Source organism: Corylus avellana, chromosome ca1 (genome assembly GCF_901000735.1).
Source record: "Corylus avellana chromosome ca1, CavTom2PMs-1.0".
Taxonomy (NCBI): Eukaryota; Viridiplantae; Streptophyta; class Magnoliopsida; order Fagales; family Betulaceae; genus Corylus; species Corylus avellana.
In genome coordinates, this window is record NC_081541.1 from 19,051,444 (window position 1) to 19,122,091 (window position 70,648).

The 70,648-nt window shown below is 37.5% G+C and overlaps 1 protein-coding gene across 4 annotated transcripts; it reads left to right on the forward strand.

Annotated features, from left to right (window-relative positions):
- The first annotated feature begins 30,268 nt into the window (after positions 1-30,268).
- LOC132177896 (protein SEMI-ROLLED LEAF 2) lies at positions 30,269-60,427 on the forward strand. 4 transcript variants are annotated; one of them, XM_059590375.1, is made up of 21 exons: positions 30,275-30,345; positions 30,486-30,555; positions 30,890-31,036; positions 31,874-31,948; positions 32,694-32,809; positions 34,933-35,047; positions 36,866-36,994; positions 43,367-43,414; positions 43,772-43,962; positions 44,070-44,266; positions 44,371-44,663; positions 45,391-45,540; positions 45,633-45,998; positions 46,129-46,278; positions 47,009-47,084; positions 54,779-54,906; positions 55,052-55,249; positions 56,102-56,242; positions 56,335-56,457; positions 57,947-58,153; positions 59,930-60,427. In XM_059590375.1, the coding sequence occupies exons 3-21, from the start codon at positions 30,911-30,913 to the stop codon at positions 60,086-60,088; spliced, it is 2,988 nt and encodes a 995-aa protein (XP_059446358.1). In that variant the 5' UTR covers positions 30,275-30,345; positions 30,486-30,555; positions 30,890-30,910; the 3' UTR covers positions 60,089-60,427. The 4 variants fall into 4 exon arrangements, with proteins under 4 accessions (XP_059446363.1, XP_059446358.1, XP_059446377.1 ...); XM_059590380.1 differs by lacking the exon at positions 30,486-30,555 and having other exon boundaries at positions 30,269-30,345; XM_059590394.1 differs by lacking the exons at positions 56,335-56,457; positions 57,947-58,153; positions 59,930-60,427 and having other exon boundaries at positions 55,052-55,300; positions 56,102-56,188.
- The last annotated feature ends 10,221 nt before the right edge of the window (positions 60,428-70,648 follow it).

Here is a 70,648-nt window from a genome sequence, read left to right on the forward strand (position 1 = left end):
TTTTCAGACCATATTTTTTGACCAAAATCCCTAATCACCAAAATCCCACCTCCCTCATCAGTCTCTCACTCTCACTCTCTCTTTCTCACTCACTCCGGGCAACGTTTCTCTCTCTCTGGCAGTTCTCTCTCCGGTGCACTCAACTCTCTCCGGTAGCTCTCTTTCCGGCGTACCTCTCTCTACTATAAACCCTGATTTGGTTTCTTGTTAATATACTTTCTAGTAGCTAGTTAGTGTTTTTATTTTTCGAAATTTGATTGGAGAGTGTTGAATCCATAAAGCTACGCTCCCTTTGTTATTTGTGGAGATATTGAAAGAAAAGGAATAAAGTGGTGCATTTCTTGCATCGGTATGTTGATTTCTTTACGCTTGGGCTTTTTAGTATATGACGAGTTTTTAGAAAATTTACTTTGTCATGCTTTGTCTCTATTTTGTCATGAGAAAACAAGAAATGGTTTCTATTCAACTGCTGAATGGACTCAATGGGTGTAAGTTTTATTTTTCTTTTCTTTGCCACTAGTGTCTCCACGGCTAAGTGGGGGCATTAGGGTCCTGCCTTGATGGGGTTTCTGGTTATCAAAAAAAAAAAAAAAAGAAAGAAATTATGAGACATAAAAATGCAGAACAACTAGTGCTATGAGTTTCTAATTTGAAATAGATTGCGTACAACCTTTTATTTGTTTTCATTGCTCAACATTTTGAGTGGCCATCGGTTTATGTAGGATTTTATTTATATGAAATTAGGTGATGAATACTTGATGTTGAATATGGGAAAGAGCATGTCAAATATGGGCATATGTGGATGTGACATGGAAAATGTAGTTTGGTTGTATAGATAAACAAGTTTTATTTTTATATTTAAATATGATGTGGATTCATGATTTTGTTCCTATTTTATGAAATATTGGGATTGGGGATACTCCAACTGTTTTACACAAGAAATTGTAGTAGACCGTAGACTTTATGATGGAATGTCATTGCATTATAAGAATTTTATTATACATTTTTGTGCTAGCTTCATATGATAATAATATCAGTATTATCTGTAGGTGCTCCCATTTTCAGAAATATTGGGATTGGGGATACTCCAACTGTTTTATGCAAGAAATTGTAGTAGACCGTAGACTTTATGATAGAATGTCATTGCATTATAAGAATTTTATTACACATTTTTGTGCGAGATTTATATGATTATAATATCAATATTATCTGTAGGTGCTCCCATTTTCAGAAAGTAATTTAACTCCACTAAGCTTGTCTTACTAAATTGTAGATGGAAAAATGCTTACACCACGAATGTGGTTGCAGAAACTAATAAACATGGAGAATGGCAGTAACTGGAGCGGCGACATTTTTGTTGTCAGTAGCGGCGACAAAAATGTCACCGCTACTAACCATCATCAGCGACGACACACGGCCCCATTTCAACCTTTTTTGCGGCAACAAAAAAATATCATTTAGTATCCACTAATGAGGGGTCATTAGCGGCGACCCCGAAGGTCACCACTATTGAGCATCAGTGTCGGATTAGTACCGGCAACTGAGTAGCGGCCAAGGGTCGTGGCTATTGATAAATAGCGGCGACATTTTGCTCATTAGCGGCAACTTGGGTCGCCGCTAATGAGTTAATTTCTTGTAGTATAGGCTCTAATATCAATTGATGCAACATAGCCTGGATCGTAGAATTAACAAACACACAACTAAATTCTTCCACAAAACAAAGGATTTCCAAAAAAATTTAGAAGAAAAATCATTCATAGAGTGTTTCTTATTGAAAAACTAAGAATATCATCATATAGTGATAGTCAAACCGTCCTTATGATGCTCAAATAGAATTAGGGTTGTAGCCCTAAGAAAAAAAATACAAACAAACAAACAAAATTAACCTACCACAACTCGGCCGACCGAGTATTAAGCTCGGTCGATCAAGCCTTGACATCTTATGACAAAACCTTAGGGAAACATCCTTGGTCAACTGAAGCATCGATCGAGGCTCTCAAGAAGTAATACCAGAAGTAGCGCTACACTACATCGACTGAACCTGCCAAGTTGTTGTTCATTCAATCAAATGCTTTTTATTTATTTATTTTTTCTTTTTAGAGGCTTACTAGGGTGGTCAACCCGGTCCCGGTTCCCAATTTTTGGCCAAAACCGGGGACCGGAACCGGGGTACCCCGGTTCTTGGTTTTGGGCAACCGGAATCGGGAACCGAGTCCTAGTTAACTCTGGTCCCGGTTAATGGCCGGTTCTGATTTGTACCCAATCTGATAACTGGTTTTTTAAGAAAACTGTTTTCTTTTTTTTTTTTTAACCGGTTTAATATATACATATACATATATATACACCCGGTTCCGGTTTCCCGGTTATAACCAGGTGCCAAAAACCGGGACCGGGAGCAGGGTCCCCGATTTTTGGTTTTTTGCAACCGGAACCGGCTCCCCGGTTTTCTGGTTTAATTGTCATTTTAGTTATGATTGATTTTGACGGAACACTTGTATTACGCATTTCTAAAATCTTACCATCATTTTCTTTGTAGAACAGTCCTGTTTTGGACTTCTTTTGGTAGTGCTGGCTTGCCAAATTGTATGTTGTATGCATTTGGCTTGCTTGGAGTATGCTTGAAGCCTTGCGTGGCTAAGTTTTTGGCCTTTTGAGAAGGCTTGTAATTGGAATATCTTTGTAGTTTGGATTGTTTGTTTTTGAATGAAATTCCTTATTCATCCAAAAAAAAAAAAAAAAAAATCTTACCATCATGTTAATGATGTTGGCCAAGCTAAACTAAGAGTGATAGACTTGTGCCAATAATGTAAATTATCAAAATGGACCTTTGTGGTATAGGATAGCTGTTAGGAAACAATGACACACCCTACGACCGCTACAAAAATAGGCCCGTTGGGCGTGATATCGATGTTCATAAAAAACTTGAGTTTTTCTTCGTTAAGACCAACTGGTTTTAGGTGGAATGGCAGTTCACGGTCCAACAAATGGTATGAGAGTTAGGAAGTCATGGGATCGAGTCGTGGGAGCATCATCGTGAGGGAAGGATTGTAGGGACTTGGGACATAATGGCTTTAGGTGGAATAACAGCTCACGATCTGACAATAGTGAATATTATTTAATGGGAAGAAAAAAAAAAAAGACAACATGAGTTTTAATACATATACAATCACAAAAATTTCATTTAGAATTATGAGATTATAACTAGATTGAACTCCCTGAGAGGGCTCCTTCCCTCATAAAAGAATAGTTGGATTTCTTGCTCTTGGGATTTCACTTTTATTATGTACAATGTAGCTCTTTGGGCTCGTGGATATAACTTTCTTCTCCTTTAGTTGGTCAGCATTCTCTATATGTTATTTGTTTTCTTAGTTTGTTGGAATCTGCATGCCCTAGTGTATTTTCTAGTTGTATTTAGTTCTATCTTATTTGCTAAAAAGAAAAAATTTCACTAATTAGTTTTCATCAAATGTTTAAGAGAAATGCTACACACACTCCCACATTTTCACACCCCCAAATGCACACTTCCTAACGTGGTACTAAAAATTACTATTAGATCTCATGTTTAAAATATAGCATGATTCATGATTTTGTTGAAACCTATGGTTTGTGCACTATGTTGCTCTATCAACTTATTTAGTAATTTATTTTTAACTTTGATAGAAGCCTAAAAGTATGGGGTTTTACATGTATGTATGTAAAACCCAACTCCAGTTCTAAGGATATCATAATATTATTCTTACTAATATGGTCTATGGACAATATTAAGATCACAATATCTATATTGTTTTGGTTATTAGATTCTTAAGAGGTTATTTTTTAATTTATCAAGTACAAAGAAAGTAAAAAGTTATGCAGAAAATTGTTACAAATACAGCAATGGCAATGAGCATTTTCTTGATCCCATCAGAATGTACGTGCGCTATTTGGATACTTTAAATAATTAAGAAGACAATAATGGTCTTTTGTATCAAATTTACTTGGTGCATGATTTTCGAAATAAATAAATTTCATACAAACTAGGTTGTATAAAAGTACTTCCACCTCACTTTTTAAAAGTAACATGTGTCCCTTAGTATATGAGAAGCACATGCTCGTAATTTTCTAATTTAAAACTATTTGTGTACCTAAAGAATACTTAATGAAAAGTAATGGTTTGAAATATTCTCATGTGTGTTAGGTTTTTCCTTATTTCTCTGATGTTCTAATTCTTGTTTAGGTGCGTGTGGTGTCTGAAGGTTACATGGAAGTCAACCTAAGTACGATAAGTGTAACGCCCTAGTGAAATTAATTAACTGGTAATTGACTCCATGGTTAGCTTCCCAGTCTTATTCCACAAGGAACAAAACTCAGGGATCTCATCCTCTCCAAAGAGAGTTTGCAATGGAATACCTTTCACTTATAAACAGAGATAGCTATAATTTAAACCCACAATTAACAAATAACCATAGTGAATCTAAAGCATCATAACATAGATAAGTTTCCAAATGTTGCAGTCAAAGACCAATTATTAAAATAGGCTTACTCGATTACAAACCAAATATAATTGTTCTGAAACATAATTGTTAGGTTTATTTTGGCCTTATTTAATGATGTTTGTAATTTGCCATTCTTCCCCAAGTGTCGAGGTAAATATTGGATATTTGTTAGAGGTCTCTACCATTTCCTCGTCAGAAGGCGCATCAGGACGGGCATGTAACGGGAGGCTACTGGTTCCTCATCGAAAGTCGCGTTAGGACGGGCGTGTAATGGGAGTGAAGCTGAAGCTACTAGTTTATCGTCAGAAGCCTCGATAGGACAGGCGTGTAGCGGAACCAAAGTTGGACTCCCTAGTTTCTCATCAGATGGGGCATTAAGACGGGACACGTGATGGGGATGAGTCATTTGGCCTTCCGTCATGACGACACTCATTTCTCGTTAAGACGTGAAGAAGGATTTCGACAAGAGGTAGAGTTTCCGTGGTATCTTGGTTTTCTTCCTTGATTTTCCTTCCCATTGCTCTGGGAAAAGCATTAGATGTGTTTACGAAAGTGTTCTACAATGCACCGGGACCTGGACATCTCTTAGGCATCACTTCGATGTGATTAGGTCATTTGGGAAAGAAATTCCCGTAACTTGGGTGTCATAACGGGATACGTGACGAGAAAACAGGGAGCTACTGCCTAATTCCCATCATAACAGAGCTGAATCCCGTTAGGACACGGCTGGTTTCTACAGAAAGTTCAGAGCCGTTTTGGACCTAGCAAATGTCCAAATTTGAAGATGCTCATTGGAAGTAAAGTTGTATAGCTGGGAAAGAGATTTCCAAAGCCGTTGAGTTGGCATCATTTGGAGCTCGGATGAAGAAGTTATGGCCAAAATACCCGGACAGGTTTTGGCTCTCCAAATGACTTTTCACCTTTATGACAGGTTTGCCATTTCTCTTTGTATATAGAGAAAAGTATGCTCATTTGAGAAGGTTAGACCTCCAAGCACGAAAATAAGAAGGGAGAGTCTCTAGAGAAGGTGGATTACCTCTCTATGTTGATCCAAGAGGGATTGGGTTGGAAGCCATTGTTGCTTTCCCCCTCTTGATGGTTGTGAAGCTTTCTTTCATACTTCATCATTATTGCATCAAGTGGAGTTCCTAAAAGGCTTGAAGCCTTCCATCACTTGGGGTCGTTGACTGGCGTGCTGCCTTGGCGTGTTGCCTTGTTCGTTCATCCACACAAAGATCATTGATTTGTTTGCTTGAAGAAGGAAGTCTACCGAATGGTCGTTAAGGAGATGCACTTCTTGAAGATGGTCACAATGGAGACAAGCTGTGAAGCTTGTTGTTCTTACTAAGTCTAGAGGTCCTCCAGGGAATGAGTATCGTCTAGTCTGTAACTGTGAATCTTCATTTAGTGATTTCATGGGTTTAACTGTCCGTAGTGGTTTTTCCCTTTGATGTGTTCAAAGAGTTTTCCACTTCGTCAATAAATCTTTGTGTTGTGGTTGTGTGGATGTTCGTTCTTGTTGTGTTGGTTTATTATTAAGCATAGCTATTTATTTTCTTTATATAAATTGGGTATGCGTTTGATTTGGTTGTGATGTTGCTTTAATTTCGTTGTGCATGTTATATGTTTAATGAATGACTTAGTTCCATATTTTGATTATTTGGCAATTTGGAGGTAGAACACGATCCTCGTTGTTCTATCAATTGGTATCAGAGTGGGTTCGCTCAGTTTTGACTCACATCTTGAGTGTGTTCAATGAACCCATTGTTTTGGGACAATCTACCTCAAATCCAAGGTTCTCCTTCGAAGATCATTGGAAGGTTCGATTTAAGAGTCATGTTTAAGAGGTTCATTTGTCCATTTTTGATTAGCATGGCTAGAGGTTTTGTTAATTCACACTTGTTAATTTCTTAGTTTTGTTATTTTCTACTATTTTATTTCTTTTTTGTGTTTTCTATGTTTTTGTAGGTCATGGAAGAAAATGAAGCATTTATGGAAGTCTCGAGCTTAAAGGGCAATTTGGAAAAAAGCTAGAAGTTTGTGGATCAAGCTCAAGAATCCAGGTGCAGTGTGATCGAGCGCACTACACCTAGGCTCGAGCGCATCAGCGCTTGAGCACCCAACACCAAAAATCTATCGCAGATGTGCAATCGAGCGCACCACCCCTGTGATCGAGCACACTCTGGCACTGGAGAAAATTCAGATGCGGCCAAGACTCCCTTTCCTTCCCAAACTAGGTTTCTCAAAGTCCTAGTTGAACTAGGACTTTAAACCTACGAGTTTACTATGGTTTCTAAGACTTCTAGGGTTTTTCTAAACCTATAAATAGACTTCTAAGCCTCACAATTTTAGGGAAGCTTTGGGGAGAAGAATTGGAGGCTATTTCCATAGTTGTTTTCGGTTCTTTCTTTTCTCTTTATTTTAATTATGTGTAACTAACTCTTAGTTACGGGCTAGATTTATGCCCTAATTATGTCTTTTTAGGATTTCAATATTGGAGCCTTTGCTATAATCATATTTTGGTGTATTTAACTTGAATATTTCCTGCTTAATTGAATTCCTCATATGAATGTACATGATCAACATATGTATGTGGTAGAGATTAGTTATTTAAGTCAATTTGGATACCGAGTCTTGGGCTTAATAGAATGACAAAATATATACTTGCGGGTTCTTGGGATAATCAACATGGGGAATCGGGAGTATACACCCATGTCCTAGCCTCATGTATTTGTCGATTTTCATAGATTTATGCTTTTTTAAAGAACAACTTAGTATGTATTCATGCTAAATCCTTTGAGAAAGAAAAGAGTTAGAGTATACACACATGCATAATTCGTTGCTTAGGGAGATCAATAGTTTAAAGAGTATACACTCATGCCCCTAGGTTGGCAAACATTAAATATACCGGTATGATTGGCGTATTGGCATATTGTTATCTTAATTAGTCTGATTAGTGGTGGATGTCGAATCCCTAACGCTTTCATTTATCTTTATCAATTTTAATATTTTAATTTAGAAAATCAATTCTAAACAAAATCAACAATCTTCGTGGGAATGATTTCGTATTTGCCACACTATACTATAGTTTGATCTTGTGCACTTGCGAGTTAAAACGTACCAAATATTCGCCCATTAATTTAGGTGTGTATTTAGCCGGGACTTAACCGAGACCTGCCCAGACCTGCCCAGTAGGGGTGGCAAAATGGGTACTTGACACGACCCGATTATGACCCGCAGGTACCCGTTACACGATTAGCCTATATCCAGACACGACTCGTTTAGCTAAACGGGTAATTGGGTTTGACACGATTATGACACGAAAATAACCGGGTAACCCGACACGACCCGTTTTACCCGTTTAAAATAACCGGGTCTAAACAGGTAGACACGACCCGACACGACCTGATTACCCTAAACTATAAAATTTTTAAAAAAAAAATTGGAAAGTGACCGTAAGTGACAAATTGTACTCCAAAATAAATTACTAAACTCATAATTTCACCTAAACTTAAAAGTTAAAAGTTAAAACAAGTAAGTTCATTTATTAAAATAGTGCACTTATAATTTAGTCTCACATGTAACAAAAGTGTTAAAAAATTAATTTGAACAAAGATACAAATTCTCAAACATTTTTTTTAGCATCCAACCCTGGGCCAAGACTCAATATTTTAGAATTCCATGAGAGCCATAGAAGACCAAGACCCTTATTTAATTGTGCAAATACATTTATCAAAATGTGTAATATAATAGAATAGTTATAATTTAAGTGATTTTCATTTTAGCAACGACAAGGTAAAGTACAGTAAAGTTTTTCCAAAGATCACAAATTTGCTATCTGAAACAAACAATGGCATCAATGCTTAGGGAGTTCTTCATTAGTAGACATTAGAATTTCATCTGTAGTGTTTTTCATGCATGGGGAAGCCATGGAAGCAACATCATATACTGATTCAACAAGAAACACTGCCAAACATCCATAAGGATGCAAATTACAAGAAACTCATCTAAGAGATCAAGCCTCAGTCCACAAGATGATACACAAAAACAATTTGAGAGTGTGGGAACTCCATAACCATATATTATATTAAAGATTCATAACACAAGATGAACAAACACATAAGGGTATGACCTCACACCATGAAGGTGGGGCTCAAGTGGATCGACACAGGATTCTAACTACAATTATAAATAATCATAAGAATAATTCATCAATGAAACAATACAAGACATAGGAAAATATTCTAAAACTACAAAAGAGGGGGCCAATTCGGAAGCTAACAAGTCGGAAGAAAATCTAATTTCTCACCATAGCACAGCAAATACCAGCAACATAACAAATACTTGCTACATGGTAACATGGGCACTCGACCTATTTCTTCTTCATTTTTTTTTTTTTTTTTTTGAATGAAAAAGGGCATTCAGTTTTAACCAACAAAAAAGTGAAAGACATAAAATTTAAACAAATTAGTTCAACCCAAAAGCAAGTATTAATGGGTTAAATTGTGTCCATAAACTAAAATGTGTCAACATTTCCATCATAGCAATAAAGAAAAAGATAATAATAATAAAAAAGCTAACAAAAACAAAATAATAAATACAAAAAGAAACAAAACTCAAAACTACATCAACATTAGATTCATAATTCCTTGCAAAATACAAATTAGGTTCCCATAGGCCAATGTCTATTATGCCACTCCACTTAAGGATCCATGAAGGCATCCATGATCCACCCATATAATCAAAGTCCAAAGATATAAATTATAAAACACTACAAATATGATCAGTTTAAGAAATATTAATAGATTGTGCTCCAGATGAATCTGGAAGGTCACAGGAAATTGTCAAAACATCATCTTCTTTGCCATCCAAGTCCAACTTCATTTGTGTGAGTTCTATATCAAAAAATAAGAAGAATTAGTATTATTTTATTATAGTGTAATAAAAAAATAATACACGTAAACGAAGAAATTAAATATAGAAATAACTAATATTACCTTCATCTCCATATAACCAATCTTTAGTGCAAACTAATGCCTCAGCAATGTCAGGCTTGAGTGAGCTCCTATATTGATCAATCACACGTCCACCAATGCTAAAAGTGGATTCCGAAGCAACAGTAGAAACAGGAATACTCAAAACATCACGAGCCATAGCAGCTACTTCAGGATAGCGAAATTGATTTCCTTTCCAAAATGAAAGGATGTCAAATGTATCATCCAAATCCACAGATCTAGGCTCCTCTAAATAAATGTCCAATTGATTCTTTTGAAAATTAATATCATCTCCAACAAATGCTAAATAGTCCTACATGAAACAAAGAGAATATAAACATAAATAATTGAGTATATATATATACTAAGTTACAAAAAAGATAAGAAATTAATGATATTATTCACCTTTTGCCAAGATAGTTTTGCTCAAGGTACTTGGGGGCGCCGAGCAGTTATGGAGCTTGAACTTGAAGTATTAGAAGAAGCACTATACTCCATAAAAAGGTTCTTAATTTTCTCACGAACATTCTCAAATTGTATCGAATCCATAACTCCATAGATCTTCGTATAGTAATAATTTACAAGATGAAGCTTGTAACGAGGATTTAATATAACTGCTATGGCCAAAACTGCACTGAATTCTAACCAATATTTCTCAAATTTAGAGATCGTTTGAGTTGCCATTAATCTTTTATGCTCATCTTCACTCACAAGGTCTTCCTTCAAGGATAAATAAATCATGGCAACTACGGGAAAGTATAAGTTGGCAGTAGGATACTTAGTACCAGAAAAAACACATGTAGCTTCGTAAAAACAAGCTAAGAAACTACTGATATCACCCACCTTTTCCCACTCAAGTGCACTAGGACAATGCGGCTTATAGTTTGAATTAGTCATCGCCAAATAACTAAAAGCACTACGATAATGAATAGCACTCTCAAGCATAAGATAAGTAGAATTCCATCTGGTTGGCACATCTTGTTTTAACCCCTTATGACTGTCCAATGACATTTGATTTACCGCATGAAGAAATTTTTGTTTTTGCCCTTGTGATCCCTTAACATACTTTATGCTATCTCGAACCTTTTCGATAGCATCATCAATTTCTTTTAATCCATCTTGCACAATCAAGTTAAGAATCTGGACACAACAACGCATATGAAAGAACTCACCTTCACAAAGAAGGGCTTTCTTAATGTTCAGTGTTTGCTTTAAAAAGTCAACACAACGATCATTAGCAGAAGCATTGTCCAATGTTATAGTAAAAATCTTATTCTCAATCCTCCACTCTTGTAGCAAATCATATATCTTTTCTTTCAAACAAACAACATCATGTGGTGGGGGCATAAAAGAAAAGTTTAACACCCTTTTAGTTAATACTCAATCTTTGTTAATAAAATGTGCAGTAAGGCACATATATCCATCGGTTGTCAAAGATGTCCACATATCAGATGTTAAACAAATCCTCCCCGGACAAGCATGCAACATAGATTTAATCTTTTCTTTCTCCCTCATATGCATCTTAACCAAATCTGCCTTAGCAGTATTTCTAGATATAGAGGGTACATCACCACGCAAGTACTGATGTAATTGTCTTAAACCATCATATTCAACAAATGAAAAGGGCAAATCATGCTTAATAATCAAAGCAACCAACAATTCTCTATATATTTTGAGATCAAATTTAGAGCCACTTACTGACAGAGATCCTGCTTTCCCAGCTAAGAGCATCTGCCCAACATCACGAGTGTTTGTCCCCCCCCCCCCCAACAAACTTGAATGTGCTTTCTCAAATTCCCAGTTCCATATGAACTTCGAGCCTTGTATTTATTACCACATGTCTTGCATTTTGCCCACACCTTCGGGTCATTTGGATCAGTATTTGGAACGACATCATAATATTGCCAAACAGTTGAGGTCCTCCTCCGCTTCTTTCCCTTTTTGTTACTCCCAGTCCCCACAGAAACAGAGTCACCTTCTAGTGACGGTAATTCAACCACATCGTCATCAATGTCGAATGTATCTTCAACAACTTCTTCAATATTCATCTACACACATAAATTACATAATCATTAGTTAAACTATTAAAGTATATGACTAATGACTATATGCTATATAACTATAAATTGAATATTTAAGAATAAATTAAAAGCTATATAGCTAAGTGAAATAAAATAATCCAACCCAAATCTTGCAATAAGCAACTATGTGATATTATACCTTAATTACAAAATAGAGTCTAGAATATATATCAAAAATTCAAACAATCAAAATCAGAGTCTAGAATATATATCAAATGGAGACTTTTTACTATTGCGTTTGTTTGCTACAGCCTACAGAGCACTCACACCGCGGGCATTATCCAACAACACCCATTCTATTTTGCTGTCATTTTACTGTCGGTTAATCTAAATATCTTTTTTATTTTCCTCTCTCTCTCTCTCTTTATGAAGTTCCATTCTACTTTTAATCCCCCAATTTTATTTTCAATTTTAAGTTTTTAAAATTTTTATTTTTAATTAAAAAAAATCATTGCTTAGGCCATATTTGCCATAAATTGTTCAACAATTTAAATTCAATCAATGATTTAGCAAAATTATGTACACTAATATATAGTAAAAAAATGTAATTAAGCCATTAAGGTATAAACCCTAAACCGTATAATATCTGATATCACATATTTGCCTGAAATACAAATATATATATCAAAAATTCAAACAATCAAAGATTCAAAATCAGAGTCTAGAATATATATAAAAAATTCAAACAATCAAAATCAGAGTCTAGACTTACAAAAAAAAAAAATCAGAGTCAGAGACTAGAGAGAGTAAGAGACATACCGCCATACGAAAGACAAAGAGCTGCGGCTGACGGCAACGGTGACTCGGTGAGGACGGCGAGTCGGCGACGGTGAGGTCCGTGAGGATGCCTTGGCGGCTTGGCTCTTGCTAACGCCTAAGTTCCTAACGGCGAGGAGCGGAGGAGGCCCACGAGGAGGAGGGAGAGTGGAGACCCAAGAGAGAGAGGGAGAATCGGGAGTCTGGAGAGTGGCCACTGGCCGAGTGGGAGACGGTGAGTCGGTGACGGAGGGAGAGTGAGAGACCGAGTGACGGAGTGAGAGGGAGTCAGGGAGAGGGTTAGCCGGTTAGGTTACAGAGAGTCAGAGACTGATTTTTTGTTCAAAAATCAAAATGGTAAAGAGTAAAGTAAGTTAAGGCTGTGAGTGTGAGCTGTGGTCTGACTCTCTTCACGCGAAAAAAATAAAAATAAAAAATAAAAAACGGGTCGGCGCCTACGCCTCAGCGGGTCCAGAAAAAAATAAAATAAAAAATCGGGTCTGGCGGGTTGACCTGCCAGACACGAAATTTTCGGGTCTTAATTGGGTAGACCCGATTACGACCCGAACCCGATTAACCCAAACCCAATACCTGTTTTTTCGTGTCGTGTTCGTGTCGGGTTCGCGGGTCGTGTCAAAATTGCCCGCCCTACTGCCCAGGACCCGCCAGGGACTTGACCGGGACTTGCCGAGACCCACCTAGAACTAGACCGAGACTCACCCGGGACCTGACCGGGACCCACCTTGGACTTGCCCGGACCTACCCAAGACTCGCTCGTGACCCACCCAGGACTTGATTAAGACTTACTCGGGACTCGTCGAAAAATATTTTTGTTGAAAAATATTTTCGGCAGAAAACATTTTCCTTGAAAATGATTTCTTTGAAAACATTTTCCGGTATTTGGCATGTGTGGAAAATCCGGCAGGTCCCGATCGGGTCCCCGATGTCGGAAAATGTTTTCAGCAGAAAACATTTTCCGGTATTTGGTGTGTACGCATAATCATATTAAAGACTAAATTACAAAAATGTCAATGTCGGGTCTTGGGCGGGTCTAGCCAAGGTTTCAAGCTGATCCCGACAAGTTTCTAATAGGGTTTAGGCGAGGTCCGGGCAGGTCCAGGGTGAGTCTCAATGGGGTCCTTGCGGGACTCGGTTTGAACACCTCTAAGACTTGATCGGGACATTTTCGTAATTTAGAGTTTAATATGATTTAATGAAAAAAATATATATAAAAAAATATTTTTAAAAAAATTTTGATTTTCCGTGTGCACGGTAAACACTGTAAAATGTTTTCGGCAGAAAACATTTTCAGGAAAAATGACTTCTCTGAAAATATTTTCCAGCGGAAACCATTTTACGTCAAAAGAAACGGAGCCTAATTTGACTACGTACAAGATTTTGAATTTGATAAAATAGCCAACAAATAAAAGATCTCCAGTTTGTTAATGCTTTTTAAGGGGTTTTTTATTTTATTTTTTAACAAGTATTATGATCCAAAATAAAGGAAGTTCGAGTGTTATGAGATGTATATTAATATTTTTAATTTTTTATTAAAAAAAAATGTAGCTTTTTCTAACAAATATAAGACAATCTAGATGGCTTCACTCAGTCTTGCCCTAAAAGAATAAATGTAAAAACACTCCCGTGGTACCTAAAAATCCCCAATTCAAATACGCTTTTAGTGGGGCACTTCAGGAAGTCAAAAAGTCTGAACGCTTATACTAATTATAAAAAATAAAAAATAAAAAGGTTTGAACACTTAATGGGTTTGACTTAATTGCACGAATTTGGCTTAAGTGGAAGCTTAACTACTTGGTGGAATCCTGTATTTAATTAGTAGGAATGATACTTTTCGGTCTTCACACTATATTTTACGTCAAGTTCATGTTACACGGATTAAAGTGACGCATTTTAAGTAGTTAATATTAAATTAAATAAAATAAAATAAAAAACTGATATATCAAGTCTGTTTGGGATTGCGTTTGCAAAAGCTTTATTTTTAAGTTTTTGCTAAAAGTGCGTTTTGGCCATTTTTAAGCTTTTTAGGCTTTAAAAGTGCTTTTAATTTTTTTTACGAAAAGAGTACAAATTTTCTTCAGACGGACTTTTTGAATGTTAAACGCATTTTAACCCATTAAACGCAATTCCAAATAGGCCCAAAGTGTTTTAAAACTCATAAGGGTATTTGATATTATTTATAAAAAATTGATATTTGATATGAGAAATGATACGATTCCTCCTTATGTTCTCCTGATCCTAAATGGATATTGTTTCTTAAAAAAACCAAAAAAAAAAAAGAAAAATTCACCTACGTGAGATCAAAAGAATACCCAGAAAAACTGTAACATTCCCCATTTGATAGGGCAACAAAGTTTCTTTTTTAACGGAATGGAAATAGCTCTCTGTTATCTTATAACGTACACACATAAAACTTTCACAAAAATTATTTTGACCAAGTATTTTTTGTTTCAAATTTCAACTGAATCAATAGAATTATTACTTTGAAAATTTGAGAAGTACGTGTATTTTTAATAATATTATTAGAGTTGAAAAAACAATTTTATAGACGAAATTCAAGAAGTTTTATTGGAAAGTACTTCAATTCTTTGACAATAATATTAATGCTTTTGTGTTTTCTCCCTCTCAATAAAGAATTCGTTAAAAAACCATGAGGCCTTTGTATTCAAACAAAGATATGAAAAGTAAAGTCAAGAGTGGTTTCAAGATGTACCCCAACCAAACATGCATGTAGACATGTAGCTGTGTCACCAACCAATTACGATACCCCAATGGCCACCATTTCCTTTTTTTGGAAGAATAACCCCCCAACAATTTTCAAGCCATGTACAAATAAAGCCTAAGACCATGCCTACAGAAACAAATTAAAGAGATCTTGTTTGCTCCATACATATATATCCAAAGAGAAGGATTAATAGTGATTATGGCCTCTTGCAATTTCTTCATTTTAGCTTTCCTCGTTGCTTTATCATCTTCAAACATGGTAGGAAGTCTTTCTGCACGTGGTGTAATATTGGACACAGCCCCAGCTGCATCCCCAACCGCCCTTCCGCCTCGGCCGCCTTTGGCCAATTCAGCACCAAATCCGAAAACGTCTCAAACCACCCCACCATCTTTCTTACGAGGCACATTACCTCCACATTCAGGGAGTTTAGCCACCGCCAAATTCCCACCTTTTTCAACCACAACACCAACTTTCTCTTGGGCCACATTACCTTCCATTTCAGGGTTCCCCACCACGCCACCCCCACCAATTAACCACTAGGCCTTGATCGAACATGCATGTCTTGCGTGGCATATGGGGAAGATTCTATTATTTCAAGTAAAGACCATGTACTTGTCGTTAGACTATATCTCCTCTATGATTAAGATTTGAGTAAATTTTTTTTTTTTTTCTCAAACCTTTGAATAGCCATAATCATTTGTAAAGAACTTTTTCTTGATCAGTATTGCACCAATCTCTTTAATGAGTAGCCGGGGAATAAGGTTAATTGATTTCAGTAATTTTACTACATGTTATACATATCAGAGGAAAAATACTAAAAGGCAGAATCTTATTTCAATCATTTTGTTCTTTATTATTTCATTTAGATAAGGGGCACAAGTAATATTGATACATATTCATCACTTATCTCACTCATGTATCATTAGGATCAGCCATCAGCAATTGGATCATCAACCTTTATTAAAAAATGTAAAAAGTCAAAGATTGATGGGAACGTAACCACTTTTCTATTCAAACAAACGGCAACCTCTATTGGAGTGGTTTAAATCTAACAAATTGGTAGTTTAATGAATCTAAGTATCACAGCTGTCAGTTCATGGATGACGCAGCACGGTCAGTGGGACTTTATCAAAAATGATTATTAGTTAAGGTGGGCTAAAGCAAATTTAACCCTATATATATATATAGATATGAGAGTCATGTTAATGCACTGCACCTAGCTAGGCTTTAATATCAATTGATGCAGCATAGCCTCGATCGTAGAATTAACAAACACACAACTAAATTCTTCCACAAAACAAAGGATTTCCAAAAAATATAGAAGAAAAATCATTCATAGAGTGTTTCTTATTGAAAAACTAAGAATATCATCATCTAATGACAGTCAAATCGTCCTTAGGATGCTCAAATAGAATTAGGGTCGTAGCCCTAAAAAAAAAAAAAAAAAAAAAAACACAAACAAACAAAATTAACCTACCACAGCTCAGCCAACCGAGTATTAAGCTCAGTCGATCAAGCCTTGACATCGCACCACAAAACCTTAGGGAAACATCCTTGGTCAACCGAAGCATCGATCGAGGCTCTCAAAAAGTAATACCGGAAGTAGCGCTACACTACATCGACTAAACCCGCCAAATTGTTATTCATTCAAATCAAATGATTTTTATTTTTATTTTTTATTTTTAGAGGCTTACTAGGGATGTCAACCTGGTCCTGGTTCTCGGTTTTTGGTCAAAACTGGAGACCGTAACCGGGATACCCCGGTTCTTGGTTTTGGGCAACCGGAACCGGGAACTAAGTCCCGGTTAACCGAGGTCCCGGTTAATGGTCGGTTCCAGTTTGTACCCAGTCTGGTAACCAGTTTTTTAAGATTTTTTTTTTTTTTTTTTTTTAACCGGTTTGTTTAATATATACATATACTCCCGGTTCCAGTTTCTCGATTATAACCCGGTGCCGAAAAGGGAACCGAGGTCCCTAGTTTTTGGTTTTTTGCATTCAGAACCGGAACCGGCTTCCCGGTTTCCCTGTTTTCCGGTTTCGATTCCAGTTTCCTAATCATTTTTGACACCCCTAAGGCTTACGATGAAAGACAGCTTAGAACAGAGCAAATGGTCAGCCTTTTTTTTTTTTTTGATAATTTCTCTTTCTTGAAAATTTTAGGTATATAATCAAATTTTTACATTGATTTATTATTAAATAAAATGTCTATGAAAGCTTTTATATTTAGATTTCAAAATATGAAAACTCATCGATGACAATTGAATAAATTAATGTTAGACATGACAAAATAAATTGTAAATTACATTTATATGTTTTAAACAATAACTAATTTTTTGTTGAACTGTTTATTTACTTCGTTAGTTTTTTAATATTTTTAATCAATTCTTGTTCAATTTTATTTTTAAATATTGTCCTCTCTAAACTAAAATCCTAATTCCACCACTGCTAAATAGCATAACTGGTCTTATCTTTAGGCCTGTCATTCTACCAACAATCTCACAACCTCCACACAAACTTTTTAGAACTTTTTCGGTATTTTTCTCAACTTGACTAGGAAATTAAAAAAAAAAAAAAAAAGCAAACCTTGGCGATGATTGATTTATCCTTTTTAACCCAACTAGGAAAATATTACAACGATGGTCTTTTCTATTCTAATCTCGATGAAATAGAGAATGAAAGACCGATTGAAAATACTATTAAACATAAGGTTGAAAGCGACCCATTTAGGCACGATAATTTACTCTTCTAGGAACCTTACAAGCTTTCTAGTTACGCAAAGAGAGCAAAATAAAATTACTATCAGAAATAATAAAAGAAAAATTAGAGTCTTTGAAGAAATTTGGCTGTTGAATGGTAAGGATGATGTTAATGGGATCTCCTTCCGGTAAAAAAGAGTGAATTCCAAAGAAAGGAGCTGGTGTAAATCATTGAAGGCATAATCTACCAACCCAAAGACGCCACCTGTCCCTATCTTTAACTGCCACATTATACTATAACAACAAAAACTCAAGTGGTACCGTGAACTACAAGCCATCGGGAGAGGTTCTAAGAAAAAGCCGCCTGCCGTGGGAATGGTTGGCTTATAAATGCCATCATGAGATTGGTCCCTGTTTATAAAGTTCTTTTCTTTTTCTTTTTCTTTTTCTTTTTTTTTTTATTTTTTATTTTATTTTTTAAATGAAAATCTATCTTATCAAGGTATATGTGATAGCGAGTCCCACCGAAGGATGGGACCAGAAATTTTTATAAGGGCGACAAAATTATTTAAAAAAAAAAAAACTTTTTGTTTGGAGGAAAATAATTAATTTGCTAAAATATTCATTGTCCGGCATTTCTCTCTGTTAGTTTGCCAAAATATTACGAACTTTTAAAGAAAAGATACTCTAAAAATCCATAATGCTTTTGCTGGACAGATTTTTTTAAAAAAATAAACTCTTGGTCTTGGCGAGTGGATTAACCAACTATATTGTTTATCATTTCTTCAATAAATAAAGTTAAGGAAAGGGGAAAAAATAAATAAATAAATAAGATCAGGATAAGGTGGTAAGCATTACTTAAAGGCAGTGAGTATATGCTATTGCCTTTGATTTCATTCTTTTATAATGACAAACCCAGAACAACTGGTACTTTCACTACTTTGAGCAGTCACTCCTACTTTGAGTTCTGTGTGGGGTTGTGCCTTTTCCAATGCCACATCTATTAGCCTCTTTGTTAAGTTATTTTAGAATATGTTTTTATTTTTTAGTTTGAAAAATTATTTTAATGTGAAATAAATGTAAAAATTATTTTTGTGTTTTTATAAGTGTTTTCTATTTTAGTTGTTTTTTTAAAAAAAATATTTTTTTAAGAAAAGTAAACAAAAGACAAAAAAACAAAATTTTAACAAATGGAGAATCCTTTTGTCCTAAATATTATTTAGGCTCCATTTGTTTCGACGTAAAATTATTTATAAAAAATGTTTTCCGTATATTTCGGGTTTTGGTGCAACAAAAAATATTTTTGGTTTGGATGAAAAAACTCCTTTAATTTCCTTAAAATGGTTTCCATTTTTTGAATTTGAGCTTCTCATTCTCAAATTGATGGACCCAGCTAGGACGTCATTGGGACCTCGTCGGGACTTTACCAGGCCACCATTAGGACTCATTGGGATCCATTCGGGACTCGCCACAACACGGTCGGGACTCACTGACACTCGTCTTGACTCGGTTGAGACCCCACCGAGACTCGGTTGGGACCTCGCTAGGACCCAGTCAAAACTCACTGCGACCCCATCGGGACTCACCAACATCCAATCGAGACCCTGTCAAGATATTATTGTAATTTAAACTTTAATATGGGTGAATGAAAATATATATAAACTAGGAAAAGTAGTAACAAACAAGGAATGGAGTGTGAACTTTGGTGCAATCAAGGTTGTGGTGATGGCAACTAGAAATTATGATCACAAACTAATATTTGTATCTTATAATAGAGGAATGGGGTTGGACCATTGAAGAATGATGTATTTCAAATTTGAAGCTAGTTAGACAACCTATGACTGATGACAAGAGGTGATAAGAGAGTTTGGAGGAAAGAGATGAACGGGGAAAATAAGTTGATTGTCATTCAAACAAAGTTAGAGGTGTTAACCTGTGCTTACAAGATGGAGTAAGGTAACTATTGGGCGATTGGATTTGTTGATCAAGCAGAAGACTTAGCAGCTAGAGGCTATACAATTAGTTAAAGGTCGTAACTCCATGAAAAAGATAACCCAACTTAAAAGACTTAAAGAAAAATAAAACAGAAACATGTTTCACAAGCAATAAATAGTATGGTTGGGCCCGAGGGTGTGATAAGTACCAATTGATAGGGTTGGGATGTTGGATTGATGGATTGTGGATGATAATTGAAATGGAATGGGAAATATTATTGATAATTCTCCACTTGAGGTAGGAGACACTGATTACACATACGTGTTTGATAGAATACTTCAATGAATCTCTCTTCCCTACTACATTCCAATAAATAGCCAACTCCTACTAATGAAAACTACTATTTAAAATAACGATAACTAATTATATCTCCACAAGAGAAATCTCCTAATAACTTAAATGATACTGACTAATAGATAAGATAACAAGATAAGATAATAAGATAACCTAGATAAGATAACAACTCCTAGATAAATGAGATAACTCTTATCCCTTATTCTTCCTCCGATAGGATTACCCTTGGTACTTTGAATTAGGATTCCTAGTGATCACACGGGTAGATCCCCTATCAATTTCCCCTCCTTGGACATGATCCTTGTCCTCAAGGTCGTGGTTCGGAAACTGCTGCCGTAGGCAATCAACATTTGCCCAAGTGGCATCTTCGAGTTCTTCTCCAGCCATTGACTAGGCCCTAAAAATGAGCAATTGTTTTGCAGCACATCGATGGCCCGGGGTGAATCGTTCATTGCAGTTGAAACATAGCACTTGTTCTCGCTTTCATTGCATTTCCTCCCATGAGAGCTTCTTCACTTGGGTTGGAGAACCATTGGGTTGCAGGGTGGATTTCAGTGGATCGGTTGGCGATGGAGTCGTTTTTATGCGTTGCAGCTCATCCTCCCTCATGCGCGCAAATTCCACGGCCTCTCTCAATGTCCGAGGTTTGAACTTCCTCACATCCGTGGAAATGTCCGCCCTTAAACCTCCCAAAAAGGTGCCGATCAAGGCCTTCTGCGGCCATCCAACCACCCGATTGGCGAGTCTCTCAAACTCCTCCAAATAATCCCTCAAGGTGCCCCGTTGTTGCACGCGTGAAAGGGATTCATCATAATCTTCAAATTCTGTTGGGCAAACCGAGCCAACAACTCCTTCTCAAAGATGATCCAGGTAATAATTGCATTGTCGACGTGGTAACCTTTTTTCAACCATTGCCACCACTGATTTGCCTCCCCTTCCAGGTAAAAGGCAGCAAGCGTGACCTTCTTGTCGTCCTCGGTGTTTTGATACTCAAAGAATTGAGTAGCCCGATCAAGTCACACGATGGGATCGTCCCCCGAGAACCTAGGAAAATCCATCTTCATAGGTTTGGTATAATGACCATCCTCACGATTGTCATGGTGGTGATTATGTCTGCCAGTATTGTTGGACTCCTTGGTTTCCTTCTCAGGTTGATGTAAAGAGTAAACATGGACCTGGACTTGGACTCCAATGCCTCCTTCAACGACTGGCTGATGTTGTCCTTCATTGTACGTTCAAGGTTCTGCACGGAGGTCTTGATCTCCTGGACATTTACCTCCAATTTCTCAATGCGTTCCTTCTGGGTCGTCATTGCTCTGATACCAACTGATAAGTTCGGGATGTTGGATTGATGAATTGTGGATGATAATTGAAATGGAATGAAAAATGTTATTGATAATTCTCCACTTGAGGTAGGAGACACTGATTAGACATACGTGTTTGATAAAATACTTCAATGAATCTCTCTTCCCTACTACATTCCAATAAATAGCCAACTCCTACTAATGATAACTACTATTTAAAATAACGATAACTAATCATATCTCCACAAGAGATATCTCCTAATAACTTAAATGATACTAATTAACAGATAAGATAACAAGATAAGATAATAAGATAACCTAGATAAGATAACAACTCCTAGATAAATGAGATAACTCTTATCCCTTATTCTTCCTCCGATAGGATTACCCTCGGTACTTTGAATTAGGATTCCTAGTGATCACACGGGTAGATCCCCTATCAATTTCCCCTCCTTGGACATGATCCTTGTCCTCAAGGTCGTGGTTCGGAAACTGCTGCCGGAGGCAATCAACATTTGCCCAAGTGGCATCTTCGAGTTCTTCTCCAGCCATTGACTAGGCCCTAAAAATGAGCAATTGTTTTGCAGCACATCGATGGCCCGGGGTGAATCGTTCATTGCAGTTGAAACATAGCCCTTGTTCTCGCTTTCATTGCATTTCCTCCCATGAGAGCTTCTTCACTTGGGTTGGAGAACCATTGGGTTGTAGGGTGGATTTCAGTGGATCGGTTGGCGGTGGAGTCGTTTTTGTGCGTTGCAACTCATCCTCCCTCATGCGCGCAAATTCCACGGCCTCTCTCAATGTCCGAGGTTTGAACTTCCTCACATCCGTGGAAATGTCCGCCCTTAAACCTCCCAAAAAGGTGCCGATCAAGGCCTTCTGCGGCCATCCAACCACCCGATTGGCGAGTCTCTCAAACTCCTCCAAATAATCCCTCAAGGTGCCCCGTTGTTGCACGCGTGAAAGGGATTCATCATAATCTTCAAATTCTGTTGGGCAAACCGAGCCAACAACTCCTTCTCAAAGATGATCCAGGTAACAACTGCATTGTCGACGTGGTAACCCTTTTTCAACCATTGCCACCACTGATTTGCCTCCCCTTCCAGGTAAAAGGCAGCAAACGTGACCTTCTTGTCGTCCTCGGTGTTTTGATACTCAAAGAATTGAGTAGCCCGATCAAGCCACACGATGGGATCGTCCCCCGAGAACTTAGGAAAATCCATCTTCATAGGTTTGGTATAATGACCATCCTCGCGATTGTCATGGTGGTGATTATGTCTGCCAGTATTGTTGGACTCCTTGGTTTCCTTCTCAGGTTGATGTAAAGAGTAAACATGGACTTGGACATGGACTCCAATGCCTCCTTCAACGACTGGCTGATGTTGTCCTTCGTTGTACGTTCAAGGTTCTGCACGGAGGTCTTGATCTCCTGGACATTTACCTCCAATTTCTCAATGCGTTCCTTCTGGGTCGTCATTGCTCTGATACCAACTGATAAGTTCGGGATGTTGGATTGATGAATTGTGGATGATAATTGAAATGGAATGGAAAATGTTATTGATAATTCTCCACTTGAGGTAGGAGACACTGATTAGACATACGTGTTTGATAAAATACTTCAATGAATCTCTCTTCCCTACTACATTCCAATAAATAGCCAACTCCTACTAATGATAACTACTATTTAAAATAACGATAACTAATCTTATCTCCACAAGAGATATCTCCTAATAACTTAAATGATACTAACTAACAGATAAGATAACAAGATAAGATAATAAGATAACCTATATAAGATAACAACTCCTAGATAAATGAGATAACCCTTATCCCTTATTCTTCCTCCGATAGGATTACCCTCGGTACTTTGAATTAGGATTCTTAGTGATCACACAGGTAGATTCCCTATCAATTTCCCCTCCTTGGACACGATCCTTGTCCTCAAGGTCGTGGTTCGGAAACTACTACCGGAGGCAATCAACATCTGCCCAAGTGGCATCTTCGAGTCCTTCTCCAGCCATTGACTCGGCCCCAAAAATGAGCAATTGTTTTGCAGCACATCGATGGCCCGGGGTGAATCGTTCATTGCAGTTGAAACATAGCCCTTGTTCTCGCCTTCATTGCATTTCCTCCCATGAGAGGTTCTTCATTTGGGTTGGGGAACCATTGGGTTGCAGGGTGGATTTCAGTGGATCAATTGGCGATGGAGTCGTTTTTGTGCGTTGCAGCTCATCCTCCCTCATGCGCGCAAATTCCACGGCCTCTCGCAATGTCCGAGGTTTGAACTTCCTCACATTCGTGGAAATGTTCGCCCTTAAACCTCCCAAAAAGGTGCCGATCAAGGCCTTCTGCGGCCATCCAACCACCCGATTCGCGAATCTCTCAAACTCCTCCAAATAATCCCTCAAGGTGACTCGTTGTTGCACGCGTGAAAGGGATTCATCATAATCTTCAAATTCTGTTGGGCCAAACCGAGCTAACAACTCCTCAAAGATGATCCAGGTAACAACTACATTGTCGACGTGGTAACCCTTTTTCAACCATTGCCACCACTGATTTGTCTTCCCTTCCAGGTAAAAGGCAGCAAGCGTGACCTTCTTGTCGTCCTCGGTGTTTTGATACTCAAAGAATTAAATAGCCCGATCAAGCCACACGATGGGATCGTCCCCCGAGAACCTAGGAAAATCCATCTTCATAGGTTTGGTATAATGACCATCCTCGCGATTGTCATGGTGGTGATTATGTCTGCCAGTATTGTTGGACTCCTTGGTTTCCTTCTCAGGTTGACGTAAAGAGTCACCATGGGACTTGGACATGGACTCCAATGCCTCCTTCAACAACTGGTTGATGCTGTCCTTCATTGTACGTTCAAGGTTCTGCACGGAGGTCTTGATCTCCTGGACATTTACCTCTAGTTTCTCAATGCGTCCCTTCTGGGTTGTCATTGCTCTGATACCAACTGATAGGTTCGGGATGTTGGATTGATGCATTGTGGATGATAATTGAAATGGAATGGAAAATGTTATTGATAATTCTTCACTTGAGGTAGGAGACACCGATTACACATACGTGTTTGATAAAATACTTCAATGAATCTCTCTTCCCTACTACATTCCAATAAATAGCCAACTCCTACTAATGATAACTACTATTTAAAATAACGATAACTAATCATATCTCCATAAGAGATATCTCCTAATAACTTAAATGATACTGATTAACAGATAAGATAACAAGATAAGATAATAAGATAACCTAGATAAGATAACAACTACTAGATAAATGAGATAACCCTTATCCCTTATTCTTCCTCCGATAGGATTACCCTCGGTACTTTGAATTAGGATTCCTAGTGATCACACGGGTAGATTCCCTATCAATTTCTCCTCCTTGGACACGATCCTTGTTCTCAAGGTCGTGGTTCGGAAACTATTGCCGGAGGCAATCAACATCTGCCCAAGTGGCATCTTCGAGTTCTTCTACAGCCATTGACTCGACCCCAAAAATGAGCAATTGTTTTGCAGCACATCGATGGCCAGGGGTGAATCGTTCATTGCAGTTGAAACATAGCCCTTGTTCTCGCCTTCATTGCATTTCCTCCCATGAGAGCTTCTTCACTTGGGTTGGGGAACCATTGGGTTGCAGGGTGGATTTCAGTGGATCGGTTGGCGGTGGAGTCGTTTTTGTGCGTTGTAGCTCATCCTCCCTCATGCGCGCAAATTCCACGGCCTCTCGCAATGTCCGAGGTTTGAACTTCCTTACATCCGTGGAAATGTCCGCCGTTAAACCTCCCAAAAAGGTGCCAATTATGGCCTTCTGCGGCCATCCAACCACCCCGATTGGCGAGTCTCTCAAACTCCTCCAAATAATCCCTCAAGGTGCCTCGTTGTTGCACGCGTGAAAGGGATTCATCATAATCTTCAAATTCTGTTGGGCCAAACCGAGCCAACAACTCCTTCTCAAAGATGATCCAGGTAACAACTACATTGTCGACGTGGTAACCCTTTTTCAACCATTGCCACCACTGATTTGCCTCCCATTCCAGGTAAAAGGCAGCAAACGTGACCTTCTTGTCGTCCTCGGTGTTTTGATACTCAAAGAATTGAGTAGCCCGATCAAGCCACACGATGGGATCGTCCCCCGAGAACCTAGGAAAATCCATCTTCATAGGTTTGGTATAATGACCATCCTCGCGATTGTCATGGTGGTGATTATGTCTGCCAGTATTGTTGGACTCCTTGGTTTCCTTTTCAGGTTGACGTAAAGAGTCACCATGGGACTTGGACATGGACTCCAATGCCTCCTTCAACAACTGGCTGATGCTGTCATTCATTGTACGTTCAAGGTTCTGCACGGAGGTCTTGATCTCCTGGACATTTACCTCCAGTTTCTCAATGCATTCCTTCTGGGTTGTCATTGCTCTGATACCAATTGATAGGTTCAGGATGTTGGATTGATGGATTGTGGATGATAATTGAAATGGAATGGGAAATGTTATTGATAATTCTCCACTTGAGGTAGGAGACACCAATTACACATACGTGTTTTATAAAATACTTCAATGAATCTCTCTTCCCTACTACATTCCGATAAATAGCCAACTCCTACTAATGATAACTACTATTTAAAATAACGATAACTAATTTTATCTCCACAAGAGATATCTCCTAATAACTTAAATGATACTGACTAACATATAAGATAACAAGATAAGATAATAAGATAACCTAGATCAGATAACAACTCCTAGATAAATGAGATAACCCTTATCCCTTATTCTTCCTCCGATAGGATTACCCTTGGTACTTTGAATTAGGATTCCTAGTGATCACACGGGTAGATTCCCTATCAGGGTGTCAGGTCAATTACAAGTCAAATTTAGGAAATTATGGGGCAAAACGCCTGACGGGAAGCTTGTAGAACACGGAGTTCTTAAACTGCATTCAAATGGGGAGATGTTTCATCTAGGCGAGGACAAGATCGACTCAGATTAATTCATGTGCAGATTTAATGGATGAGATGGGCGTTTTAATACAACTTGTCAGAGGCTCATCTAAATGAATAGAGATCTTCGTCCAAACGAGCAAGTATTTCCATGTGTTGCAAAAGCGATGGAATGATGTGGTTGAGGAGATGGAAATTTAATGGATCTAACTCGAGCTCGTCCAAACATGTGAAATAACTTAAGTGGATGAGTGCGAACAGTACCCAAATATTTGTCTATTTGAAGGACTAGATCGTTGAAGTAAAACTCACATCTTCATTTCCTTTGTTCATCCAAAGGCTGAAAGACCGAGTTTTGTGAGTAGAAGCTTGGTTTTTAGAGTGAGAATAAGAGATTCTAGTGTGGGGAATGAGGAACTACAAAAGGTATGATCTCTAAATTTCGTCCCACCTCATTTTGGCTTATGGAACTTGTAGTTGATATAACATGAGTATCGTATTCTACCCCCAACAACAACTAAATCAAACGATAACGCAATAACGATTAAAACATACACAACGGAAATTAAATCATCACAACCATAACACAAGAACTTGTTTATGAAGTGGAAAACCTCTTGAATGAATCAAAAGTAAAAACTACTCCGGAGCAACCAAACCAGGAAAATCACTATACGAAGAACCAGATTACAAACATTAAAAAATACGCGCAAACTCTTGCAAGTCTCTATATTCTATAAGACAACAAGCTCCCTTGCCCGCCTCCTAGCTGACCATCTTCGTAGAGTGAATCTCATCACCGACCATCCGGTAGGCTTCTTCAAGGATGTAGAATGAATGGTTGTAGATGATTTAACGATCAACACATCAAGAGAGGGATAGCACCAAACTTTCACCACTTCCTCCCTTGGATTCCAATGTCAGAGAACTATTTACTCAAAGAAAAACACCTTGAGACTCTAGAGAAAATCTCCCAAAAAATCTGCTGTGAACAATGACATGAAATAGAACTTATAATTGAGAAATTTTATTCATCACGTCTTAATGGGATTCATTTTGCGTTAAGACGTAATGAACAAAAGATGTATATATGAGATATAGAATTTATCACGTTTTAACAAGAAATGAGTCACGTCATGAAGTGAAAAGTAAACTCTTTGTAATCCCCTCATGTCCATGTTCTGACGTGCCATCCAACACATAGGCCAAGAGCTTTTCCCTAGGTCCTGTCACATGCCTGTTCTGACCTGCCATCCAACGCGTAGGCCAAGAGTAATTCTATAAGTCCTGTCATAGACCTATTTTGACGTGCTATCCAACGCATAGGGCCGAGAGAAATTCATTGAGTCCCATTACAAGCTTGTTTTGACACCCATCCAACGGGAAACTTGTTTCGCACAAATAGACTTGCAAACTTTACAACATGTTTTAAAAATAAAAAAACAACTCAAGACCATTTACACTGAATACGGCCAATTTAAAACTTAACAATAATGATTATTGTTATGAGTAGTTTTTATGGATCTGTGTAGGTTAGATTGTGGCTATTGGCGGTGATTAATTATTTAGTATAGTTATAACAATGTTTTTATGAAGTTGTGTCATTGGGAAGGTTGTTGTGGTTAAAAATGAGGAAGCTAAAGTTTTTGTAAAAAATGGTGGATCTTTACATAAAAATGGAAGTGATAGGAGTGCATGTTTAACTTATGAAGGTTGTGTAGTATAAAAGAAGCATTAAGATAACCATTATAAATTGAATGGAAGAGGAAATTCGAAGCAAAATAAGGTTTCTATGAGAATTTGTTTGAACGACTTGAAATGTTCGTCTGGATGAGACCAAGACCCGAAGGCTTTGGTCGGTGTCCCATTCGGATAATGACTAGACGAGGTAAAGATGTAGATCACTAACCGAAGATCTCGAATTGTGTAGTCGTTAGGATCTTGTCTGAGCAAGGTGTTGGTGTAAACTAGCTAGTACACAAGGAGTTTGATTGGTGTTCTGTTTGGACCACGTCCGAATGAGGAGAGTCAACGAGCTCGGTTGGAGTTCCATTTGGACCTCGTCCAAACAAGGTGAGTATAAACTAAGGACCAAAGAGCTTTGATAGGGCTGTTAGGGTTAGGTTCAAATGAGCTGCTTAGATTTTGAGTGAAAATGACTTTTCTAGGGAAAGATGGCTATTGGATATCTAGTAAAGTCCTATAATAATACAAATAGTCATAATATAATGTAGACGGTTACAAACTATGAATTGATAAAGTGACGATGAAAGGGGATAGCAAGTTGTAAGTAAAACACTTCTAACAAATATTGAAATGTGCTTTTACATGCCATGATATACCTGCATATTTTACTCGTGACTACAGATCATGTTATTTATACATGTTAATTTATACTACAGAATGTTTCATTGTGTTCTACACATTTTACAAAAAAAGAAAAAAGAAATAACTAAATGAAAATGTTTTTGAAAAATAGAAAGATCGGTCTTGAAGAATAACATTTTTTGAGAAACAAAACGTACGAATAAGATTTACTAGGATTAAAATTACGTGGAAAATGTTTTGTCATGACCCATTAATGTTGAGCAAGGGTAACACAATCAATGGCCTAGTACTTAGCAAACTCAGTACTAAAAGTGAGAATACACTAACAAACTCTTTGAAAAACAAAACGTACTGATAAGATTTACGAGGATTAAAGTTACGTAGAAAATGTTTTGTCGTCCCCAAGAGGTAGTTCAATTGGCTGGGGCCACACTTAATGAAGTGGAGGTCACTAGTTCGAATCCCCCTCCCTTCTCTTGTACGAACATGTCAAAAAAAAAAAAAAAGTTTTGTGACAACCCAATGTTGAGCAAGTAGGGCTGAGCAAATTACCGACTAACCGACTTCCGACCGATTTCGACCGACACGGACCGTTACCGACTAGATGGCGAACAATAGGCGGTATGATTTTTTTTTTTTCCGAATTTTTCGGTTCGGTAGGCGGAAGAAGTTTTTTAATTGAACCGACTTTACCAACAAATTTGCCACATTTCCACATACCGACATTACCAAAACCGACTTTACCGACTTCCGACCGACATCGACTTTACCGACCGCAATTCGGTTCGAAATGCGAAATAAAATAAAATTTTGCAGAATAAGTCGGTGAAATAATCGACTTTACCGACATTGTCGATTCGAAAGGTGAAAATAAAAATTTTCTACCGAAATCGACATTACCGACCGACGCTCAGCCCTTTGAGCAAGGGTAATACAATTAATGACCCAATATTTGAAGAAGGAATACGACTAGCAAACCCAGCATTAAGCGGAGAATACACTTAGCAAACTCAATACTAAAAGTGCGAATACACTAATAAACTCATCATTATATCATACATATTTTTATGTTGATGATCCACTCATTTATCAAAGAAGTGAGGTGGAATCAAATTTATGATAGTCGAGTTTTGAGTGTTATCTCGTAAGCCGCCTTGTCTTGAAGACAAAACCATGAAAAAGGAGAATAATTAGATGTGGCTAAAGAAGACAAAAGTTGGCTTCCCCCTTGCCTTTGTTAAAAAATGGAAAAAGAAAGTCAAAAGGTGAATAGTTGAGGGACATATCTGTCAAGCAATCAGAAAAGCACTCGCCCTTAAATCTCGGGACCGTTGGGGGGCTTTTGGCACTAACAGGTGCTGCCCCAACAACTGGACATCTAGTTGTCATATTCTGGTTGGGGCACAGTAAACTCACAGCCACCTTTCCGAACCATTAATCACAGCCCTAATCTCCACCGTACACTTAAATAAAATGGTTGGATCATCTGTGGACCCAAAGTGACCATGATGACGGGTCTGCAAGACAGCGACAAAATTCACCAGAGGGCCTGTCAGTGCTGTCACCCGTATTATTACACATTCCCGTGACTTTAGCATGAAGTTTTTATCTTACAAATCGAAATTCAATGGAAAATTTCTCCTATTGATGTAGAGAGAGAGAGAGAGAGAGAGAGCAAGAGGAAAAACGCCGAGGGGATATTCCAAGCCTCTCCCCCTATTGGCAATTTCCTGAGGTAAATTCACTTAATCAAATTCAATTAAATGTCTGAGAATTTTTTTGTTTATTTATCTATGCAATATAATTCTTAAGAGTTTTTATAGAATTGTTCTAGTAATCTTTGGAACCGCTTTTTGTATCATTTATGGCTTTCAGGCAAGCCCAGATCGCGGTCTCGGGCCTTGGTTGTGCCTGAAAGTTGAATTTCCATAACTTGAATTTGTGGGTATGTCTTTGAATTTGAAAGTTTTGATTCAATTCGGTGAATTTAATTTTTGTCTCATTTCTGTAGAGTTCATATACTGTAAAATCTGCTAATTTAATCTGGGTTCTTGGGACTTTACTGTTTTTGATTCTTGAAAACTTTGGTACACATTTGCACTGTTGGAATCTGCCAAATTCAAGTTGGGTTTTTGAACTTTTCCGGTACCCAATTCTGTAAAGCACCAAAAGAACAGAATTCTAGGATAGTTTTGAGCATTTAAGTTGTTTTGATCAGGTGGGTCTGTGAGTTATGAGAAATGGTTAATCTGAATTTTGATATTGACTTTCGGAGCCAGGGGTTTGTGTTTCCTCAGAAAATGGGGGTTATGTCGAGGCGGGTTGTGCCTGCCTGCGGTAACCTCTGTTTCTTCTGTCCTTCGATGCGAGCAAGGTCAAGACAGCCCGTGAAACGGTACAAGAAGTTGCTCTCTGATATATTAAAGGTGAATTTTCCGCTAATTTAGTACCATTTCCTTCAATTCATATCCTTTCTATGCTTGTCATTGATATTTGCTCATATGATAAACTTTTGAGTTTGCGTAGCTATTCAATGACTCTTTATGTATTCAACTATTCTCATCAAGTAAGATCTTTTTGCTTGCTTGGAAGAAGGGTTGACTTAGCAAATCTAAGGTTGTATTTAGTGCTGGTGCAATTATTTCAGTAATGATAAGTTAGATCTGTACTTTAAAATTAAGTTTTATTGTTTATTTTGCTATGATTTATCATATATGTCAGTGATGCCTGTTCCCCATCCATGAAAGTGTGGAAGCCATTGTAACATTAATTACTGTTGCTATTGCTGAGTTCTTATACTATTATTAGGAGAAACATTACAAAAGCCCCCCTGAACTTTCACTTGTTTTGACACTACTCCAAAGTTTAAAAACTCCAAATTAAGGGTATCAAACTTTCAATTTCTTTTATTACTCCATTTTGTTAAATCTTGTCAAAATTCTCAAAATACCTCAGTTTTTTTCTTTTATTAAAAAATAAAAAATATTGTAATATATATTTTTATAAAAAATTTAAACTCATGAATCTTTAGGATTTTTTATAATTAAAAAAAAAAAGGATATTTTGACCAGATTTAATAGAAAATCCTAACAGAAGGGGGTAATTGAAAGAAATTAAAAGTTCGATTCCCTTAATTGAGAGTTTTTTGAACTTCGGGTGGAGGTGGGGGTGTAATTTCAAAACGCGTGGAATTTCAAGAAAAGCTAAAGAAAGAAAAAAAGAGCCTCAGGATATGCTTATTGTTCTCTAATTATACATGGCAGGATGCTGAACCAAACGAGAGGAAAATTGGGAAACTTTGTGAATATGCTTCAAAGAACCCGTTGCGAATCCCCAAGGTAGACTTTCTTCTCTTCTTCCTTTTTTTCTTCTTTTGAGAAGCTTTAATTTTGCATGTTGTTCAATTTTTTTCTTTTCTTTTTTATATGTAATTCAATCTTATTAGAAAGTGGAAAGGGATGGAATTCAAGTAAACATGGAGTATAGAGATGCCCAATTGGGGTGAAGAAGAAGAACGCAAATCCAGAAATTCTAGAAAATTAGAAAAGTGAAACTGTTGAAGGCAACATCCACCCCTAAAGAAATTTGGGCAATATTATAGCTTTCAATTGTATATTTTTAGTTTTTGATATTCTCTTTCATTAGTTTTGATGAAAAGAAACTGTTTAATCTCATCTTCATCAACCCATACATTTTTACAAAGATTCAGTTAGGCTTGCTATATGCTGGTGCTATCATTAGTTACACTTTTATATTGTTTTTCAATTAGTGGATTAGTTTTTAATCAAGAATTTACATTTTGCTTTCTTTTCCATTTGTGGCCGAACTTGTTATAAGAAGAGTTATGATATCATGCCAGAATATTTACAATTTTTTTTTACAGCAATTGTTTGAAGTAATTGATAAGCTATAATGGAAAATATGTCTGCCTCAAAATTGAAGAAGATTGCCGGAGAAAATGAACTTTTGAAATTTCCACAAGGCCTGTCAAGTTGTAGTTTTGGTTTAAATGCCTACCTATCTGGAAAAAAAGGGGCATCTTTTAGCTTCATTCTCATGGCGGTCAGTGTTCTGTCTCCACAGATTACCAATCAGCTAGAGCAGAGATGTTACAAGGATTTGCGGAATGAGAACTTTGGATCATTGAAAGTTGTGTTGCGCATTTATGGGAAATTGCTATCGTCGTGTAAGGAGCAGATGTAAGTTTGATCTATTTTAATCCTATAATTTGTTTGGGATCTCAACGAAATGTGTTATTTTACACGCAATCTTTTCAACAACTGAGGGGCAGGGGCAGAAGATTTTGGAAATGTGACGCACTAGATGAAGAAAATTCTACACTAGGCAAACCATAATATGTAGCAGACTTTTGGGACATAGACTATTCTTCCTGGGCTCCAATGCCTCCCTATTGTTCCCATCGACGTTTTACATAAGAGATGACTCAATCAAATAGTACATAACTTTTGCAGCTTTTATGTTCTGATTGTTTCTCTAATTGTCTAAGTGATGTTACATAAATATGTTAACAGACATGTGACAGACACCTTATAAGTTGGTAGTGATTAGTGCCCTAATGCAAAAAGATCATACTGAAGTCATCAATGGACTAGATTATAACATGTTGACGTTTCAACATTTGAACTTCTCATTTTTAAGTATTTTGTCATTATGAAGTCGATAAAGATATTTTCTGCATCTGCTTTAGAGGATCTATATTATGACTGGACGAAGAGAAAATGTGCTGAATCTTGACGTTTTATACGTGTCTACAAATGCTGCTTTATAATACTCATTGATCCTTGTTATATTTGCGAAGATTTTATTTCTATAATAATCTTCTAGAGAAGCATGTTTGGACATACGTCCAGACACAGATTGGGCCACTTTGTGGTAACTAATTTTTGTAATGCCCCATTTTTTAACGTAATTTTTGGAAAGTATTATTGGAGACTCCATAGAAATGATACATATCAGCCTTGGTCAGATGGGGTTCTTCATCTGATCTTAGAAGTATGACAACTTCTTAAGGGAGAAAATGATGGAAACAAGGATATATAAAATTCGGTCTGAAGAAAAAAGATAGGGAGATGGAGAAGTCCCAGGAAATGTTGTGTTATCCATGTGACTTCAAAGGGAACTAGTCTTGGGAAATGTATAAAGAAGTCTTCTAGTAAGAAAATTCATTTTTTGTATATTTTGTTTGTTTGATAGCTGCTGTTTGGTTTCTAACTTGTGTCTTTAAGAAATATTACTTTCCATTTTAATATGAGACTACGGAAAATATGACAAAACCCCCTTGTGCTTTACCTGGTTTTAAATTTTAGACCCAAATTTTCAATCTTGTAAATTTAAGGCCTGAGTTTATGATTATTTTATATCTAAGACCTTCATCCATTTTTTCCGTCAAATAAATAACAAAAATGAAATGAAAATACAATTATGTTTCTCTTATAAAATATTAGGAAAAAGTACATATACGACCCTATTGTTAATGTTTCCTCTAAAATACCAATTATGTTAATGTCCCCTTTAAACTACCAAAAAAAATGTCAATGTCCCTCCTAAGGCCAGTAAATAAACAAAAATGACCATAATTTTTTTAATAAGACCAAATATCCCTATAAATTTGAAAAAAAAGGAGTGGTTTGGAAACCATCCCAAAAAACTCTCCGTGGCGGCTTGGATATCCCCATTAGTTTCAGGGGTGGTCTAGCCACCACCACCAAGTGTTGGGGGTGGTTAAGCCACCCCTGGGTCATTTTTTTTTTAAAACAAAAAATTAAGAATTTTTTTTATTAAAATTTTATGAAGGGTATTTTGGTACTTAAGAGGGATATTGACATTTTGTTGGTAGTTTAGGAGAAACATTGACACAATTTGGTAGTTTGAAGGGATGGTAGGGGGTATGTGTACTTTTCCCAAAATTATGACATAGAAAGAGAGATAGACTGGTCTCTCACCCCGTGCCTAGGCACAAAGGTGGCTAGGTAACCAATCATGGGCACGATTGGGTGTGGCAGCTGGATGACCAGCCATGGTGGCTGAGTCATGACCCTACCTTCTTTTTTTATTTTTTTATATTTTTTATAAAGAGAGGAGCATAGTTGTATTTTCATATATTTTTTGCTATTTATTTGAAAGAAACTTGGATGACAGTACGGATTTCAAATGATCGTAAACTTGGGTCTTAAATTTGCAAAATTGGAATCTGGGGTCTAAAAGTCAAAATCGAGTAAAGCACAAGAGGGTTCCATCATATTTTCCCATGAAATTTTTAATATTTGTGATGATGTTCACCGGATGCTTTCAATGCATGCAGGCCACTATTTGCTAGTAGTTTATTAGGGATTGTTCGGATTCTTTTAGAACAAACTCGGCAAGACGAAATGCAGATTTCAGGCTGCAGTATTCTTGTCGACTTTATAAATAGACAGGTACATAACGGATAGAAAGATGAAGTTTTGATATGTTCTGAGTCATTTTGACATAAATGATGAATCTATTAATAACATGGCTATCCGCACGGTATTAGTGCATATGGGGAACTTGTTCGATTGGCCTCTAATGAAATTAACCACCCCATCAATGACTATTTAGTAATTTTTTTTAGTAAGTAATTTCATTATCATTAATTAAGCACAATGGGGCACAACCCTAGTAAACAAGGAGTATGCAAAGAGAACCCATAAAAAAAATCTTTAAAACTAGAAACTAGCAAACTATGATGGCTAGATGTCCAAGTATGTAAAGTGTTGATCACAAACTTCTGCAACTGGGTCACCGAAATCTCTACATCTTCAAATCTCCAAGCATTCCTCTCTCACTAAAGGCACCACATTAAGCACAATGGAGCCAACCTCCATACTTCCAAAACTGTACCACACCCAACATGTTCTCCCCAACTACTCTACAAATCAATTACTCATCTAGGCATAACCTACTCCACACCAAACAAATTAAGAATGGAGCTCCACAATTCTCTTGCAACTTCACAGTGAATTACTAAACGATCAATGGACTCCTCACTCTTCTTACACATACAATACTACTCCACCACAACATTCCTCTTTCACAAATTATCGCAACATCAATATTTTCCCTAATGCTTCTGTCCACGCAAAAAATGCCACCTGCAAAGGAGCCTTGACTCTCCATATACTCTTTCATGGAAAAGAGGATCCATTCTGGCTAGTTAATACATGATTATACAACTTCACTTCAAACTTGCGCCTTTTGGAAGGACTCCATCCTATTCTATCCTCCTCTCGTTGTCTTAGTTGGAAAGAATACAACCTTTCAAAGAAAGACACTACCACATCTACCTCCCAATCCTGAACTGATCTAGTAAAAATTACAATCCACTAAATAATCCGCCACCCACACATCCTTTCTCTGAGCAATATTAAACAAATCCAGATAATATATCTTCAACAAACTATCATCCCCACTCAAAATATCATGCCAAAAATTAACCCTGGACCCAACCCCCACTTCAAATCTAACAAAATTGGAATACTTATCCCACCCCCTTTTAATATGTTTCCACCAAAAGTTCCTTTTATGTAATGCCCCACCCCAACGACATAATATTGTCTGCTTTTAGCTTCTTCGAACTAGAGTTCCCAGGAGGTCACCCATCCTAGTATTACTCTTATATAAGCACACTTAATTGCAGACTGATAGATTCATGACTATCACGGCTTTAAAATGCGTTGTCAAGAAGGGTGTGAGAATACATATAAGCACATCTCCATCCCCAGGCAATGTGGGACGTCACATGTTACCTCCTGAGAATACCAACCCCAGCTTATACTATCATATTTAGCCTCTATCACCAATCTCCATAATGCCTCCCTATCCATAGCATATTGCCCCAACGACTTCCCCAAAAGGGATCGATTGAATTGAATAAGTTTTCTAACTCCCAACCCACTTGATTTTATCAAAGTGCAAATCCTTGCCCAATTCACTAAGTAGAATTTAATCTCATTCCCAATACCACCCCATAAAAATTCATTCTGATGTCTCTCAAGCCTGTTGGCCACTCCCACGGAATAGGGAAAAGAGACAAATAATACAACCTGATTTGAATTGATAGATGCTACAGAGGGATCTGTTGAATGCTCCCCATATTGCTTGAGATCATACATATGCCAAGTTAATTTTGTCTAAGTTAGGCCATAGATCATATATGCTCTAATTATCTAGTTTGTCATTAGTTAATTGATACTGACATCCTGAAATATAAGTAGATTGATAGTACGTACATGTTCAACTTAGAGGGCCTCATTCCCAAACTTTGTAATTTGGCTCAAGAAGTTGGAGACAATGAAAGAGCTCTACGTTTGCGTTCAGCAGGACTACAAGCTTTGGCTTTTATGGTACAACTCTTTTTCCTAGATTAAATGTGACCTACAAAAATTGCTTTTGTTAATACATCTATGCACTGCTCTTTCTTTTTTTGTCCTTCACCTTTTCTTAGTTAAGATAGCCCAACCTATTTGTATACATGTATATATGGACTTATTTTATTTTATTACTTGGTTTTAAGGTGTATGCCTGACCTTTTTATTTTTTTATTTTTTTTTTCTCGTGGAAAACAAAAGATCATTTTACTTCTATATTTTAGATTTGTTTGTACTATAATCCACATGTTAGGAGAATTCAAACACAGTAGTGATGATCGAGTTATGGAAGACAAAAGATCATTTTTTTCCTATATTTTTGATTTGTTCTTACTATAATCCACATGGTAGGAGAATTTAAATACAGTAGTGATATTCAAGTTATTTTTGGCGTGATACATGTGAGGTACACCTCATTAGTTAGCAACAATTAATTCTATATGTCTAGGTGTGGAGACATATAGGGATAAATATGATTAGATTATATTGTACCCTCATATTAGACACGATCTGCAAGTGTTTTTAACTCGTTTTACCTTTGTATTCAATTCCAGTTTTTTGTCAAATTGTGTTAATTGTTTGATCTCGCTATTTATTTGGATCTGAGCTTTTATGCAACTTTTGTATGATTTTTGTCTTAGCCCCTGGTTGCAAGGTGGTCTGACCACCTCAAGCGAAGGGGGTGCCAGAGGAACCTTTGTAGTGGCACACCAGAAAGTTTGACCCTCTAGGCACGCATAGAGTGCAGTAGCACAACTGTCTAGTGCTATCATCGTTGATGTCCCTCCCAATACTTGAAAATTGCCAAAATAAGACGAGAGGGGCAGTAAGGTGGGTACATTGTTCTTCCCTATGTGGAAGCTACCAAAATCTAAGAGAGTACTTTTTCAGTACTCCTCAAGGCAATCGGGTATTAGAAATGGGCCTCGATTGAGCGTCTACTTGGACGAGAAAGGAAAGAGCTTGGCTGGTTCCCATGTGGATTCCACACAAATAATACCCACAAGGCCCAATTGCAGGTTGGGCTTGGGGGTATACAATCCAACAACTCTATTAGTGCTTTGAGCGTAGTGGAGTTCGTAGGCCATGTCAGTTAAGGCCATTCTAATGAGATTGTAGTAACAAAGGACCCATCTACAAGCTTTCGCAGCCCAGTTATTCTCTCTTGTAACTAACCGGCTTCACTCTAGGATTTTGTGTTTGAATTGGCTTCATACATGTATGTGCTACCCGAAGGCCTAAATACGGGCAACAACCTGCGATTGGTAATAGGTGTGTGGCACGAGTTGTGATTCTCAGGTCACCTCTCTTTCTCTGGCGAGAGATCCTTTTGGTCATTCATGGGTCGACGTTGTTCTCCCTTTCTTCAAACTTCTACTTGCTGGATACACACCGATGGTGAATCCCGCTTCCAGGTTGACAATAGAGTGTCAAATAGTGATGGTGAGTATGGCTACAGTCACGTCAATGGCGGGGTCTTCTCCACCGGCAATGGACTTCAAGGTTTGTCTTCTTTGCCGTAGCTCATCCTTGTCATCTTGCTCAGATTCACTCTCTCCCAGATGTTGATAGTAGGCTTCTCCTTGTGGTGTCTTTTACTATAGGGGTCCCCTATTAATTGGAGATGAGTGAAAGAATGCCTTTCTCAGAGGATTCGGATGGCTCTAAGCATGCTTCCGGTAGGGATGAGCCCAATTTTTTTGAGGGAACCAACATAGCTGATCCTGAGCCCTCTACTATCGAAACCTCTTGTAAAGAGGGCGCCCTTTGTATCGCCCCCATGAATTCTCCTCTCAACTCCTCAACTCCCTGTGCGAGTTAGATTGAGAACTCAAACTGGGTTAAGAGACGCATGCATCGGTTAGAAAAATACCAAGGGATTTCATATGAAGATTTTGAACATGTGGTTTTAGAATTGTTCTCTACTATTAAATCTAGTCGTAAGGTCACAAAGGAATGTTGGGTTCCCTAAAAGAAGAGACAAGGAGCAAGGTTAAAGGAGTTAGGGAACTTCTCAATTTGTCATGCTTAGTGAACTATGATTCCACGCCCAAACCCCACCCTTCTTGGTATCGTGCTAAGGCTTCTATCTAGTTATGAAATTGAAAATAATTTGTTATGTTAGAGGACTTCACGACATATGGAAAATATTCACCGTTAGCAATTTATTGAAAACTTGGAAGCCTAGAGTAGTGTGTTTTCAAGAAACAAAAATAGAGAGGATTTCTACTGTTATTGTTTGGGGTTCGCGGGGTGGTTATTTCACATGGTGTACAGTTTTGCCAAACTCGGGAACGTCGGGTGGTATTTTCTCAATGTGGGATAAACATGTAGTGGAATGCATTGAAGAGGCGGTGGGCACTTTCTCTATCTTCCGCAAATTCAAATTTGTTCTGGACTAGTTCATTTGGGGCTTCCTCAAGAGTTTGTGGTCTCAATGTTGATTTTGAAAGGCATTATTTGTGGGAGGAGTTGTCGAGGGTTTTTAGTAGGTGGGAAGTTCCTTTGTGTATTGGGGGAGACTTCATTGTTACTTGCTTATTATTACGACTCAGAGAAAAACACTAACCACATCTACACTATCACTCCAAAAGGATTAGTCAATTTGGAGCTTCCCTAAAATTTATTATAAAGTACAATTTCACCAATTAACTAGGCAATGTGGGACTTAATACTGATGACTATCTTTATAAACCACCCACTTGGCTTACTCCTCATCTTCACAATATGGGATCAGGGTGTTAAAAACTCCCCCTCTTAAACTCTTGATGTCCTTGTCATGGCTACGTCATGCAGTGCTCTAGTACTGCATGACCTGGTGTTACTAGGTAGCTCTGATACCATTTGTAATGACCCTGTGAAAAGTGCTAGCCACAATTGTGCTATCACCCCAAAAGGACTAGTTAATTTGAAGTTTTTCTAAAATTCATTATAAAGCCCAGTTTTACTTAGTAACTAGGTAATGTGGGACTTAGCACTCATGACTATCTTTATAAACCATCCACTCTATGTGGCCTACTCCTCATATTCTCAATATGGGACCGGGATGCTACACTTACCGAACAAAAGGGTTGGGGTGTCTTGGTTGATATCTGCTATATGAGAATTTTCAGAATTCATTTTAGAGTAAGGGTTGATGGATATTCTGTAGGCTGGAGTTTCCTTCACTTGATCTAATAACCAAGACCCCCTCTATGTCCAGGATTGATAGATTTCTAGTTTTTTCGGATTGGCAAGACAATTTCTCAAACTTGATTTAGCACCGTCTTCCGTGACCCTTGTCAAATCATTTTTTTCATATTGCTTGATAGTGGAGGTATGTCTAGAGGATCATGCTCATTTAAATTTGAGAACATGTGGCTAAAAGCAAAACGTTTGGTAGACATAGTGAGACAATAGTGGAATTATATCAATTTCTTGGTACTCCTTGTTTTGTTTTTTCTATTGAGCTAAAATGGTTGAAACTTGACTTAGAACACTAGAACATGAGGTTTTCGGAAATGTAGAGGGAGAGGAAGAAATCCTTACTGAAGGAGATCCATTCTCTTGATCATTTAGATGAGGGGAGAGTCAGGAGGGCTAAGATGAAAGAAGAATGGAGAATGTTGCTCTTATGCAAGAAGTTAGTTGGAGGCATAAGTATAAGGCAACTTGGTTAAAAGAAGGGGATCAGAAGAGAACATTTTTTTTTCACCGCTTTACCAACTCTCATAGGAAAAAAAACTTTTATCTACAGTCTTTGTATTAATGGTATGCTCTCCGACTAAGAGACGATCAATGATACAATCATTATTATTACAAGAATCTCTTTAATGAAATAGCTCCTTGGCGCCCCAAATTAGATGGTTTGGAGTTTCCTTGTTTAGACTCTGCAAAAGCATATTGGTTGGAGAGACCATTTCAAGAGGAGGAAGTTCATCAGGCATTGCTTAGTATGGATGGTAACAAAGTGTTGGCCTTGACGACTTTACTATTGGTTTTTTTTTCTTTGGTTCGGTCTTGTTGGACAACAATGAAGGATGATCTTACGTGCATCTTCCATAATGCTCATGAGCATGAGGTGTTTGAGAAGAGCCTCAATGCTACTTTTATTGCTCTCATCCCTAAAAATATTGGGCAGTTGGAAGAAAATGAGTTTAGACCTAACAACCTGACGTCAAGTGTTAATAAAATTTTGGCATAGCTATCAGAATGAAACAGATGTTAGGAATGTTTATATTGAATGGTTAGAATGTCTTTATAGGGAGGAGACAAATTCTAGACTCAGTTCTTATAACTAATGAGTGTTTGGACAACAGGTCAAAATCAGGAATTCTTGGCATTATTTGCAAGCTAGACTTGTAAAAAGCCTACGACCATATTAATTGGGTTCCTCTTCCATCTCTTGGGGCGTCTTGGTTTTGGTGCTAAATAGGGGAAATGGATGTCTGCTTGTACCTCCACAACTTGCTTCTCTATCTCCTTTTCGTCATTGTCATGGAGGCGCTCAGTAGGATGCTCTCTAGAGCTATGATTGGGGGTCATTTATCAAGAATCGGGTAGACATCCAAAATGTTGCCCCCTGGAAATATCCAACCTTTGTTTTGTAGATGATACACTTATTATGTGTGATGTATATTCCTGCTATCTCTAAGGCCATTTTGGGCTTGGAGGTCAATCTTTGGAAAATTGAATTACTTGTGGTAAGGGAGGTTCGCATTAGGAAGTGTTGGTCGATATCCTCAATTGTAGCATCTCTTCTCTACCCTTGAAATATTTGAGACTTCTTTTGGGTGCTTCTTTTAATTCAAAAGCTATTTGGGATGGGTCGTTAAGAAAATGGGAAAAAAAGAAAAGAAAAAGAATTGGTTAGTTGGAAGAAGATCTACTTTTCTCGAGGTGCTCACCTAACTCTAATCAAGAATATGTTATCCAATTTACCTACATATTTTTTGTCCATTTTTCCTTTAACAGCCAACGTAGCTAGGAGATTGGAGTGTCTTCAAAGAGTCTTTCTTTGGGATGGACAAGACTATAAGTCTAAATTTCATATGTTGAACTGGAAGGCTATCTGCTCCTCAGTTGCAAAAGGAGGATTGGGAGTCAAAAATATCATGTTGTTCAATAAATCTCTTCTTAGTAATGGCTTTGGAGATTTGTGCAGAGGAGATAGGTAAGTGTTGAGAAGTAATGGTGTCTAGAGAAAGGGTTGGTGTTCAGAGGAAGTTCAAGGGCCTTATGGGTTGTGCCTTTGGAGGAATATTAGGAACGGCTGGGAAATTTCTTCAACCTCATTTCCGTCAAGGTTGGGGATGGATCACGCATTTTGGTATAATGTGTGGCGCGCAAAAGCTGCTCTGAAGTCTTCATTCCTAGAACTTTATTCGATAGCATGTGACGAAGAGGCCTTGGTGTCAGATTACTTGGATTCCTCCAGATCTTCTATCAATTGTAATCCAAGTTTCACTTGGGCAATTCAGAATTGGGTGTTGGAATCTCTTGACTCTTTCCTTGATCTATTTTACTTGTCAAAAACCCATCCAGGGGAAGCAGATAGAATGTTGTGGACCCCAGCTAGCAATAAGGGCTTTGAAGTGAAGAGCTATTATAATACTCTACTGATTGCAAACCCTAATTTGTTCCCTTGGAGAAGTGTTTGGAAGGTTAAGGCCTCACCCCACATTTCTTTCTTTATTGGACAACGACTTTGGATAGAATCCTCACGGTTGATAATCTTATAAGGCAAGGGTTCATTCTTGTAAATTGGTGATGGCTATGCAAAAAAAAATGAGGAGACCGTAAATCACCTCCTCATTTATTGTGAGTACACAAGTGAACTTTGGCGCTTGGTTCTTAGCTTATTCGAAGTTTTGTGGCTTATGCCTAGCAACATCTTAGAGTCGTTACATTGTTGTAAGACTCCTTGGGTGGGGACATCCCAAAGAGGCTGTCTAGAAAGTTATTCCCGCATTCTTAATGTGGAGCATTTGGATAGAAAAGAATCGGCGTCTCTTTGAGGACTATGAGTCCAACATGCTCTGTTTAAAATCCTATTTTATGAGATCTCTCTTTGATTGGGCTGTAGCTTATGTTCCTAATTTCTTCTCTTTGAATCTTTTAGACCTTGTTAATATTTTAGATTGTAGACGCCTTTAGGGTGGTTGTCTTTGTCGTATACTTTTCGTGTATGATGGCTTTGCCTTTTTCTTTCCATAAATTATTATTCATTCAAAAAAAATATTTGGTATTTGATATTACCTTTTTTTCACTTGTAACTTTCTTTACCAAGGTCAATTGGCTAATACATTCTAATGTAAGCTTTTTCCATACTGTTTGATTTCTGTTTTGTCTCCACAATATTGTGCCTAGGTGTGGTTCATGGGTGAGCACTCCCATATCTCAATGGACTTCGACAATGTGAGTATTCTTTTTCTGGGTGAAGCAAAACAGCACGTTGGCGTGCTTGCCATGCTAGTGTAATTTTTTTTTTTTTTTTTTTTTTTTTTTTTTAAATAAATAAATTTTTTTTTACACGAGCGTGCCACGCACGCCGCGTGCTGTGTATCACGGCCCTTTTTTTCTTCTTGCTTTTATTATCAATGCCTTTGACATAATAAGCAAAGGCCTTAACCAATTAAAATAATAAATAATAAATTTTGTGAATCTTTTGTAAAAAAATCGGAAGTTTTATTTTGAAGTACAGTGCAAGTGTGTGGCATTTGGCTTTCTGTATCAATATGAAATCATTTTTACTTTTTATCCGTTCTGAAATAGATTATATCAGTCACCTTGGATAACTACATGGATCTCCAAATTAACTCCAAGAATGCAAAGAAAGATGGACTATATTCTGAGTCTCAGGACCCGTGGGTTCAAGAAGAACATGGTTCATATTTCCCCAATATCAGTAAGATGGTTTCTTCGGTGCCGAATATCATGACTAATCCTCATTTGGACTCCACAAAGTAAAGCTTTTCATTTTTTGTTTTCAAAAACTCATTTGTTTGTGTTAATTTTATTAAGAAATAAATAATATGCCTAACTTCACTGCATTCATTTGTCAATTTCACAGGGATAATTCCAAAAGTCCTGCTTACTGGTCAAGGGTTTGCTTGCATAATATGGCCAGATTGGCGAAGGAAGCCACAACAGTGCGTCGTGTACTTGAACCCCTTTTCCATAGTTTTGATGTTGATAACCATTGGTCCCCAGAAAAAGGAGTTGCCTTTTCTGTTTTGACGTATTTCCAGTCACTTTTGGAGGAATCAGGTTACACTTGGATCCTTAATGCTCTATCTTTCCTTCAAAAATTATTTTTCTAATAAATCATTTGTGCAGACTTGATATTTTTCATATTTTTTGTAAAACTCCAGGAGATAACTCCCATCTCTTATTGTCTATCCTGGTCAAGCATTTGGATCATAAGAACGTTGTCAAACAACCTCTCGTACAGATAAACATTGTTAATGTCACCACACAACTTGCAAAAAATGCAAAGCAGCAGGCCTCAGTCGCAATCATTGGTGCAATATCTGACCTGATCAAACACTTACGGAAGTGCCTGCAAAATTTATCAGAAGCATCCAGCCCTAGAGGTGCTACAGATAAATGGAACACTGATCTTCATTTGGCTCTAGCAGAATGCCTTTCACAGCTGTCAATTAAGGTTTGTAATTGTTTTGCCATTGTATTCCAAATAAATGGAAATCCCAAGGGCTACACTCAATTAGCTGGGCACCATTTCTTATGAAGCGGAGGTTATTAGTTCGAATTTCCCATTTTCCCCCCTCTTGGGGCCAATCACTTATAAAAAAAACATCCAGATAAATGTGAATTATTTTGTAAAAATTTCAAGAATACTGAAACAAAAACACTAAGAAAGTCATGACATGTTTTAATTCAGATCATTTTGAATTTGATATGTGGAAGTTTTTCTAGATCTGGACCATGTTCTTTTTATTTGAGCTTTTATTAATTTGAATGACTGGGTGGTCGGTTCCATAACACATTGTTGGTCCGATAGTTGTGAACTCCTGAAATTGATAAGCAAGTGGTAGTTCTTTACACTTTTATTCATCTCATCCAATTAAGCAGCATCCCAGTATAAGCAAACCGTTTCTAATCTAAGTTTGAATGTAATCTTACTCATCATGACTCTCAATTACCTTTCTCAACACTATAGCCTTTTTTTTGTTTATTCACACAAGCAAATACTAGTGAATTAAATAGATACAGTTCAGTAATAGTTCTCCTTCTCTCTCTCTCTCTCTCTCTCCTGAGCCCTCACCTTTTTTCTTTTTTTTTTTTTTTTTTGGGGCGAGCAGGTTGGTTAGGTGTGAGAATCATTCTTGTTGTATCATAGTTAGTCTAAAGCCTATTTTTGATTAACACAGGTTGGAGACGCGGGACCCATTCTTGATATGATGGCTGTGGTGCTTGAGAATATCCCAGCAACTACTCTTGTGGCTAGAACAACAATCTCTGCTGTACTGCAAACTGCGAAGATTATCTCTTCCATACCTAATGTCTCGTATCAGAAGAAGGCAAGTGCCCTTAGATGTGCTGTACTCTGCTATTTTGAGATGTTGTAAAGAATTATTCAAGTTTCTGAGGTGACTCTTATGACCTGTTTCAGGCTTTCCCTGAAGCTCTGTTTCATCAATTGCTCCTAGCAATGTCCCATCCAGACCCTCAAACACGAGTTGGGGCACACAGTGTTTTCTCCATGGTGCTGATGCCATCCCTTCTTTGCCCTTGTTTAGACCAGAATCTCGAAACTTCTCAAGCTGTTTCTAGGTTTTCATCAATTGGTACAACACAGACGGTAAGGAGTGGAAGTTTTTCCATTCAGGATGAAGGTAAAGATGCCACAGAACCCCCAAATGTTGGACTGAGGGATGAAGTAATTCAAATATCGGATGTGGGTTTTAAACAGTCTGGAATTGATCCACCATGTGATCAGTCCTACAACTTCAAGTATGCTTTGACTGATGGAAAAACAGTATGAAACTGCAACTCATATCTTACTGAAGTTCCTGGTTAATAATTCATAATTTAGCATTTTAGTTTACTTGTCATACTGAGTACTTCTTTAATCTTATTGAAATATTTTATCCATCTGAAATGCCCAGGAGCTAACTTGCCTTCGGTTGAGCAGTCACCAAATCAGTCTTTTGCTTTCATCAATTTGGGTTCAGGCAACATCTGCAGAAAACACCCCTGCAAATTTTGTGGCAATGGCCCATGCTTATAACATTGCTTTGCTTTTTACCCGATCCAAGGTCAGATTTTGCACATTGAGCATGCTGTTATGGTTTTTTATTTCTTATTTTGCCCTTATTATGCTTTTAGTGTTATACTTCTCAATTTTCCGTAACTCCCTCACCTCTCCAGTTTTTAGATTATTGTGGAGAATAAATTTCTGATTTTATATGTAAATTTTTAAATCTTCCTTGTCACTTGGTGGAGAATACAAGTTTTGTGTAAATATATTGCATCCATACAATCTGCTTACCCTGCACTCAATACTTTAGCCAACTTGGTGGTTGGACAGCATATAACTTCCAATTGATTTCCAGCGCACAATGGTCTTTTGAACAATTTGGTACCCTATTGTTGATGGTTGTCAGTCCTGCATCATGAATTAACCTGATGAGATTCTCTTCCTGTCATGTCAGTACATTTTTCTGTTTTTCTAGGCCTACAACTTTAAGTAGACAATTTCGCATGTGGTTGGTCATCTTGATGATAAAGACCACCAAAACTCTCGTGAAATGGGAATCCATGTTGAGCTGGTAGATAGTAGTGATTTGAGAAGTAGATTGGTTCTTGACTTGGATTATGGAACGAAGAGCTCTGGAGAGGAGTTTCCCTAGAAACAGAACATGTCAAGTTTATTTCACCATCTAATACTAATTATAGTGGCATGTTACTATCAGAAATGTATTTTTGAAGTTTTGTACTCAAAGGCTTTCTCTCAAATTGTGTGATGATTTATTTTGCTCTTGACAGACCTCCAGTCACCCAGCTCTAGTAAGATGTTTCCAGCTGGCATTCTCCCTTAGAAGCATCTCTCTGGATCAAGAAGGTAAGCTGAATGTATGATTAAAAGATATTTTGTCACACCCCCTAACCCTACGAAGGTAAAGTACTGGAATAAGTGTTCTCAGATTAGCAAAGGAAGAAGGTAAAGAGTACCAACAATAAACCAGAGCAAAACTTAAAAGTAATACTAATGTTGAAAAGTATCAAAAAGTATAAATTAACTGTATGAGAAACAAAAATAAATAAAACAATAGCTTTCTAGCATGCCAGCATGGCACTTATTCCCTATATTGCGTACACTCTAATGATGATCCCGGCCAGCTACTTCGTCTCTAACCTTTGTGAAATACAAAAATAGAAAATGGTGAGTTGGAAATCTCAGTAAGAAAACACAAATTAAAGAAATAGTTTTCTACAAAACTCTCATACGATTTCTTTTTTTTTTTTTTTTTTTTTTTTTAAAAAAAGGAACTTTCTGAAATATCTCTAATAAAATATCTAATAAGTTCTCTTTCAGTCTTGCATACTCTTACGCCCCCGTATGCTAGGGTGTGCAATCCAGAAGGACTTTGACTCTACCTGTGGCCACAGGAGGAGTCACTTTGGGGATTAGTTCTTCCTGGTTAGCTCTGGATGCACTTAAGGTGAAAACATCATGGTGATGGACTGCAAAAGGCGGTTGCACTGCATCTTTTGAGCTCTGGTACCATGTTGTCTCTGATATCTGAGGTCGTCTTAAATCAAACTCTATTCTAAAAACTCTTTCTCTAAGTACTTACACCCTTTCTCTATTCTTTCATTGATAGGAGTGATGGGACCTTCTTACTTTGAGAGTGACTATTCCTTCTCTTTTCCCTCTCTATGGTGCGTGTAGGTGCATGCTGATTTTCATCTTTTGTGTCTCCCCTGGGGTCGGAGTGCTTGTTTTATTTGGTGGAGTTTGTTGCCGATGGGCTACATGAGTTGGTTTTACGTAGGGGCTAGAGCGTTTGAGCTTTCGGTGGTTGAAGGGGGGTTAGTGCTTTAGTTGGTTAAGAGAAGACGAGGGACTTCCTGTGTCGTGCTGTTGGGAAAAATTAATGTTGTCTTGCTTAAAAACAAAATGGAGACACTAGTTTCTAAGTTAGAGGTTATGAAATTCATCAAATCATCTAGGGAGGGGAATAAGGCCTTCATTGTCCAGAGAGGTTCTAACAGATCAAGCCGATATCTGGAGGTGGTGGAGTATGTGGTGGGTGGCCGTAGAGGTCTCATCGTAATCCTGGAGAGGCGAGAACGGCAGGGATGGAAAATGTTTGCCGCTGAGTTGGGAAAGGTGGTGGGTTTTTTTGGTTCTTCTCTAGGCATGGGGAGTGACACCACTTCAGTGGCTCTCTGTCAGTTTCCATGGTCAAGGAGTTGGTGTTAAGAGGGAATAGAAAATTGTTTCCGGAGGTAGTGGGCAAGGTAGGGCAGCTAGAAGGAAGTACTTTAGTGACAGTGAAGGCGGTGCGAATGCCTCAACCGTCTGTATCATTGGGTAGTGCAAATACCATGCTCCATGCAAGGACCGGCGCCTTTGATACTCTAGGTCAGAAGATCACTACTTGAGGTTCGGCTAGTACCTCCTTTCGTGCTGCAGCTGGTGACGAGGAGGAAAGAAAGGGTGGCATGGTGATTAACTATGGAAAGATTCGAATTTGGAGAGGTTAGTTGGAAAAAATTAAAGAGGAGGTAGACCGGGCTCTTTTGTGTGTTATTGAGGGCCTGAATATTTGCTAGAAGGTTCTAAGGCCCATCCCGAGTTTAAAAGCCCAATCTCGAAGGTTAAAGGCCAAATTGTGGTTAAGAAGTTTATAAAAAAACCACTCTTGTGCCCCTTTTGAAAGTGGGCTATGAATGAAACTGGTTGGGGAGGACCATGTTTCAAGTAAAGAGCCGGGTTTTGGATCGGGTCTTGAGAGCTTCTCCTCCGCTCAGGCTAGTGGCTCTCTGGAGGCCTAGACGGCAATCGTTGTCGCAAGCTGGTTGTAGAGCGAGTTTCAGACTCCTTTGGTGGACTCACTGGTTGTTGGAACCCTTCAGTTTGCTAATGGCTCTTTGGTGGACTCGCCGGTGGTTGTTTACAAGTTGGTTGCAGAGCGTGTATTACAGACTCCTTTGGCAGACTCCTCGGCAGCTGGAACCCCTCAGTTCACATTGGTTTCTCCAATTTTGTGGTCAATGAACATTGTTCTTCCTCCTCTCCCATCAGATATCGCTGATGAGGTGGTTGAGTTATTACCCATTTTTTCTAGGCTTTCGTTGTGAAATTTAGTGGCATTGATCGTAGGCTGGGAGATGCCTCTCATCGGGTCTGGCAAGAAAGCAGTTTTGATGGTTTTGCTTCTCTATCTTCAAAGGTGAAAGAGGTCTCCAATTTTTTTGTGGGCTTTCCTTTTGAGGGGGTGCTCTCTTCCAAGTCAAGCACTTTGCTGGCTAACCTGGAGTGGGCATTTGTTGCCAAGGGGGGTGAGCGGGGGCCCTTGCCAGACTTATTTTCTTCCAAAGAGGCTGTGCAAGGATGTTGTGCTTGCAAAAAAAGTAAAGGATAAAGGTTTGGGGGTTTACTGAGTTGTTTGGGGTGTTGTGGGGGCAGTGGGTAGGAGTGACGCCCTTGTAACCTGTCCTTGTCTGGAGGTGGATATATTCTCTAAGGAGGTGAATTTTTGTCCAATAGTTACAAAGAAGAAAAAAGTAGGGAATTTGCCTTGAGCATGGGTGTTCCAAAAAGTAAAGGAAATCAACCATTATGTGTGGCTTTCACGCGAGGGATTTGAAGAGGAGCTCTTGGCCTTGTTTACGGCCATTGAAGCGAGTCATTATGAGCAGCCCTTGGGCTATTGTTCGAATTTGGGAAAAAAAAGTAAAAGAGAATTAAGGAGGTTATCCTATTCCATTAATTATGATGCGAACAATGGTAGCGCTTGCCGTGGTTGGGGAAAGGAGAGGGTTGCAAATGGTTTTTAATGAAGCCCAAGTTGCTATCTTGGAATGTGAGAGGGTTGAATAAGGGTGACAAGCGATTGATAGTTAGAAATCTCCTTAGACGGTGGAAGGTGGACATTATTTGTTTGCTGGAATCTAAACTGGAGCTCATTTCCAGCAGTGTTGTGCGAAGCTTGTGGAGATGTCAACATATGAATTGATGTTACCTAGCTTCTAGAGGGACCTCCTGTGGAATCTTGCTTTTGTGGGATAGGATGGTAGTGCAGAAGATTGAAGAGTGTGTCAGGGAGTTTTCCATTTCCTGTTCATTTAGAAATGTGGGAGATGGCTTTGTTTGGGCTTTCGTGGGGGTTTATGGGACTACTAATTTTGATAGCGAAAGAATGTTTTTATGCGAGGAGTTGACTGGCCTGATTAGTTGGTGGAATATGTCATGATGCATTGGAGGCGATTTCAACGTCGCTTGTTTTCCTAGTGAAAGATCAGGTGAAGCTCGTTTTTGTCCTCGATTTTATTTTTGAGCATGCCTCATGGATCTTCGCCTTGTAAGGGGGTCTTTTATATGGTCCAATAATAGGGACGCCCCCTCTTGGTCAAGAATTGAAGGTTTCTTGTTTCTCCGAAATGGGAAGCTAAGTATCCTGATTTGTTCGAATAATGGCTGCATAGATTGTGCTTAGATCATTTTCCCATTCTCCTTGATTGTGGTGGTATTTAAGAAAGAGAGGAAGGGAGGGGGGGTTGGGGAGTATGTGGTTAAAGGCTAAGGTGAGGTAGTGGTGGCCGTCATATTGCTTAAGGCTCTCCTAGCTTCATTTTAGCTCAAAAGCTTAAGGCCTTGAAAGTAGATTTAAAAATTTGGGATGAGCAGGTGTTTGGTAATGTGGCGTTCCATATAAAAACTCTCTCGGAAGAATTGTGTGTTCTTGATGGGTTGGAGGAAGAGAGAGCTTTAGGTAAATTTTATATTCATGTGCTCAACAAATGAATGTTTGGATAGTAGGATTAGATGTGATGAACTAGGGGTCCTTTGCAAGCTAGATATTGAGAAGGCCTATGATCATTTCAACGGGGAGTTCTTACTGCATTTTTTGAGGTGTGGATTTGGGGAGAAATGGCATATCTCTTTTTCCTCTTCCTGTTGGTGTTGCAAGCCGCATAGAGAAGCTCCATCGAGCTTTCTTATGAGGTGGGATAGGTGAAGAGTCCAAATTTCACCTGGTTAGCGGGTCCAAGGTTTGCTCTTTCATCTTTGAGTGAGGGTTGGGGGTTTAGAACTTGAGAATGTTCAATCATGCTCTTTTAAGGAACTGGTTGTGGCACTATGTGCATGAGAGAGAAGCATGGTAGAGAGTTGTGGATTATAAATTTGACAGTTTGTGGGTGGGTGGTGTTCTATTGAACCTTCTAGGCCGTATGGGGTAGGGTTATGGAAGAATATTAAGTGGGGTTGGATGATTTTTTTAGTCATACTAGATTTGAGCTGGGGGATGGCTCCAAGATTAGATTCTAGCATGATATGTGATTTGGGGAGAATGCCCTTAAAGAAGCTTTTTTAGATTATATAGTATTGCTTGTGTGAATGATACTTTCCACAACAGTTCATTTGGAGCTTTCTAGTGGTTCCCCTCAATGGAACTTAAGATTTATTAAAGCAGCTTATGATTGTGAGGTGGATGTCTTTGCTTCGTTCATCGATTTGTTGTAGTCCTGTAGAGTGAAATGGGAAGGTGAAGACGAGCTTTGGTTGCCCCCTTTCAAAAAAGGTGCGTTCGTTGGTAGTGCCTTTTACAATGTCCTTGCAAATAATTATGACTATTTTTCTTTGGAAGAGTACTTGGCGAACCAAGGTTCCTTTAAGAGGTTTTTTTGATTGGCCGACGGCCATTGGAAAAATCTTTACTATGGACAACCTTAGGAAGCAGCATCTCATTGTGGTCGATTGGTGTTGTATGTGCAAGAAAAATGATGGGTCCGTAAACCATCTTCTTCTCCATTGTTAGGTTGCTCATGTGGGTTGTCCTGGGTTTTGCCCTGTCTTGTAGTTGATTTGTTTGCTTGCTAGTGGACTGGTGGTAGCATTCAAAGTGTTGTCGTGAGGAAGATGATGCCTTCTTGTCTCTTGGATTGCCTTTAGAGGGAAATAAATGATTGAAATTTTGAGGACAATGAGAGGACATTTGATGAGCTTGTCCTTTTTCTTTTACACGCGACTGTGTTTGTAGCCTCTTTGATGCTTAATTTTCAATATTTTCTTCTTCTTTTTTTTTTTTTTTTTTTTTCCTCCTTGTAGCTAGGTATCTCTCTTGTATACTTCTTGTGTATTTGGATTGCGTTTTTCGCTTTTAATGCTATTTCGATTACTTATAAGAAAAAACTAAACAAATTAAAAAGTACCATCTAGTCATATTTACTTACCTTGGAATGCTGATAGGAAAATAGCGAGTCTCTCTCACACAAGTCTAGGAACCTGAATCGTAACATAACAACTTGTAGAAAACAATCTAACTCTATTAGTCTCTTTTCAATGAGTCTCGGCCTAAAACTCTCGACTGATCATCTTTTCTATCTTTAAATGCCCTAAAATCGTTTAGGTTAAACTTAGGGCCTTCTTTCTAAGGTTCTAACCTTTCTAGATTTTTTTTTATTTTGGCAGCCCACAACCCTCCCAAAAAAATAATTTTCTTTGGGTTTTGGTCTGATTTGGACCCAATGAACAAGCTCCAAACTTAAGGCCCTAACCTAGGGTTGTTGGGTTGACGAGACTCACTCTGCCAGGACTGACTATGGTCTGAAGTAGGTTCATGTTGGACCTCCTCCTATTGAAGGTCCAACACAATGCACACCTTGCTGGACTTCCAAAAAAAACCAGCAAGTGTCAATTGGGTTTGGGCCTACTAGCTAGGATTCATGGTTAGGTCTAAGTTAATGGGTTGAGTAAATCTTTAAATCATCCTCCCATCCCCTTCCATCCTCTCCAATCCTATGTGGTTGTGGTCCCTACAACATTAAACCAATTCCCATGCATCTAATGTTGTGGGGACCATAGCCACATAGGATACGAGAGGATGGGAGGGGGATGGAAGGATGATGTGTAGACTTACTCTAATGGATTAGAGTTAGGTCTAAGCTAGGATCCATAGCTAGGATTCATAGTTTGGGCCAAAAGATTTTGTTGTCTTTTAATTTCAAAAGGCCACCTAAAAGACAAGATTTAAATGATTATTTTCTAAAAAGGAAAATGAAATTTTTTTTGAAGGAAACCCTAGTAGCAACTGCAGCCTGTCTTTTGAAAAAAGGTGGGGGGGATTGGAAAAACCAAAACGCTCTTTTGTCATTAAAAGACCTAATTAATGAAAACCCTAAAGACCTAGCATATAAAAGAAAATGTTTTTCACATCGCAGGCCACCTTATTGTCCAAAAAACTCGTCATTTTTCAAACAAAAGAGAATACACCTTCACACCCTAGTGGCCGCCCAAACAATATCCAAAAATTTCAAGAAGAAAGTTTGCTTTTTCTAGAGAAAAATCAAATAAAATTATAGCCGCCTCCCTAGGTAAGAGCTTTCCTATTTTCTTCAAGCAAATTCCTTAAAGTTCATTTTATTTTGTTGTAAATGGGGTTATGCTAACTCTTCACAAGAACTTTTAAATTTTCTTTCAACATTTTGGTAGTTTTTTTTCAAATTATAGAATCAAAACTAGGTTGGTTTAGAAAAGAATTTTGTTTTTATTGTGACATCCCATAATGTTAGTCCCACATTGGGTGGGTGGATTATAAAAGTATTCATGGGTGCTAAGTTGCACACTAGTTCTTCACTAAGTGAGACTAGTTTATAAGTGATTTTAGAGAGCTCTCTAACTTGACCACTCATTTTGGAGTGATAGTGCGGATATGGCTAGCATTTTGTTAGGTCGTTATTAATGGTATCAGAGCAACCTAAGAACACCATGAGGCACTAGGGCATTGCATGACATGGGCCTTGACGAGGATATTAGGGATTTTAGTGGAGATTGTAATACCCTAGAATGTTATTCCTAAATTGGGTGGGTGGATTTTAAAGGTACTCATAAGTGTTAAGTCTCACATTAGTTCCTTATTAGGTGAGATTGAGTTTTAGAAGTGATTCTTAGGAGATTGGTTAGTGCTTTTGGAGTGACAGTGGAGAGGTGGTTAGCACTTCCTTGAGTTACATTTTTCACTCTCAAGTGTTTTAAAAAGTCCAGTCAAATATGTACTTACTAGTGAGTAGACAGAAATTTGGTCCACGGCACAAAGGTTGACCACGTACAAACAGCAGGCTTGTCATGAAACTCTAATATTCTTGAATGATGTGTTATCTTCTTTCATGAGCTCAGTTATTGTATAGATTTTGTGTTCTTCTTAGCATATCTCTGCTGTTATGAAAGATATAGTACTAGGATTCTTTAAAATGAAAAACATTGTTTACTTATCAAAAAAAATATAGTACTAGGATTCTGTGGGTTGCCTTTTTCGAAGCACCGATGCACCTTAAGTTTCTTGCTTTTGTAAACATCCGGTGTACTTGGCTTGAGACCTTTTTGACAAATGTTCGTCTTATTAAAAAAAAAAAACAAGAGAAAACAGGCCACCTATTGGTTTTCTAACAAAATTTCCTTGTTGTATCTTCATATATCAAAACAATGTGTAAATTGCTTTGCTTTTAAGAAGTGGAACTTTTTCATTGAACTCAATAAAGCTTTTCAGTGGTGAAAATTTCTAATGTGTTTCTTGCACGCTTATGAAGGAGGTTTACAACCATCTCGCAGAAGGTCTCTCTTTACCTTAGCATCATCAATGCTTATATTTTCAGCCAGAGCAGGCAGTCTCGTGGAGCTAATTCCTCTTGTTAAAGAATCTTTGACAGATAAAACAGTTAATACCTACCCCTACCCTTCAGATTATTACACACGCGTGCACACACTCATATAACTTTTGGAACATTCATATTTTGCTGTGCTTCTCTTCATACTCCTAGATCATTTTATTAAATATATGCATTTGACTATGCATTTGACAGGTTGATCCTTACCTTGAGTTGGTCGACAATATCCGACTACAGGCTGTCTCTATAGAATCTGATAAGGAGATGTTATACGGGTCACAGGAAGATGAAGTTGCTGCATTGAAATCTCTCTCAGCAATAGAATTAGATGACCAACAGTTGAAAGAAACCGTTATATCGCACTTCATGTCTAAATCTGCAAAATTGTCAGAGGTGATATACCGGTTCTGTCTGTTGCAGTCTCTTAAGAATATGTTCTTTTAGGTGGGCAATTTGTTTTTTTTTTTTTTTTTATCAAAATATGAAAAATATGTTCACCAAGCATATGATAGCTATCAAATACTGAGCCTCTGATTTATTTTGCAACAGTCAGTAGTTGTATTTTGTGGGTTTAGAAAATTTCAAATTACACTGCAAGGACCATTAATAATAAGTGTTGTTCACTACTAGTCAACCAGAGAGAAAATAATATTTCAAAAAGTGAGTAGCATAGGAAGATCAAGTGGGAATAAAGAAATGAAGGAATGGTCAATTAACAAGAAGTCATATTAAGATAAAACTGGAATCTTCTATTGTTTGTCATCATGGTTTCCCCCACCATCGAAGCATGCACACAGATGCATGTATGCACATGCACACCCTTCACACACACATATAATGACACATACAGACACATACAAAAGGGTGAAAATCTTGGGACACACTGGGAGGTGGGGATTTTTAATTTTACTTGGAAGAAGAGTTTTCAACTTCTAATTCTGAATACGTATAATCTAATTCAGTTCTGGCTGATTTTTCATTGAGTTAATATGCCAGACCACTTACATTGATTTCTTCTTGGTTTCACTTACCATGCTTGATTCCTTTGGGAGTTTTTGAAAGATAAGAAATTGATTGCCTAATTACATGGTCTACAATTGAACTACAGGTTTAAATTTGTCAACTGTTTTGTCAAAGCTCCATCAAATATGTTATTGCTTTCTAATCCTCTTAGCTGTATATGTTTGTCTGTCCACGTATTTTTTCTGGATTTTATTTTGTATTAATCATTTTTTTTCTCCCTAGGATGAGTTGTCAAGCATAAAGAAGCAGCTCTCAGAGGGATTTTCTCCTGATGATGCATATCCCTTAGGACCTCCATTATTTATGGAGACACCACGGCCATCTTCTCCTCTTGCCCAGATGGAGTTTCCAGATTTTGATGAGGTAAAATTTCGGGTGATTGTATCTCCATTTTCATGGTTCTAGCAACCATTTTATATCAAACAGTTTTACTGACATAATGGGCTTATTTTCAGGTCACTGGAGCCTTGACAGATGAGGAAGCCTTCCCCGAACCAAGTGGAAGTCAGTCGGGTCGCAGAACATCGCTTTCCATCAATTCCCTTGACATTATAAGTGTTAATCAGCTTTTAGAATCAGTAAGACAAACTTTTTTATTTTTAGTTGTCATTGTGTACTAATTATTTTAGGGTACTAGTTTCAATAACTTTGCAAATTAGCTAAATTAATGTGGCTGATGCAGGAGAAATGCAGTCTCATGGTTTGTGATGCAAGTCACTTAGTTAATGATATTGCGACCTCTAGGTTTCTACAACGTAGCCCTAGGAAGACATGATGATTTCTGAATTTGGGAAAATTGAAAGAGAAATGATGCTGGGAATTTTGTAAAGTTGTGCAGACTAGGCAAATAGCTTAATGACCTCTTTCCCAAATTATCAGTTTCAGTTTCTTGATTAAAACAAAATTTTGGAGATACTATCTTTCGCTTAAATAATCATTATAGTTGAACTACATTACAGAACAAAGCCAACTATAAAAGTAGCCTAGTCTTCAAATATTATTTATTATGTTTTGTCAGTTTGTGTGCTTGCATGTTTTGTAACACTATCAAGATTGCTTGTGATTAATTTTCCTGTATTTTGCCTTTCTGTTGCCTACTTTTTTTTTCTTTTCTGAGAAATCGTGCTGCCAACTAGGAAGAGAAAATAGATTTGATTTTTCTCAAATCTGCATATTCCAATCTTTAATTTTTCTGATTCCAATTCTTTTCACAGTCCTTGGTTTTCTCATTTTAAATCAGGGGGAAGAGAGAGAGACAGAGAGAGAGTGTGTTAGTGAACTTAGAGTGTGCTGTGGCTGTTGATGGCTGAACCTCAAAGACATACAAATGCTTTTGTATTGTCATTTTAAACCTGATATATTTCATACTTTCCTAAGGAGTAATGCTAGAAGGAGTACTAGAGTCTTGCTTATGTCCTCCTAAGTGTGATGTGGGTTTTAAAATTACCAATAGATTAAAATTTAATAACTGATTATCTCAAATTTAATAATGATTTTAGAAGCCACATTACATTTGAGAGGACACAAGGAAGATTCTAGCATTACTCTTCCCTAAGATACTTCTACAAGATCCAACAATTTTGGTATGCCGAGTTATGACTTTTGCACCACATTGACTAATGCAACTATGAACTAGTACACGAAAGCTAGAATTGCATTATATACTCTACTCACATATTTGTAAAAAAAAAAAAAAAAAGTAGGTGCACACCCACCCTGTAGAGCTGCTCTTGGTCATAGTGAATTTAGATATTGCTGCCATTTATCTGACTCAATACTTTATTAAGTATAATGATGATTTTGTGTCAAGACGTTGTATGGCATTTTAATGTGGTGAAAGATAGTATAAGAAAGAACTGATATCATCCCTTCATAGCACTATGATTAGTGTGAGTGACCTTGGTTGGTTGTTTAATTGAGGGCTGTGTTTTCTGTTCATACTTCTGTAAGTCAAATAACATTTAATGGCTTTTGTAGTCAGCCAATATCACTCTTCCTTTACTAAGGGGAAGGTCCTGAATTCAACACATGGAAGGATGAGGACTAACCTACCTTTCTATTCAACAGGTCCTGGAGACAGCTCGACAAGTTGCCAGCGTCCCAGTTTCCTCAACGCCCATACCTTATGACCAAATGAAGAGCCAGTGTGAAGCCCTTGTAACGGGAAAACAGCGGAAGATGTCAGTGCTTCATAGTTTCAAGAATCAAAATGAGTCCAAGGCAATAGTTATCTGCGATGAAAATGAAAAGAAATGCAACGTTTTACCAGCTAAGGTGAGTAAATTGGTCATGGAAAGAGAATTAATTGTTATGTTTGTTGGTGTACTCGGGTAAGTGTTTTTTGTTTTTAATTTGAAAAAGTGTTTTGTTGTAAGATAAAGGTGAGAAGTGTTTCCTGATGGGGCCTACATTAGCAAAAATGTTTTTTTTTTTTTTTTTTTGGTTACACTTGCTTATTTTGAGAAAAAATTAACATATCTAGAGCTGATTTCTTACTTAAAATAAAAATAAAAATTAAGAAAAAAAAGGTCATGTGGCCACCTTCAATGGAGGAGAGTGGTGGCTATAGGGCCACCCTTGTCCTAATCGGAGTGGCCGCGTAGCCACCCTTGGCCTATTGTGGTGGCCCCCTGACCACCCATTTCCTTCATTGAGGGTGGTCACATGGCCACTCTAAATTTTTTTATATAAAGTGTTCTATGTTTCTTCTTCAGCTTATTAGGGGTTCTCTTATATACTTTTTGTATACTAGGGTTGCGCCCCTCTACTCTTTATTAATGATATAAAATTACTTATAATAAAAAAGTGTTCTATGTTTTGAAAAACTGTTTTGTGTTTTTGAGTTTGTTTGTTAATGTGTTTGAGAAAAGTGTATTTTTAAACTGAAAACAGAAAACACTTGGAGAATATGTTAGCAAACATAACCTTTTGTTTTTTTTAATCCTTTATTTCTTCTTTTTTGGTTGCAAAATTTAATGGACAATTTTGATTGATACTCAAATGTGGTATACAATGGTTTTGGTGGGATACTGAAAGTGGCCGAGTTCTTCATGTAAGCCTGCTCTGTCGCGCTGAAATCAAAATTCTTGGAGAACGCTAGATAATGTTTCATATCTAGAGGTAACACAGGTCACCATTTTAAGTATCACCATCATCTTTGATACTGTATGATAATGTTTTAAATAACAGGTCGCAGATTCCCCCTTTTTCTCTCTTCTTCTAAAGGTGAAAAAAAAGGGCCAGACCTAATTCCCATAATGAGACAAATATCTTCCTTGATTTTTGTCTCATTATGGGAATTAGGTCTGGCCCTTTTTTTTCACCTTTAGAAGAAGAGAGAAAAAGGTGGAATCTGCGACCTGTTATTTAAAACATTATCATACAGTATCAAAGATGATGGTGATACTTAAAATGGTGACCTGTGTTACCTCTAGATATGAAACATTATCTAGCGTTCTCCGAGAATTTTGATTTCAGCGCGACAGAGCAGGCTTACATGAAGAACTTGGCCACTTTCAGTATCCCACCAAAACCATTGTATACCACATTTGAGTATCAATCAAAATTGTCCATTAAATTTTGCAACCAAAAAAGAAGAAATAAAGGATTAAAAAAAACAAAAAGGTCTCAGTTTAAATTGTTCTTTGTGTTCAAATCGAAAGGAAATTTTAGTATTCTGCCGGAAGAACTTTATTTTGTTGTAAGTTGGCAAAACTGACTTCACATAAGTAATGCAGCCTGACTAGTGAGGTCTTTGCCACTTGCCAGTTCTTAAACTTTAAGGTGTTTGTACTCATTCAGAGGCTTCAAAGGAAAAAGTAAAAAGTTGCTCATAGTTCATAATGTTATTGACACCTTTATTTTCAAATTATTTTGTGTTATATTAGAGAGGAAGTTGATATAAGGTGGGTAATTTTTATTTATACTGTGGTAATTGCTAGAGCATATATGAAGAACATAGCATCTTGAATGCTGGGTGGTTGTGTTATCATATAATATACATGATGTGCAAAATGTTACTGAATCATTATTTCTTGGCCATTGTTTCAGACTTTGGAGTTGTCAAACGGGGATATGAAGTTGATAAATCAGGAGCCAATTCAAGGGCATGATCAGCTTCTCCTCTGTTCACTTGAGTATCAACAACATTCTTTCAGATTACCTCCTTCAAGCCCCTATGACAAATTCTTGAAAGCAGCAGGATGCTAATAGAATCAGCTGCATATATAATATATATATATATACATTACTTTCTCTAGTTCTTTTTTTTTCTTTTTCTCTCTACCAAGCAGTTGGCTATTTTTTCATTCTTTAGCATTAATTATAAACCAATTTCGAGTTTTCTTAGATGCCTTGTACCATTCATGGGAGAATGATATGATGAAATGAGGAGGACAAAGAGTGTGGTGAAGAAAATAGATTGTCTTTTGCATAAAATCATATTTGGATATTTGGCCAGAGTTGTTAATATATGAATAGAGATATTATACATTGTAAATTATATGTGAGACCTTTTAAAAGTACATTATAAAGGTATTCTTCTTGTTATATGCAGGCTTTTTGGTTTCCCCCTTTCTTTTTTTTTCTTTTTTTTTGGTTCTTTTTCCACTCTTTAGAAGTAGAAAAATAGAAACACAGAGCCAGCTGGGGATTGATCCCTGGATACATGGCTATAACTCTTCATGAAAAGCGGGTTAAGAGAACCAGGGAAAAAGAAAAAAACAGAAGGTAAATATATATTTTTTTTGATCCGTAATAAAATGTTTTATTAAAAGCGTAAAGGTGCTCCAAAGTACACTGGGAGTATACAACGAGTCACCTAACGAGAAGAGGAAAAGCGAAAAAGAAAATCATCATAAGTAATTGACACCGGAAAGACATGTGCCACAATCTAGAGATACAAAGTATGAAAACAAGAGGCTAAGATGTCTTTCAAAGTCCCCTCTAAATCCTGAAAACACCTAGTATTCCTTTCTCTCCATAAACACCAAAAAAAGCAAGTGGGCACCATCTTCCAAACCACGGCACTCCCCCTCCTCCCTGAGGACCACCAACAGGCAGGTAAATCCGAAACCCGTCTCGGCATCACCCATGACAACCCAAATCGACCAAAAAAAGTACACCATAGTGCATAGGCAACCTCACAATGAAGGAGAAGATGATCCACCGTCTCCTCACTCCTTTTGCACATATAACATATGTTCGTTACAATCACCTGACGCTTCCTGAGGTTATCTAGGGTCAGAGTTTTGCCCAAAGCTACCGACCATACAAAGAAACTCGCCCTCGGCGGCGCTTGTGTTCGCCACACACTCTTCCAATGAAAACCCCTCCTTTCGGTGCAAGCCAATGAGGTGTAAAAGAGCTTGACCTTAAAACAGCCTTTTTTTGGAAAAATTCCATCACAACCTATCGTCACACCCTCGACTTACCTTAGCAGAATGTAACACCTGGAAAAAAGAGGCCAAAACATCCACCTCCCAATCGTGAGCCTCTCTAGCAAAACTAACATTCTACTGATTAGAGCCACCCAGCACCTCCAAATGATCCGCAACTGAGGCGTCCTTGGCACAAGTAATGTCGAATAAGCGTGGGAAAGCTATCTTGAAAGCCATATTACCACACTACAAATCATGCCAGAATCGAACCCAAGTCCCAACCCCCACCTCAAACCGAGTAAACCCTTCGAAGGTGTCCCATCCTTTCCAAATGTTCTTCCATAACCCCACCCCAAAAGATCCACCCGGCTCTAATGAGTACCACCCACCCCAAACACTTCCAAACTACGCATCCACCATAGTCCTCCATCAAGAATCTCTCTTAACCCCATAGCGCCACAACCATTTCCCTAACAGGGCGCGATTGAATACCAATAAGTTTCTGATACCCAAGCCTCCCTCCTTAATCGGAGTACAAACCTTTGACCACTTCACCAGATGGTACTTGAACTCTTCGTTTAGACCTCCCCATAGGAAATCTCGCTGTAGCTTCTCAACCCGCTTAGCAACGCTAACCAGAATGGGGCAAAGAGACAAAAAGTAAGTAGGCAAATTGGCGAGAGTGCTCTTGATCAACGTGACTCTTCCACCCTTCGACAAATACAACCTTTTCCACCCGGCCAACCGACATTCTATCTTCTCAATAACTCCATCCCAAATATGTTTAGCCTTACAAGAGGCCCCCAGCGGCAACCCAAGATACTTTATTGGCAAAGAAGCCACCCCACACCCTAAAATACCGGCTAACCTATCCACTTGCTCCACGTTCCCCACTGGAATTAACACCGACTTGGCCAAGTTAACCTTCAACCCGGATGCAGCTTCAAAGAGCAAGAATAAACTCCGCAAATAATGAAGCTGTGTGGGCAATGCCTTACAAAAAATCAAGGTATCATCCGCAAACAAAAGATAAGAGAGCGTAAAATTGCCAACCTGGAAACCTGAAAGGTAAATATACATTTAAATAAGTTTTCTCTGGTTAGGCTCTTTCTATGCGGCTCTTAATGAGTAAATGCTACTATGATTACGCTCAAATAGAAGAGTCATAGTTGATCTCTTTCATTTGCCTTTTTGAATTAAATAATAATAATAATTAGATAAGCAAGTTTTCGCTTTTATTTCCTATCTTAATTTTAACATGTAGAGTGGGCCAATGAGTTTTAGCTCAAATTGTATTTCCTCCCATTATAGTAAGGTAAAAATGAAAACCCTAGATCACTAGTTCTGTCAAGTGTTAGAGTCATGGTTTTTGCAATAGTTTTTTCCCTCCTTTATTTATTTATTTATTTCTATTCCCCTTTAAATATCAAACCATTTTTTCTTTTCTTTTTTATTCAAAGTCTCAATAACATCCTTTTGAATTACACAATATGGTTTCGTGATTTATTGGAGAAGGATTGAGCTCCTATCACGATTCTTACCAGTTTTTTTGCAAAAAGTCCACATAATCCCTTCAAACTATCACATAATTAATATTTGACAATGTCCTCTCCCTAAAAATTATTCATCTCATTTTTTTAAAAAAAATCAACATCAAAACATTCTCACTTTTTATATCACATCATTCACTTTTTACTACTATTCAAATAAAAAAAAATCACTACAAACAAAATTTTTCCTTTTTTTTTATTACTTTTTCATTTTTCTATACCAATCATTATTTTTCTTATTTTTTGTCCTTCATGTATTAAGCAATTCATTTCCATATCACTCAATCGGCTAGGAACCACGCATCGTGAAGTGAATGTCAATAGTTTGAATTTTCTCTCCTCTCTCCTTGTGTGGACATGACAAAAAAAAAAAAAAAAAAAGTATAAAGCAATTCTTTTTTTAATAATTTATTTACAAGATAATGAATCTATTATTTTCAATACTTGGTATTTAAATTAGTTACACTTAGTTTCTAACACTTGCTCATAGCAGCCAAACAGAGCTGCGTAATATTGTTTTCAATACTTGGTGTTATTTTTTTTTTAAGAGTGGAGAATGCATAACAAGGTACATGAAGTGTTAGAAGTGATAGTTAACTGTGTAATATTATTTAAAACTCAAAATCAATCAAATGTGTTTTTTTAGTAATGGACTACTTTTTCCTGTTCATGTTATTAATTGTAAATAGGAAATATTACTGAATAACTCATTGAGTTTTCAGTCTTTATCAAATTATTGTGAGTTTTTGTTTTGGGAAAATTACAGTTTACCACTCCGAAAGTTGTGCACTTTTTTTTATTCTACTTCTAATGTTTAAAAATTGACAATATATTCTCACGAAGGTTTTTTTTTTTTTTTTTTTTTGTCCAATGTGGCCATTCTGTTTACAGATTCCGTCTTTTTGAACTGTAGGCAAGTCATGTGCAACGCGTGGCCTTTAAGCACCAAATATACCAAAATTACCCATACTTCGCCCTTGATTTTCCAAATGTCCCATGCTTTAAAAACAAAAAAAAAGAAAAAAAAAAATCTAATTGGAGGTGGTCGTCAGCTACTCCATTGGCATTTGGCAGTGGCCGGCCACCCCCATTCCGACTAGTTGGGGATAGCTCGGCCACCCCCTTGGCCCAAATGGGGGTGGTCCAGCCACCCCAAATCCATTGGAGTTCATATAAAATTACAAATGTATATTTTTTAGAAAATAAAAATAATAATAATAAAATATCAAAAAGAATAGAATAAAAATGATGGCCATATGAGGAGTTGGTGGCTTGCGGCCACTCTCACAAAAGATAGATGGCTTGCAAATATCCACACTAATAAGAGGGTGGCTCGAATCCACCTTCATGAGCCACATCTTCATCAATGGGAGTGGCCACGAGCGACCACCTTGTCAATGTGGTAGTTTCACCCTGTTGTGAGTCGAGTGGCTAATGGCAACGCTCTTTAATTTTTATTTTTATATTTTTTATATATGTTTTTTATTTTTATTTTTTTGCCTTTTTCCAGAAATTAAATAATTGTACTTGTTTATTATTTTCAAAAAAAAAAAAATTAGGTAACTTCATTTTAGACCTCTGAATTATCACGCAATTTGACAAGTCTTCCAAACTTCAAAACCTCTCAATTTGAACCCCTAAATTTTCAATTGTAATCAATTTGATCTCCTTCATTAGATTTTAAACGTTAAAAGTGAGACAATGGCGTTTATATCCCTACTTTTTTATAAAATTCTAAATTAACCCTTAATTCCAAATTAAAAAAAATAAAAAATAAAAAATAAAAACGAAAATCAAGGATATTTTGATCTTTTTAGGTATTTTTGTTAGAAGTTAATAGCTAAATCTGATGGATGAGTTCAAATTGACTGCAATTGAAAGTTCAGAGGTTTAAATTGAGAGATTTTAAAGTTTGGGGAGACATGTCAAATTGCGTGGTAATTCAAGGATCTAAACCTAAAGTGACGTTACCAAAAAAAAAAAAAAAATGATGGAATGTATGAAAGTGAATGGGAATCGTTGATTCGATAATTAGGGGACAACCTTAAAGAGTTAAAAATAGAAATAGAAACCCAATGAGTGATTTAATAAGGGCCAAAAAGTTGAGTGATTTCATAAATGTTTTTCTTGTAAATATGAGAGATGACTATATCATACGTCTATGATGATAGAGTTGGTCATAATTTTAAAATATTTTAGTTGTTATTGTTGGCTTAAACTGGTGAGGATCGGACTCATAAATTTATATACATTGGAAGTTGCTAATAATATCTAGAGAATTATCAGATAGTATGTGTATGTCATAAACGTCTAATTTTAAATATTAACTCGATTTGAAAAGTAATAATAATAATAAAAAAAAACATGGTTTTGGTAAAATAAAAATAAAAATCTTATGTCAATTATTGACTTGAGAAATAAAATCTTACAAACAAACAATTAGTTAATTATTATTTAAACAAAAAATATGAAAAAAGTAGTCCATACATTGGATGGGTTACATGTTAGTTATTTGTTATTTTACATATTTAAAATTTAAGAGGGTAATTATTTATTTGTTTGTAAATTGAAAACGATGAATCACATTTTACTTTCTCAAACTATTTCATGGAAATACTACAAAATCTGTCAAAATCACGTAATGAGTAAAATACAACAAACACACAAGCAATTTACGCATTCCCATTTCCCAATAAGGAGGATAAGAAAAGCTAGAATTGCATTATATACTATCATTAATAATATGAAACCTCCACTTATTACTCCTAATTTTTCATCATTTTTGCAATCATACCTTTAAATTTTCAAAAGTGTCAATTTAAGGTTACCATCTTTCAACAATTTGCATTGTCAACCATTCCGTTCAAATTTAACGTTAAATCCTTACGAAGGAGGAAGTGAAATCTCCAAGATACCCCATCTAAATTCAAGGTATTTTTGTAATTTTATAAACATATTAAGGGTAATTTTGAGTTTACTCATCAACCATTTGATTTACCATTGAATTTTGATGGGAAATTTGACATTACAAACTTATGAAATATGGTAACCCTACATTAACATTTTTTAAAGGGTATGATTGTAAAAGCAATGAAAGTTCAGAGGCGGTAAGTGAAGTTTTCCATAATAATAAATAAGGCGAAATTATATTTACCCTTTTCTAACTATCACACCTTTTGCAATGTCCTCCCAATGTTTAAATTTTTGCAATACCCCAAAAAAAAAAAAAAACTACCATTGGAATTGCAATGTCCCCACCGCCATCCAAAATGATAAAAATATCCTTTATAAGATTAAAATTTCAGAAAAAATAAAAGCCAAATGGAGGGTAAGATGTAAGTTAGATTTCTTACTCTTTCTCAATTATTATTATTTTTTTTGAACAATATCTCTCCATTGATATAACAACCAAATGGGGCAAATTGCTCCCTCAGTACAATGCCAAAGATATAATTTGAAATCTCCACAACCCAAATACTATCTATGACACACACAATAGGCTCTCGGGCTATTACAAAACAATATATTTGAATATCACGGTCTCAATCAGTTTCAGATCTGCAACAAATTGGCGAATAACGTCTCTAGCCACTGCCTAGTCATTTATTTTCGGCTTTTTCATCTCTTCTACAAGTGCATGTCCAACCGTAATCCTTTTTACTGCCTCTACCATAATGACAATTCTTCTATATACTTGAAAAACCCCTCCGCATCGGTCAATAATTTACTCTTTGAAAAGATGTAACACTTCAGTGCAATCAATTAACTAGTAATTGACTGCATAGTTTTTCAAAAAAAAAAAAAAAAATTGACTGCATAGTTCGTCTCTCAGCCTTATTACATGAAGAACAAGACTCAAGGATCTCATCCTCTCCGAAAAGAGTCTGCACTTTAACTAAATGACCGAGATAGTAATAATTTAAACCACCACAATCATAATAACCAAAGTGTAACTTAAAACATCATAAGATAGATAAATTCTCCAAATGTAGCAGTCAATCGGACCGTAAGTGAGTGAAGTCTCGAGCGAGCGAACTCGAGATCGGCTTGTATAAGCTCAATTCGGTTATTAAATAAGATGTTCATGAGCCAAATCCTGGCTTGAATATTAAACGAAACAAGCTCGTATATATTTGTTAATATATAAATATATATTAATTTATATGTATATTAATAACAATATGTTATAAAATATATTATGTATTATATTATGTATAATTGCTCCATTAAGTGTATTTACATTGAGAAAGAAGATGAGTATCCCACCATGTATAGTTGCTCATATGATTTTTAATATTAAATGTGAATGCTTTTTTTTTTTTTTTTAAATAGTTGCTCATGTGATTTTTTTCCTCCATTGGATGAGTTATTTTCTAGTTCATAGAAGAGCGTCCCACATTGGATGAGTTTTTAAATTTGCTTCATCTCCATGCCAAGGATCCAACCTCCCACTCGTTCGTCTCCATGCCAAGGATCCAAGTCCAACCTTCCACATGGTCAAAGTGTCCAACACGGGTCAAAGTTCAACTTTCCTTTGTAACCTTGTCCAGCCTTTTCAAAAAACACATTGCATACTCCTTGTCCCACATTACTAAGACCAAGCTCACTCCCAACCTTACTTATCTATAAAAAAAGGACGCACATCGAACAATTGAAAAACAAGCGCTCGATGCACCCTTGTTGCAGTAATGAGTTAGGTGCAAGCCAATACTCGGCTAAGTGCATATAGATGCACAAGCCGGCTTTTTGAGTCGTTTCAGAGTTTTTATATATATAAAGAACTATTTAATTTCTGAGCTAACTCAGCTCAACTCGAGCTCGAATAAAATTTAAACGAGCCAAGCTCAGACAAGCAAAGCTCGCCCAAGCTTGGCTTGTTTACACCCCTAGCGGTCAGTGACCAATCATCCAAAACATAGTACAGACCAAGTCCAATTGTTCCAAGTGAAATCAAAGCCTGCAAATCTCATCTTTTGATTATCTTGCTTAATCAACACACATTTTTACAAAATAGAGTTCAGCGTAATCCAAAACCAAAATGTATTTCATGAAAGTTGTAAAATGCATGTTTGATATATATATATATATAAAATCATGCTATGGAAAAAAATAACAATAAGTATCCATGTGAGCTTGTACTAACCCGAGTCGTATTGTTCCTCCAAATGTTTCACATCCTTATAATATGTGAAAAGACCTATCATTAATTATAGATTTAAGTTAAAACGAGTCTTAGACCTAAACATGTCCAAAACAGACTTCCTACTTGACCATCAAACGTTCGAATAGAATAACTTGAACATTCGGCCTCGACCTTGGATGTTTGGCTAGAGAGGTTTGAACATTTGATGCTCGGCAGAATACCTATTTCGAACCAAATAGCCTCCTAATCACTTTTAAGCAAGTTCTAAGGTCATAAAAAGATCCCTAACAAACTCCAAGCCCAAAATAACATATCCATGCAGAATAAAATACATCTCACATCATTAAAACGTCAACCCAAGCTTAAAACCAAAAACAACAATATAAGCCCAAATCTAACAACTACACTATGAAAAACACTTAACCAACATAATAACTAGGTAAAGAACAAGTCAAGTTAATAATATTACCTCTTTAGAAGCAAGGCATCTAAGAAAAACTTTATTATTATTCTTCTTCTCAAAATTCACAAATTCACTTAAATAGGGTTTCTCCAAGGCACAAAGGTGGAATGAAGCTTAAAAGGACGAGAGATATGGATATTTATAGTGTTGGAAAAGCTGAAGGTGCTCCTGTGACAGTCCTACAGGTCATCGAACATTTGGTTGTCCTTGGTCGAATGTTCGGTGGTCTATTGCACAACAGTTCTAAGGTTGTAGATCGAACGTTTGGTCATTACCTAGTGGTTCTAAGTTTGGTCAACAACGTTCGGTGGTCCCCCTATCGAACCTTTGGCCATAACCAAAAATCCAAAAATCTTACTTCCAATGAATCCTAATGAACCGGGTAAACTTGTTAACCCTCAAACTAAGCTAAACACAATCTAGAAATTACTCGGGACACTACAAAAGAACCAAAAGAAAGCAAAAGACAAGTCGAAAACCCAATACCATTATTCTTAAGGATTCGTAAAAACAAGACCGTAGGAAACGACTAAATCTTCACCCTATAGAATGCTACTGAAATCAAATCTAGAGAAAAGAAATGTAGGAACTCTATTGTAATCAATTGAATCCCACTAGAAAACTTTGGTCACACTATACATCTGGCTAACAAGATCTGCCACCGATTAGGTAGCCATTGTTGGGAGAGGCAGGGGGGGACAAGATCTCACACTTTACCAACTGAGAACCAACTTTAGCATCCTTAAGTTATAGAAGAGCTTACTTAACATTACTTATTGTTCAAGGTATTATAACAAGGCAAATGACCTACGCTGCTTGAACAAGATTATTAAATAGGCACCAAATCCCAACCTTTGGCATCTCCTCATTTATACACATCTCGTTGGAAACCATTGGCCACAATGGCTCCCTTGTCTTTTTTGGTGGCTGGAGAATTGTGGTCTTAGGGATGTTGTACTCCTTTTGAAAGGCTCTCAACTCCTCTTGTCACCTTTGAACGCCATGAAGAAACAATCATACCAATAACAACCATTGGAGTAGGGATCCTGCAAAAGAAACAAGTAGTTTAATGAAAAGTGAGCTTTGGTGACACCTGCACAGCGAAAAGCCCAAGGTTAAAGTGTGAAGAAGGTATGAAAAAACAAGTTAAAAAATTAAAATTAAAATTAAAAATTAAAAAAAAAAAACCCATTTTATAGGTATGACATTGACCTTTCAAAATTCAAACTTCCCGCTCGCATATACACATTTTCACCACATGGCATAAGGGAAAGGTTTGGAGGATGCATGTGTCATACTCTACATTAAATGGATGAACATCACTCAACATGTCAATCATTGCCACTGGTCTTGGGAGTTGAAATGGGCATACATACTCAACAAGTGCACACATCAATTGTTGTTGCACGCCATGAGAATAAATGCAAACCTAACAAGTACAATCAATGCTCTACTACTACTTTTACCCCAAATCACAAATTCTCCTGCCCCTGTCTCTTATTCTCTCAATTTCTCTCACCCCTCCCACCCACTACCATAAACGGCCACAACTGTAACATCCCACCCCAATGACACACAATATTGTTCGCTTTTGGCTCCCCTCGAACCAGACTTCCCAGGGTGGTCACCCATCCTGGTACTACTCCAGCAGAAGCACGCTTAACTGCGGAGTTTTGATGGGATCATGACCATCACGGCTTTAAAACACGTTGTTGTCATTAAGGGTGTAGTATACATTTAAGCACATCCTCATCTCCATACCCAGGCGATGTGGGACATCACAATCACCCCCTCTTAGGACCCAGCGTCCTCGCTGGCGACCCTCATGGGATTAGCCCATTCCTGGCGTCCACCCCAGCGAGCGCCGGCTAGCGACCTTCATGAGCTTGTGCACGCTCCCCCCATCTCAGGCTGGGCAATGGCTCTGATACCATATGTAACATCCCACCCCAATGACACACAATATTGTCCGCTTTTGGCTCCCCTCGAACCAGACTTCCCAGGGTGGTCACCCATCCTGGTACTACTCCAGCAGAAGTACGCTTAACTGCGGAGTTCTGATGGGATCATGACCATCACAGCTTTAAAACGCGTTGTTGTCATTAAGAGTGTAGTATACATTTAAGCACATCCTCATCTCCATACCCAGGCGATGTGGGACGTCACAATCACCCCCTCTTAGGACCCAGCATCCTCGCTGGCGACCCTCATGGGATTAGCCCATTCCTGGCGTCC

Bases quoted from the DNA above. Each gene is read 5' to 3' on its own strand.
- LOC132177896 (XM_059590380.1), top strand. From the start codon at position 30,911: ATGGGGGTTATGTCGAGGCGGGTTGTGCCTGCCTGCGGTAACCTCTGT. The intron at 36,995-43,366 runs GTACAACTCTTT...TATTGTGCCTAG, and splicing joins TACAAGCTTTGGCTTTTATG to GTGTGGTTCATGGGTGAGCA. The intron at 46,279-47,008 runs GTCAGATTTTGC...TGCTCTTGACAG, and splicing joins TGCTTTTTACCCGATCCAAG to ACCTCCAGTCACCCAGCTCT.